Source organism: Cyrtonyx montezumae, unplaced genomic scaffold (assembly GCF_038088225.1).
Source record: "Cyrtonyx montezumae isolate F1298 unplaced genomic scaffold, pur_monq_1.0 scaffold_30, whole genome shotgun sequence".
Classification (NCBI taxonomy): domain Eukaryota; kingdom Metazoa; phylum Chordata; class Aves; order Galliformes; family Odontophoridae; genus Cyrtonyx; species Cyrtonyx montezumae.
Window position 1 is genome coordinate 13,829,900 of NW_027072035.1, and position 72,089 is coordinate 13,901,988.

Here is a 72,089-nt window from a genome sequence, read left to right on the forward strand (position 1 = left end):
CCTGCACCTGTGCTCTTGCGGCTGACTCAGTGCTCGGCTCAATGATCAATCAGTGGATCAGGCCATGATTCAACAGTTCCCATACAGAACCTGTCAGCTTTGATACGCCAGTCTGCTTTGATACGAAGAGAATCTCTTAGTGAAACTATAATATCCCATCAGAAAATTTGCTTTAAAACTTACACTAAGTCAGAAAATTACCCAAACACAGTAGCTTTCTGAATCAGAAAAAGCTGAAATATTCCTGAAAATTCTTTTTTTTGTTTGTTTGTTTTTCACTTCTGATATTACTGAATGGTATTGTTGTACTAGGGATTTATTGTGTCTGTGACTAATGCTATGATGTAATTGCCCAGAATGGTGCACTGTTTTACCAACTTCAACCAGTCTGGTGACAAACTATATTCTATCCTTTGAGATCTTTGTGATATTCTGTTCTTTTCATACAGAATTAGCCCTTACAATGCATCTGACGAAGCCAGAGGTGGAAAGATTTGTGCTATCATATTTGTGTATCTCTATGCTCTTCCTGTTCTGGACAGAACTTCTATTCTTGTTTTGAAGTTGTCTTGAACAGTAATAAAAATGTATAGTCCCTACATAAAGAAAATCAAACAACCATGAATGTTTCTTCATTAAAATCCCACCCATTACTCTTGACATTCAGTTCTCTCGACTCCTGCTTTATGTTTCTTACTTCTTGAAAACAAAGGTCAAATACAAGCATTAACAGACTTCGTGTTTTTCTGGATTGCTTTATGGTTAAAGAAAGATGTCCTTAGTGAGTCGAGTAAGAAGACTTTTTCTTATACTTAGCTTGATAGAAACATAAAATTGATATATCCTTTTATATGTGTTAATTGCTTTGCCTTGGTGTTTATAACTCCAGAACAAGGCTTAACTCTAGAAAGAAATACAACTTTTTAATATACTGAATAGCGTGCTTACTGTAAAATCAATGACATGGGAAGCTTTGTCTTTTAGATAGCTTTGAATCTGGGCTTCATAGTCATTTAAGGTCTTGCCAATATGTACTATACTTGCACATATTCAGTCAGGCGTGTTCCATGTCAGGGCTCTCCCACTTAATCTGCTGTAACTAAACCCTATGCACATTTTTTTCTTTTGCCTCATCTTATACTCTGTCATTCATGATGTTACCTAAGTTTATTATGAATAACAAAAATATTAATACAATGCAAATAAGTTCCAATATCTTCTGGGAAAAAAAAAAAAAAGGACAGCATGCTTTTCTTTTCTTCTAAACTTGTTTCAGTAACAAGTGCCAAGAACTACATATATGCTCAGGAGTCTCCATGACTTTAATACACTTGCACACTAAACCATTTCTATGTAGTGGTACATGAAAACAAAATACTTTCTGAAGCCAACAAGCTTTTTTTCTGAAGCTTCTGGGTCAAACACCAGCTACCCATCCATCTGGAAAATCCATGGTTAGGGACACACTCCCTTATGGGCTAGTCAAATTCAAGAAAAATATTGTAGAAAGGAAAGCAGTATAGCAAGTGCAATTGGCCTGTTACTTGTGAAGTGCTAACATTCCCTACCTGTCTGTACTTTAAAGACAGTGATTTTAAAAAGAGTATTTCCTCTTGTTTTGAATGTTTTCTTTTTTTCTTGGAAGGGGTTTTATTTATTTATTTATTTAGGAAGGACAGTATCAAGTATTTGTGGCAAATGACTAAAGTGTTCCTAAGGGGAAAAAAAAAACCCCACAAAAAAAAGTACTGTACAGACCCTTCGTAAAAGTCATCAGCTGCCTTTTGCATTATAATACCTTTCTCTAAAACTATAGGCTTGGGATCATCTTAAGGAAGTTAAATTTATTGCTGTTCTCTTTCCACACGTTTTGGAAGGCATGCTGCTCAGATTATTAGGATCTTGCTTCTGCTTCCTCTGCATCATAACATAGTGAGAGAGAAGAGCATTCAGATTTCCACACTGCCTTATTTTAAGGGACTAGAGAAGTCACACATTTGAGTTCCTCTGTATATCAGCTCTGTATTCTTGAGGGTTTTATTTGTCTGAATGCACTTTCCCTGAGCACCTTCAGCCAGAAGTGTTGGGATAACATAGGTAAGTTAGAGAGATAAGGTGCTTGCAGGGGTCCTGAACCAGTTGCACCCTTGAAATCTCACACTGGAAACATCTACAATCTGCAGTCTGTTCAGAAGGGACAGGTGAGGAAGGAGAGGAGGGGGCATTGCCCTCTACATCAAGGAAGGAATAGAATGTGAAGAGATGTCTCAGAAGGGTGGCCACAGGCAAGTCGGAAGCTTGTGTGTGAGAGTTAGAGACTGAGGCAACAAAGGGAGCCTTGTGGTTGTAGTCTACTACAGCTCTTCTATTAAAGGGAGCCTGTTGATGAAGCCTTCTTCCTCCAGCCAGTGGAGGAATCATGATCACAGGCTCTCATCTTGCTGCTGGACTTCTGCCACCCTGACATCTGCTGGAAAAGTAGCACAGTGAGCTGCTGGCAATCCAGGAGTCTCCTGGAAGGTATTCAGAATAACTTCCTGAGTGAAGAATCCTTCCAGGTGGGGATGCAGTTTTTGACCTGTTGTTCACCAGCACCAGTGGACTGATCAGTGACATCAGGATCGGAGATTGCCTGGTCAGTAATGACCATGCGATGGTGGAGTTCACGTGCCTGGGTTATACTGGGCAGGTGAAGAGTAGTATCAGGAAGCTTAATTTTAGGAAAGCCAACTTCCAGCTCTTCAAGGAGCTGGTCAACAAAATATCCTGGAATTCTGTCCTCATAGACAAGAGAGCAGAGTGCAGCTGGCAGATCTTCAAGGAAGGTTTCCTTAGGTCACACAAACTTTCTATCCCCAAGCATAGGATGTCAGGAAAGGAAGACAAGATATGGATATGCCTGAATTAGAACCTGCTGGTCAAAGAGGAGAGCAAGAAGAAAATGCACAGGCAGTGGAAGCAGGGACAGGTATCTTGTGAAGATTATGAGGATGGTGTTAGTCTGTTTAGAGATGGGGTGAGGATGACCAAGGCACAGCTGGAACGAGTCTTGGCAAAGGCTGAAAAGAAGAACAAGAAAGGCTTCTATCTGTGACCTTGTACAGGAGTGTTGAGTTGTTTCCCTCCTCAATGCAGATCACTTGCCTAGCACTCCTCACTAATGTTTCTCTCAATGAAGTCAAATCACACTGATTATATGATCACTGAATTTACTGACATACGAAGTGGTCCACACCCTCCAATTTGAAGTATCCTCACAGCTCAGAGGTGCTGAAGGCCAGGTGCTGAGCACCATGCCCAACATTTGCAGAAGGAGCTGTCCACAACCGGGCAGAAAATATATTCTCCAAAGTAATATGAATTTGCAAAAAGGGACCTTGATCTTAAACACGCGTAGAACAGAACAACGGAAGTTAAATACTGCCATCTCGTGACTTAGCGTGGAACCACCCGAGTGAGGGCGCAGGTTCTCCTAGGGGGCAAACAGCTTCCCTCGCCATAGCGGATCTCTGTTTCCAGAGCTGAGGACTTTCAAAACAGATGTCATGCGGCCTTTGCCTTTGCATTACAGTTAGCTGCATAGGCCCCTCCCTGTGTGCTTCCAGTTGCAAAGTCAGTCTCAGAGTCTCAGCAGTTTGTTTAGCAGGACTTGGGACGTTGATCTAAACAGAGCAGTAAGATGAGATGGAAGAAGTTGGTGCTTTCCTTATGCCCTTTACTAGTCTGAGACAAAGTGCTGGTGAGCTTTTATATACTCCTATAGCAGCGATCATCCTCCCCACCTTGAAGAAGGTGGAATCTCTTGCATAAAGTGTTAGTGACCAGCCTGCTGGACTCCACAAAGGCTGCCATGCAAGAAGATTGATCAGGGAGGTCTGTACCCTGCAAGATTTAAGAGTAAGGGTAGGAAGATGTAAACCATGATGAAAATCAGCTTCCTGGTTATTAAATGAAATCAGCTTTCATTTAACTGACCTTAATTTGGTTTCTGCCAACTATAGATTATATGGTCAGAAAAATCCTGTATTTGGAAAACATGTGATTGAACCATATTTACAGCCTTGGTTTTGAATACAGTCATTATTATGTGTATGTCACACATCTTTTCACACATATAATTCAATTAACTCACAATACATACAGGTCATTGTAAGGAGGCTTTAGAATTGAGGGCCAATCTTCAGTTTGGTGCAAAGTATTTCGTTGAGATCCAGTTTGTATTTGTTTGGTGGTATTTGTACATCAATCCCGCAATGACAATGGCAGATCATCTGCACATTATATACTACCAAGTGCAGGAATGGAATGTCGTTTCTTCGTTAGAACGGAGATAAGTATTTTATTCCATGGTCTCTGCTGCCGTCTAGCGTCTTCTGTCAGTACTAATAGTCCCTCCTGGGAGTCTTTGTAATTCATCGGGGGTCTCCAGTAGTTTCATCACTTGCCCTTTAGATGAACGTCCCACATCGGCGCGTGCTCACTAGATAGGGGAAGTAATTGTAATTATTGTCACGGAAATTAGGTAGATGGAGTAATTTATAGCTATGAAGACTGCAGCTCTTGTCTGTCCATCCATCTGGAATAAGTCAGATGCCCATTCTCAAACAGTGATAAAGCCTTTACACATCAAAAATCCTTGTCAAGGAGGACTACTGATTTTTGGTACTGGAAAGACAAGACCTCTGTGATAGAAAACCTACGAAGAAGTTAACTAATTAACAATGCACATGCTTAGCTAGCAACAATTTATGTTTAGCCAGCATCCATATGTTTACTTAAGCATTGGGAAGATGGTGAACCTAAAGTACTCATCCAGTGGGGAACCAGGGGAGGAAAACATAAGCTTTGGGTAATAAGGCATTGTCATGTTTCTATGATTTTTGTTATCGGTATCCACATTGTGACGTCATGTAAGGCACTGGGAGTTAAAATTTGAGCTCCGTGGACTGCTGAATTTCCAAGTACCTGTCTCTCAGAAGAGTAGAACTACAGTCTCCAGAGTACTTTGTGTTCCCCTTTTCCACTCAGACAGAAAGATAAAACTGCACACAAGACCCAAGACTTCCACTTTATGCTGCTCGTCAGAGTGGGAGCTCTCTAGTCATCTCACCTTCAGCTTTAGAGTAAGGTCTTCGGTCTTTGGCCTTTTGGACACTCTCTCATTTTATTTTATTTATTATTCAATTCCAATCATATTGTATTATTTTGCATTCCAATATCCTATTTAGTGAATTAGTTTTCCTCCTCAGATAGTTGCTGCTGTTTTGTTTTTAGGCCCCTCTCCCTTTTCCCCATTCCCTTTTCCCAGGCTGTGGGTCTCTGGGTCCCCTCGCCCCATAAGTTACGGAACCAGGCCGAGCCAGCTCATAAACTGCTGACAGGTATAAAAGATGTAACATTGCTTCTGCACATACTCCTGTTTGCAGGATGCTTGCCATTACAATTGCAGATTAAAAAAATTTCTTCACCAGAGATCCTGCCTCCTCAAATTATTTCAGAATTTTTTCTGACAAAAGTACTTTGATATTCCCCACGACACAGGAAATCCAACAAAATGGTCCCATGTGTTTCCCTTTGTATAACTTGCAGACCTATTTTAAACAAGGGAAACTATTATTAATAAAAAATCCATGGCTTCTGTAACCGGAAGAGTGAAGAATGGTTATTGCACTGGTTTGCAGTTCTACATATTTCTCTTCGCAATCTCTTCTTCTAAATCTGTCATTGCTATTAGGTAGTTGGAGATTTCAGAGATAGTATTTGAACTCACAGAACATCAGCACAACTGGATGTGTGAAAGGATTTGTTCTTAGTGATCTTTATGGGTTCCTTCCAACTTGGGATGTTCTATGATTCCACAACTCTGTACTAGGAAATTAAAAATATAATCAAACTGAGAAAAATAATGTATCTGAAATGATAGAGAATTTGCAAAAATGGCTCACAATTTGCAAGGGAATGAAGAATGGGAAGAGATGGGTGTCCAACCTTTCAGCTTGCCTGAGCCACACTGAGTCAAGAGGGATTGTCTTGGGCCACATGTTTGTAGGCTGCACTGAAAGTAATGCTTCCTGTTTATTTCCATGGAACCTACAACCAAAAGCAAAGAGCACAATAACACTGTTGAATAGAGCAAATTCTCAGCTACAAAGCTCTGTCTTTCAACAACCACCACCCTGCCCAACCCAAGACATTCTATGATTCTATGAACATAGTCAGCACGAGTAGCTGTGCACTTTTGCCATCAATGAATAGGATCCTGCATGCTGCAGTCATACAAATCTGCACCAGGGGATGTGACTCACTGTTGCCAGTGGCAGTGCTGAAATGCACCACCCACTGCCTCACTGTGCTCTCATCCACTGCTTGGTCTCCAATAACATTCACCAAGCTCTGAGGGCCATTTTTTTCCACATGGAGGAATTCAGTTACACACTTTTGCTTTATATGCACTTCTTTGTCTGACATCATTTTGTCAGACTGCCCCACTGCTGCCATCTATCTCATGACAACAACACGCAACTGAATATTCATGGAAAGGTTTGTCTTCCACAGCCATAAGTATCTGGCTCTGGCATCCTGAGTCAACATCATAAAAAAGGGAGGCATTACTTTCGAAGTGGTCCTCAAAAAAAATATACATATATAAATATATAAAATATATTATATTGTTAATGAATATAATTAACAAAACTCGTTTTAATCGCTAATGTTTTTATTCAAAAAATAAGAGGGAAAAAAAAAAAACATCAGACAAGTAGGATATTTGAACTTAAGTTTGTGAAACCACTGCATTGGACTGGTTTGATGAAAATGGTTGCAATTCTTAGTGAGTTCTCATGGTGTTCATCTGAGATTTTTGATTTAATATTACTCTTCCTATATGTCATCCTTGAAAACAGCTGTTCACAAGTGTGTGCACTGCCAAATAAGCAATGACATGAATAAGGCGTGACCAAAGTGAGAAATATTTTCTCTGTTAAGAGAGGTCTTAACAAAGTCTGGTAAAGACATACAAACAGATTTACTTTAACATCCATCCAGAATCAAGAAGAGAAGTTTAAATTCTCAGAGAAGGTACAGTCAATCCACCAAGATTCACCCATCTTAGACTTCGTGAGAAAAGGGAATTTCCTCTAAGAGATATTAGCTTGAGCTGTAGAATTAATAAAAGCAAAGTGCAAAGACATGAAATGTATCCATCTGAAAAACATCCATTCTGGGATCGTTAACACTTTGCTCAAGAGCTGTTTTTGATAGATGGCAAGAAATTTCTGACAACATGTGCACAATTTGTGTTATCATTTGAAGAGCTAGGGCAATGTTCTGACCTTTGGGATTTTCAAATGAATCAGATGAGTATTTAACAACCAGGTCAATGGAAGGCATAAATTGTTTTAAGACAATCTAGGGAATTAATTAAAAGAACTAGTGCCTTCTAAGAAGTTTGGAGAATGTTTAGCTTATGTATTTCTCTGTTACATGTAGGGGAAAAGTCAAAAACAAAAAAACAAAACAAAACAAAACAAAAAAAACAACAATACTGAACTCATCAAGGTTATTAAGAACCCTTACTATGTGCTAACAGTGGAGTCTCATGGTGTCTTACAGAATTAATGCTGTAGCAGTCTTCCAATACTTATGTTCTGCATAAAAGTCAGCTGGTAGCTTGGGACACTGTATCTCTATTTCTAGATGTTCTGCTTCTCATGCATTCAGAACAGATGCAGAGCTTCCACTAACTCTCATCATTGCTCTTTATTGTATCTCTCAGGTTAGTTTCTTATAGCACTTCCAACCACAGCATTGCTTTTGAAGCACAGAAAACTGACAAACCTGACACGCCAATGAGTTATGTCAAGCAAGTATTCCCTTTAGTATAGTGCTGGGTGCATGGGGAATTACTCAGCAGGGTGACTTTTGTGATTTTTAAACAGTCTCCTGGTTTCCCCTTTGAATCCTTTATGCATCTTTTGAATGCTCACCTAATGATCATGGTGTCAATCTCCCTGAATGTACTCCTCCTCATCATTTTACTCTGTATGTATGAAATTTTGAGAAACCGTTCCCCAAAGCCAGACAATACTGACTTGTAGAGAATTTGGGGAGACCTGGGAGAGACTTTAGAGAAAGGGGCATTACTAGTGTCATGGAACTTTTCTCCTCAACACCCACAAGATCCTAGGAACCTAAGGAAACATTTGGGACACGGATATTGAGGCTCAGACAGATCTGAGGAGGCCCATATTATTTGGGATCTGGCTTATGCTTATCCAGTCTTATTCAGTACTACCCCAGAGAAGCATAGAGTCTTTGAAATAGAGCAAGAGAGTCTCAGAGCCAAAAGGGAGATGCAGAAAAGCTCTTCTAGCTGAGAAACAGAATCTCCAGAACAAGTGAGATGCCCTCCAGTCCAATTTAGACAGTATCCGAGATCCAGAGGGAGGGCTGAGAGCCTGTTTGGGAACTGCTGAATCATGGCCTAAGCCACTGATTGGTCACCTGAGGTGAGCACCAAGTCAGCCATGGGGCCACAGGTGAAGGTGATATACCTGTGTGATTGGAAGGGGTGGAGCCTGGCTCCACCTCTCCCAAACCCCATTTAAGGGCTGACCACCACCAGTGAAGGGTCTCTTCTTGGAGATCCCTCCCATGTGGAGTTTCTTGCAAGCCTTGTCATCCTGAAGGTGAGCCATCCTCTCTTTTGTATTATTTGTATACTGTCTATATAGACCTACTCAAAGTATACTATCATCTATACTATTTCTTTATGAAGTACCATCCGTGGGAGTTATTTACCCCACAGATCCCCAGTAAGATCATGGTCACCAACATCTAAGTGGGTAACAACAAGTCCTGAAAGAGTAGGAGGTGAGAAAGACATTGTCACCATTATTACTCGATGTCTGAAAATGAATGAAATTTGAGGTTTGAGAAAAGACTTTTGATCACCTGCCTGCCAATGGGTAGGAGTGAAGGAATTCCTTGTTTTGCTCTGTTTGCACTCACAGCTTTTGCTTAACTTATTGGCTGTCTTTGTTTCAGCGTACCAGTTTTCTCACTTGGGCCCTTCCAAATCACTCCCTGCTTGCACAGCAGGGAGGAGGAAGGGAGGAAGCAGGTGCGTGGGGCTCAGGTGCATGCCAGGGGTAGCCCACAACACAGCCCCCAGCATCGGGCAATGGAAAGCAACCAGGCTCCAGATGAGTTCTCAAACTACCCAGCAAGGGAATGTAGTTTGACCTCCCCTTGGCAAGATCCACAGCATATTGGCTAGAAGGAGGGGAAGAGAAAACACGAATCACTTAGTTGGCCAGAAGCTGGAGCACATGGAGCCTGCTGAAGAGGGATGGAGACCCCCGTCATGGTTTTATGATTTTTGTTATCAGTATTCCACAGCATAGCATAAGTGGAGTTAAAGAGTAATGCTCCAGTTTGGTGGACTGCCAAACTTCCAGGTACCTGGTTCTCAGAAGAGAACAACTGCATGCCCCAGAGGACTTTGCATTCCCGTTCTCCACCCAGAAGGAAAGATAAAACTACATGCAAGTCACAAGACTGCGCCTGCTTTTGCTGCTCATTTGCAGTGGGATCTTCCTAGCTGTCTCACCTTCAGCTTTAGAGTAAGGCTTTTGGTTTTGGACACTCTGTCCAAGTGTGTCCTTACCCTCTCCCTTTTTCCCCCTTCCCCTGCCTGGGGCATGTGTGTGGGTCCCCAGCACCGTTAGTCACAGAACTGGGCCAGATCGGCTTGTAAACTATTGACACCCCTACTCTCCAGCAGCATGTTATCCAGAGCACACTCTCCTGGCCAAGGCTCAAGAAGACACATTAGGACAGCTTCAAGCATAAAGAAGCCCAGCAGCCATGGCGAGACAGCAGAAACTATCAAAAGTTCCTCTCCAGAGGCGACAACCAGAGAAATCAAGAGAAGGAAAGAAGCCAGGCTGTGCTGCTGGCTCACCAACTGCTTTGCCATCCTGGACAAGCAATACAAGCCTGTTGGAAAGGAGGACCTCTGTCACTTAGCGGCTTGGGATGCCAAGCAGCTGCACCTTTGGCTCAAGTCTTGCAGTAGTTTTCAAGAGACAGTAGCATTAATATTCTAAAGGTGTTCCAACAAAGAGGTCAAAGCTGGGCCCATAAAAGCAGCAGAGGACTGAGCAGGAAGGCAGGAGGAGCTAGAGCATGCCAGCAGTCCCCCTTGACCCAGCAGAGGATGACTGACCCAAAGCTTCCTGCTGGGAAGCAGCTGGGAAAAAAACAAAAGAAAAACCCAGAAAGACCAAAAAAATCCTGCAGCAGAATGACCACTGCCTTAGTCTTGCATGTAGTAGAGCAAAGCAGAGCACAGCAAGCTCCGAGAAAAGCTTCTTGGACAAAGCCCACAAGGCTAGCTTGTGTCCCCAAAGACAGGCCAGCCTTCCCCATCCCAGTGCCATCACTCCCACTCTCCTAGCAGCAAGAGGCATGAGGGCAGAGAGGCAGAAAGCAGACCCACTCCAGGGCTTCTGACCTTCTCCGCCACAGGCAAGGGAGGTCTGTGGGCCTGGTCTCACTGCAGGGCTCCTCTTTGCCAGCCAAGGTTGCACTCCTGAGGCCCCGCTCTCCACACTTGCACAGCTCCGAGGACACTTACTACTTCTTGGTGATGCCCACGTATTCATAGGCAGTGATAGGATTGGTGACACCTTTCATGTTTCTCTTCAGCAACTCTTTGAAGCAGTAGCTGGACAGGCGAGAGGCTGTGTAGGTCTCTGCGTTACAGGACACCTGCCCTGGGTAGCACATCATCATGTGGGCAGCCAAATTCACCTTAAAGCCAAGGTCTGCCACAGAGAGAGAACATGCATCGATGCAGTTAGGAAACCTTCAAGGCCAAAGACAACCTCCCCCCCTGCACAAGCCAACCCAAACACAGAGTAAGTGGACCCAAAGGGAACCATGAGTCTCTGAGCCCATTCTTCCACCCCATGCCCTCCAAATCAGGCTGCAGCTGTTCCCAAGGACTCTGAGAGGCCTCAGGCACATGGAGCCAGGTCTCAGTCCCCGATGGCAGCTGGCTGAGCAACACAAGGACAGCCAGGGCACGCATGTAGGCTGCTTGTGCCGGCTGTGGCTGGGATGGAGTTCCTTCTCTTTGCGGTGGCTTGTACAGTGGTGTGTTTTGCACCTCCAATGAACACGTTATCCTTACTGGGGACTAGGCTCGCACCAGTGTGCGCAGCTGGTAAGTGCACAGTCGGGATCCATGCTGAGGTCTCTGATACAGTTCTGCACAGAATCAGGTGCTTGGCGATCCTTCACAAAGCCAGCGCACTCCCAGGTGGAAGCATGGCTGTTTAGGCGCAGCTGTGGACAGAGCTGTTTCTTTTTGCATTTACTTTTTAATTGTTCTCTCTGTTTCAGGATTGCAATGACAGCAATAGATATCATAAAACTTGATTGAGAACTGGGAGAGTCCCAGGCAGAGGAATCAGAAAGGTGGGGTACAAGCCCCATGAGAGGGAAGGGATACCATACAGAGGAACCTGATCAGGCTTGAGAGATGGACCCATGCCAACCTTATGAAATTCAACAAGGCCATGTGCAAAGTCTTGAATCTGAATCAGGGCAATCCCAAGTACACATACAGGCTGGGTAGAGAATGGCTTGAGAGCAGCCTTGAGGAGAAGGGTTTGGATGTGTTGGTTGATGAAAGACTCAACACGAGCCTGCAACGTGCACTTGTAGCCCAGAAGGCCATTGGTATCCTGGGCTGCATCAAGAGAAGTGTGAACAACTGGTTGAGAGAGGTGATTCTTCTCCTCTACTCCGCTCTCATGAGACCCCACCTGAAGGTACTGCATCCAGTTCTGAAGCCCCCAAGACCTAAAGGGAATGGGGCTGCTGGAACAGCTCCAGAGGAAGGCCACGAAGATGATCAGAGGTCTGGAGCACCTCCCCTGTGAGGACAGGTTGAGAGAGTTGTGGCTTTTCAGCCTGGAGAAGCAAAGGCACTGAGGGGAACTTAGAGTGGCCTGCCAGTACCTGAAGGGGGCCTACATGAAAGCTGGGGAGGGTCTTTCTGTAACAACATGTAGTGGCAGCACAAGGGGAAATGGCTTTTAACTGGAAGAGTGTAAGGGATTTTTGAGAAGACACGTGAGCAATCCTTACCATAAAGGTTGCCATTGAATGAAAAGTAGAACAAGACAAGAACAGAAACTGTATATCAGCAGAAAGGCATGTACCAGATAGAAGGAGAAGATGCGAGCTTCAGCTAGAGTAACAATTAGATGAAACAATGGTAACACACAGCAGCTTGGCTTAAAGTAACAACTAGATGAGACAATTGTAGCACACATAGCAGGTGCACCATTGTATACCATGAACCAATCAGGTGCTGTGATTATGCGTGGGCTATTTTCAGTGAATGCTGTAATCTAGAACAGTATAAATGTAAGCTGCTATTAGAAATAAACTGAGGACCACCATTAACTGCACCAGTACGTGTGATTACTTGGCCGCAGTCTGCCACAAGTGGCACACAAACAGGGACAGGACACAGGAGATTTCGAGTCTGGCAGATGCAGGACGTTGGGACTTCGACTCCGTAGACTTTGAGTCTGGAAGGTCCAAAACCTCTGTGAGGAAGTGGGACCCGGCAGATCAGCAAGGATGGAGCTGGGCTTGATTGTTCAGTCCAGAAAGATTTGCTCGGGGCAGTCTGAAAATCAAGTGGCGGACGGCTCAAGCCTCCGTAGGTAAGTAGCTGTGATGGAAGTGGATGCTGCTATCAGCCTCCTATGAACTATCCTCTCTAAGAGAGGGTGGGAGGTGTCTGCAAAATCTTTACAAGCCCTAGTAGTATGGACATAGGAGCATGAAAATTGCATTCAAACGCCATTATTATTTAACCTTGAAGAATGGCATGAAGTAGGAAATCTTTGGGAATCAACAATTGTGGGTGGCTGGGAAGGAAAAAAAAGACAGACGTTGGCAGAAGTCTGGAGAGAGGTGATTAATGCATTGAAGGTTATAAGAACAGAACAGAAAGTTGCTGTGGCTGCTCTTGAGGCTTTGCAACCTTCAGGCATTGAGATTTCTGCAGGGTGAGAGTGGTCCCATGAGGGGTTATCATCACTGTTTGGACTTGGGCAGAGCCCACCAATGAGAGGTCAGCAAGCCCAGCCAGCACGCAATATGCGAGAATTGCAAGAACAAATAAGGGGATGAGTAAAGAAGATGGAGCAAGTGGGTTTGATAACTGTGAAAGTCAAATGCAAGTAAGAGACTGTAAGGAGCAGGTGGAACAAGTGATAGAGGAGGAAGAAGAAGAAAAAGACACATCTAAGGGTTTGGGAGATGCGTCCCCTGAAGGGGGTGATTCTTTGAATTCTGCAGCTTTCTCAAAGCTGTTTAAGTATGTGATGGACAGACTAGAGGATTTAAAGTTACAGGGTGAATGTAAAAAAGGGAAAACAGAGGTCTTGACAGCAGAATTGGTTTCTCCGCCCCCCCCCCCTTAGAGGAACTGATCAGGTACAGACCTAAATGTTTCTAAGTGTTATTTTGTTTTGGTTTTTTTTCTGTTGGTTTTTGTTTGTTTGTTCTTTGTTTTTGTATGGGCTGAAGTAAAGAATTCACTGACTATTTGTGTCCCACATTGTGCCCCCATCTTTCTGCATATTTCTGTCTGGCACTAAAATACTAAGGCCTGAACAGCTGGCTTCAAAACAAAGTTGACCTGCAGATGAATCTCAGAACTCAGTGTTATACGTCATCAGAGTCCAATCATTAGTGAAATATGTGTCTTGGACAAAAAATCTCATTACCAAGAGATTTAACTTGGATAAAGCATTACAAGAATGCATTAACGTTTCAATGATGTCATGGTTTTGTGATTTTTGGTATGGCTATTTGTTGTAGTAGGCGCATGTATGTTGCTATATTCCACGTCATAATATCATGTAGTGCATTTAAAGAGTTAATGCTCCACTGCCATGGATCATCGATAGTTATGGGTATATCTGTCTCAGAAGAGAAGAACTACATTCCCCAGAGGACTTTGTGTTGCTTTGTATTTTTACATTCTTCTGCTTGGAGGGAAAGATAAAAACTGTGTCAAGAGATGCTGTCTTTCCTTTGGGATGGACTGAGCAGTGGGTGCTCGCTGCCGTCCACCTTCAGCATTAGCGTAAGGCCTTCAGTTTATCAGACACTCTTCTTGCTCATTTTATTTGATTTATTAGCTTCAATTCCAATTATATCTATTATATTGTGTTATTTTGCTTTCTGATATCTTATTTAGTAAATCATCTTTCCTCCCCAGATCATTGTTGCTGTTTTGTTTTCAGGTCCATCTCCCTTTTCCCTTTCCTACTTTCCTGGGGTGTGGGTCCATGGGTCCCCCTCACCAGTCATCATGGAACTGGGCCAAACCAGCCTGTAATCCGTTGACACTTGTTTAGAAGCATAGTGTCAAGGCCTATTAGTAAACAAACATCCTCAATTCATCCTTAAGTCCTGGCCAAGCTTGGCATGGATCCCAAAGAGGGAGAATGAAAACAGATTTTTCTGCCTACTCATCACACAAACTTGTTTATTCAGCAATATAAAAGCTGGACCCTCTTGCAGCAAATCTGGAGACCTCATCTTCATGAGTGGATGCACTGTGTAAGAATATCCTAGTTGCCAGGAAAGGCTCTAGAAATCCTCGCTGCAACCAGGGCTCCTCAATGACTGCAGATCTGGATGATGGTAAAGCACTGGGGCAATGGGTGATGTAATCTTTTTTTAATCCCTACATTTAATTTTATGTAGTCATGCTTTGGTGCTGTATGGGAACTGTTGGATCACGGCCTGAATCACTGATTGATCACCTGAGGTGAGCACTGAGTCAGCCGCAGAGGCACAGGTGAAGGTGATGTACCTGTGTGACCAGAAGGGGTGGAGTCTGGCTCCACTTCTCCCAGACTCCATTTAAGGGCTGACCACCACTGGGGAAGGATCTCTTGTTGGAGATCCCTCTCCAGTGGAGTCACTGGTGACCCTCAACCATCCAAAAGGTGAGCCACTCTTTACTTACCAGTTTTCTGTGTACTATCTATATAAGCCTGCCAAAAATATACCATCTTCTGTGCCATTTTTCCTGAGTACCATTCTTTGGGGGTAATTTGCCCTACAGGTGCCTTGCTTTGTTCTGTTTCATCCTTGCTGTATTATTTCACTTATCTCATTGTTTTAAATACAGGTAAAGATAAACTCACTTCGTTAACATGGTGTCTGTGTCCTTTGTGTAGAGCCCATCCACTTGCAAAACAGGCACTGACAGAAATGGATGGGATGTTATATCTTACATTAGAAAGATTAAAGAGAAGCAAATCATTTCCATCATCATCTAACTCTCCTGTTAGCATTGACTAGTTTTTACAAACTGACTAGTAGTTTGGCTTGTAATCATATTAACATCACTTTTGTAAGGTATGTTATTTTGCATGCCTTTTGAATGCTTTTCCAGATACAAAAGCACTATGAAGACTGTTATATTGTATGGTGCAGTTTTTGTTACACATCCTGTAAATCTTTAGGTAAAGCTAAGTAAGGGGTCCTCTGAACAGGTGACCAAAAGAACCCACTGGGATCATCCAACTATCTGACTGACTGCATCTGTTTTTTTTTTGTTTTTTTTTTAATTACCATTTTAATCTCTGTGAAAGTCACAGAGCATACACATACCATCCTATTACTATGCTTGTTCTTTTTCCTCACATTTCATGGATTTAAATCTCTGGCAGATCAATCCTATCCTAGGGAGTGGGGGGGGGAAACAAACTGTCAACATGATGCCAATTTGCTTTGAAGAGTTTAATAACAAACTGTCTAAACTCTTTGCAGGAAATAAACATTCAGCATGAAGAAAATGGCACAATGTAATCGGTTATGACAGTTATGCATTTTACAACTTCACACTGGTAAGACTAGGAGCTCAGGTACTTAGGCAAAGTGGACATTAAATGACAGCGTGACTGTTCTAAAGTCTTCTTTAAAATAATTCAGTTTAATGTTTATTACTGTGTTAGCATTTATCAACAACTCCTGAACTCCCGACCCCCAAATCACCTCCACCTTGTCATAATCAATGGGACTGCTGCAATGATTTGTTGTTTGCCCATTCGTTAACAACTTATGCACTAATTAACTTTATTCTGCTCTTTAAAAACACCTTTCCTGAACAGAGAGAGGCATCTTACAGTTGTTTGAACAAGAAAGCACTTGTGACTTTAATTTTGAGAGCATTAAGAAGGAAAAAAGGAAGCTTTTCTTTTTTTTTACTGACACTGTGGTTTATCTTGGCTATAAATTTCAGCAGCTTGATATGAAAAAGTCTCCAATGAGGCACGAGGTACTATTCCAAGAGAAATCAATTTTCCAAAGGAAGCGCCTGCCAGGCCAACTGTACGCTTGCGCCAGCCCCGTAGCCCCAATCCGCCCCCTTTCAGCAGCTGGCCGCCACAGCACACTCGGGAGCCGACGCGGACACAGAACGTAACGGCCGCGGAGCAACGTCATGCGCACCGCGCCGCCCGGCAGCGAGAGAGTGCGCATGCGCGAGGTGGTGCCGCCGTTGCCAGACGGAAGTGCAGTGGGGAAGCGCGTTGGTTGGCGCGGGAGAGTGCCGGCGGTGGGCGGCTGCCGGGCGCTCCCGCTCTGGGCTCGAGTTGTGGTCGCGCCCGCCGAGCGGAGCGGAGCGGAGCGGAGCGATGGTGTCCAGGGCTGCCGACAGGCTGCTGATCGTTGTCTCCGTTCTGGAAGGTAAGCGTGGGAGGGGGGATGCGTGCATCCTACCAGTCATCTTTCCCCAGCTGTGGAAAGCAAAACCTTCAGCCCTCCCGCAGCTGCGGCTGCTGACTTCTCCCTGCCTGTCTCTGGAGCCTTCTTCCTTCAGCTTTGACCCGAGACGTTGGAGGGTGGAAGGTGATGAGCAGAGAATTTTCTTGTAGGGCCCTTCCCATTTATGTTTTTTTTTTTGTTATTGTTGTTGCAGTCTGATGTTTTACAGCCCCAGTTAGTCCACTCTAACACTGTGTGCCTAGTATCAGCCTCATCTTATATTTGTGCAGAACAGGCTTGCTGAGGTGTAATTAGTGTGTGCAGGTTGTTTGTTTCTTTCATTGTGGCGCGTGTTTGAATGCTTTTTGTTTATGAAGTACTGTGTTATTTCTCTGGCCACTTACGTTGTTTGCTGATGACTTAAAATGAGTTCCTGTCCTCTGAAATGCATGGAGCCTCTCCCTCTGTTGTGGTGCCTGTAAACTTTAAGCATCCATGTTGTTACAAAAATCATTAATTAAAACATAGAAGAATGCTGAATCCAAGACAATCCTATGCAATTCTGTACATGCTTTTAATTTAGCAGTGATTTTTAAAAATCGTAGCATGTACTTGGATACATCTTTCAGTAATTCATGAGATCGTGTTTGCTATTTTGATGTAAGAGGGTATTAAAACTTGCAGTGAAGGGAGGATGCTTAGTCTTTGCTGTTTGCCACCTACTGCCTTGACCTTTTCCCTTTGTCAGCATTTAATCATACCAATTACTTGGCTTATTTATTGGTTGCTAACTGTTACCTAGTCTCTTGCTGTTTCTGGGTGCTTTTCAAATGGTTTGTTCCTTACCATGATTTTTATTGCTTCATAATAGCGAGAAGACATTTCAAAATAAGAAAACTACAATTGCAGAATAAATTTGAAGAAGATGCAGTGAATACATCTCTCTGTAATTCGTTTGCAATGAAAAATCTGAGCTCACTTGTTTTATTGGTGCTGTTTGGTAATTGCATGCTGTTTCAGGACGCTGTTTTCCAAAACGACCCAAGTACATGCTTATAGTTGAAGCAAAGTTTGATGGCGAACAGCTGGCTACTGATCCTGTGGAACATAGTGATCAGCCAGAATTTGCCACTGAATTGGCCTGGGAACTTGATCGAAAGGCACTTCATCAGCACAGGTAACAGTAGAAAGTTAAGCCTGAAATAATTATGTTTTGGAGATTGAAGATTAATTTTCTTGTCCTTACAGCTGCTGCAATTCAGTGTTTAAACTTTCTGTAGATGTTTTTTAGAAGCTTTCTTTTAGCTGTGAAATGATCTACCATTTTGTTTCTACAGCAGACAAAAGCAGTATGTGGCAAGATAGACGGTTAGAAGTTTCTAAAGTTTCTGTTGACACTTCTTAAAAGAAAAAAAAAGAAGGATTAGAAAAGCTGTAGTTAAAGCATTTGATTCTAGCTTTCTTATGTACACCCTGACAAAACAGTTAACTTCTAGCCTGAGAAACCTGCTTTAAATAGATATATTTTTTTTAAGTTTCAGATAGAAGAACAGAAATTGGTTTTGGTTTTCAGAACAGTTGTTAGTTTTAACTGTGTCAACGGTTTACGGGCAGGTTCGGCCCGGTTCCGTGACGATTGGTGCGGGGGACCCACGGACCCACGCCCCAGGAAAGGGGAAGGGGGAAAGGGAAAAGGGAAAAGGGAGATGGGCCTAGAAACAAAACAGCGGCAACGATCTGAGGAGGAAAGCTAATTTACTAAGTAGATATCGGAAAGCAAAATAACACAATATAATACAATATAATTGGAATTAAAGCTAATAAATCAGATAAAATGAGCAAGAGAGAATGTCTGATAAACCGAAGGCCTTACGCTAACGCTGAAGGCGGACGGCAGCGAGCACCCACTGCTGAGTCGATCCCAAAGGAAAGAGAGTGTCCCGTGACCGCAGACAGTTTTTATCTTTCCCTCTGAGCGTAAACACGTAAGAACGCAAAGCATCGCAAAGTCCTCTGGGGAATGGAGTTCTTCTTCTCTTCTGAGACAGGTATACCTGGAACTATCGATGATCCACGGAGCTGGAGCATTAACTCCTTAACTCCAAATGCACTACATGATGCTATGACGTGGAATACCAGTACCAAAAATCATAAAACCATGACAAACTGAAAATATAGAGGTACTGTTATAATCTGCCACAGAAGTGAAAAGGCTATATTAACTTCAAAGAGGGAGAGATGTCTAAATGTTCCTCATGCTTAATACTACATCAGTACCTCTAAGAACATTCAGGTGCTTTGCAGCAATCTTTTGCTCACACGTGGAGTTCCAATTTGGTTGCATTACTTATTTTATGCACTTGGAAAAGACGGAATTTTTGTTACTGCTTTATTTTTTAATAGCATTTGAGGCACTTTCAGACTCCAGAAAACTTCTCTTATCAGAATGATGTATTTATTCCTCATCTGGCACTTAATCCTGAATTTTTAGAATTGAGTGCAAACTCAGTCTCTAACTTTCTACAGCATGTACATAAATGTCAACAAATGTCTGAGGGGCCCGTCGCCCTTCGTCGTGGCCAGCGTTGAGGTGAGGATGACTGTTTTGGAAGCAGCCTGCAGGACGGGTTCCACTTTGGAGTGCAACAGGCTGCTGGGAGGACTGGGAGTCATACATAAATGTCAACAAATTGATGTGCTTGAAACATGTTAATCAGTTTTTATGACCTAATTGCAGAGGTAATTTTTACATTTTGTATTTCAACTCTGTTGTTCTTGCAGGCTACAGCGTACGCCTATCAAACTACAGTGTTTTGCATTGGATCCTTTATCTTCGGTTAAAGAGAATATAGGCTATGTTGTACTTGATTTAAGGGCTGTGCAGGAAAAGAAACAGGTATGTTCCTACATATAAAGTTTTCAATTTTGATGTTTTTAAAACAGTCCTTTGACAGTAAAAAAAAGAAGAATTGAGGCAAAGGTATAAATTTTGAGTTGTTTTGGAAGAGTGAGTCCTACTTAGTCACATACTGGTCTTTTTCATGTACTTTCATGTTAATCTTACTAGAATGGAAAATATTTGCACAGCCTACTGCAACATGAAAAAGCTAAGAATGTAGATTAGAAAAAATTCTTACGCTTCAGAATTTGAGAATTGAAATGTTTCTAATCGACATTTAGTCACTGTTAAGACTTATCAGCTGGGGATGAAAAGAAACAACAACAAAGTAGTTCATTGAGCCACTAAATGTGGTTAAGTCAACTCTTTGGAGAGTGAAGTTGTGATTTGTGTTTTTTTCTAATGGACATCTGTGGAAGATGTCTGAGGTGTTCTGAAGTTCTAGCTCCTTAACAAGGCAGGAAAAAATGAAATTGTTTATACAGAATTTTGATGAGATTTTATGTTGTGCTTGATCAGAACATAACTCTCATATGGGTCATGATATGATCCTAGTTTAGCTTTAAGACATCATGCTTAGAATTTATGATCCCTGTAATACAATCTGCACTGTTTCAGTTGAAAGATTAAATGTTCTCACATCTCATTAGAAGACTCATGATATATTTTGCTTTCCCACTATTTACTGTGCAAGGTAATGCAAGAGTGAATGTTGAGGCCTTCTTCCAGGAATGATGATGTAGAGTCATTTAGTGTAGCAGCGTATCCAAAATAGAGCATGTTTTGGCAAATAAACGCCAAGGTATTTTTAGGTAAATAATAAGGTAGAATTGCTAGAGCAAGTCTCTTGTCTGTCACTGTAATTTATTATTTTTGCTGTTTTGAAAATGTTTTTTCCTTTTTTTATTATGTAGACACCAAAGTGGTACCCTTTGCTAAGTAACAAGTATGCTAAGTTTAAATCTGAAATAAAAGTAGGCGTTGTGTTGGAAACTGATTCTAAAGCACTGGTTGAAGATTTTAAAGCAAAGGAGGCACCTCCTAGAGAAGGAAGGAGTAAGTAATATGTCAATGGCTTTAATTAAAGATGTTTCTGTTTTGGATGTGTATTGCTTGATTAACATGCTGTTAGCACTCAGAGTTACAGTATTTTAGCATTAACTAACTATAAAACATTGGTGTTACATGTAACTGTAAGATGTATGTATAGGAAATGTACTATGTTGTAATAGCAGAGGTGCTTTACTTCAGTTGGGCAGAGTTGCAGGCTAACTAAATCAGCATCAGAGACTCATGCTTACCCCTACTGGCATTTCAGTCAGGTTTGATTTCAAGGCTTTGGAAAGTTCTGGTAACTAAAGAAATAAAAAAAGGAGCTTCTTTACAGGATGCAATTTTAAATCTAAACTAGTGTGCAGTAATTCATTTGTTGAGTAGTCCGCCTTTCTTCTCACTTTTTTGGTTTTTGTCAAGTTTTAGTAGTAACATCTGTAAGTTAACTATTGGCAGTAATTCTGGATCTGGATTCTCTTCTACGTTCCTCTCAAATGTAATCAGTTAAGTACATCAACACCTAATAGAACTTGAATAATATTGAAAAGTAGAAGGTGTCTTCATCTCTTCAGTGCTTTTCAGTCACTTTTTGTATCTGTGTCTTTTTGAGAAAGTTTTTTCTTTTTAATTTTAAATTTCCTTAGAAACTTGATCTGCTTTTGTTTTTAAAACAAACAAAAAACAGGTATACCTCCCTGCATCCAAAAGCAAGCCTTCTTCCATTTGTTAAAGTGGAGCCTCCATTAGACTGGTGGATTTTTATTTACATAACTTGCAATATATTCTGTTCTTACTCTAAGGGTAATTTCAACATGATTATAAATTAATCATCTGCTTGTTGTGATCTGTGACTGTGGTTTGATATAATAGAGTTTCAGTAGCAGCCTTCCACAAGATTTCTGGCCCTGATTTTGTCTTGTGAGCCGTATTATAGTAGTGTCTGTGGCATTATTGGAGTTCCAAGTATATTTAGCTTACTTAGAATCATAAAATGGGTAGGATTGGAGGGGACCCAAGGATCATCAAGTTCCATTCCCCCTCCACCTGTCCTTTCAAGTTCATAGCAAAGCACAGGCAATTTTGCATAAACTGAAGTTTGTAATGGAGGCAATGAAGCATTGTAAATGTCTTCCTGATTTTCCTCCTTTTCTCTTCATATGTGATCTTCCAGCGTGAGTCACAGAACCACAGAATTGTAGGGGTTGGAAAGGACCTTTAGAGGTCATTTAAACTGTCATCCTTCATGATGCTGGCTAATATGGCAAATTCCTCCTGCTGTCACTTTCCTCAACTTTCTGTTTTCTGTTGAGGAATTAGGGCAAACAAATTTGCCAGTCTCCCTTTCTTTCTCCATCTCAAGACTGATCAGTGTCATGGATGTGCAGTGGAGAAAAAAAGTAAGTAGACTTCTGCAAGTTTGAAGTTAGTGTTCTAAGCAGTGTGTATTAAAACACTACATTACTCAGTACTACTTTTGTCTGACATGTAGTGATGTTTTTTTGAATTCATTCACAGTTTTAGTTTTACCTCACTGATGTGAGTGGTCTAAATTTTACCAGTGTTTGAAATAGAGCCTTTTGGTTCACTGCTGTGGGATTATTACTTTTTGCTGTAGTCTGAGGCGCTTTGAAATCTGTTACTGGTGCCATGTAGTGTTAACTGGGAAATGATTTAAAGGGCTCATTCTACCTTATTTTTAAAGATGTAGATTGAGAGAACTGGAGGCGCATATTTCAAGAGTGAATTATTTACAATTAAAAGATTTGCATTAACTTGATTATGATTCTGCTTAACATAAGTTGTGTAACATGCTTTGTAACTGTTATTTTGTTTAATTCCTTTCCATATGTCTCACTTTACTGTTCTAAACTGTACTTAAGTATGCATAAATTATTTTCTTAGTATTTATGTACTGTTTTAGTGTAGCTTTAGAAATAATAGTTTTTGGTTACTTTGCCTCCTTGCTTCTGACAATTCTTCTGTCCATGTTTAGCTCTGATGATGAGTTTCAAAATTCACAGGGTGGGAAGTGGATTCATTAATGTAGATGTTACAAAGTTTCAGTGATTATCTGCTTGCATCAGGAATTGAGCCTGCTGTTTCTTTAAGTCCATTGTCTTCTCAGTGTCATCTGTATAATGTCCCGTCTGCGATTCAGAAGTCTGAACAAGAGTTCAGATTTCGTTTTGGAGTTAGTCTTAGATCTTCAGAGCATTCGGGCTATAAAGATCTTGCAACTTTAGGTGAAAAGCACGGGGCCATTGGCAGTGAAAGCTGGTCTGCATACTGCATATTTCATAACATTGTAGAATATTGTAAGTTAAAGGGATACATAAGGGTATTTTGTCAGTTACTGTATTTGCCTTGTGTTAAAAAACTGTAGGTGAGCAAATGAATGTTTTTTCTTACTGTGAGTTGGCTGCTTGGCCTATAGCCCATTGTATATTCAGTGGCATCATTTTAACTTAAACAGAAATCAAATAACTACAGCCCTCTTTATATGAAGTACATTAGCATTGCTGGAGGCTGACAGATTAGAAGCAGTGACCATGGAGGAGCTACCTGACATGCTGTAATCACACTTCTCTCTGTGCAAGACCTAGGAAATACACAGGAAAGTAGTGGTTTGTGTACAGAATTATGAAGCCTATAATGCAAGCTTCTGTTGGTTTATGCAGTGAAGAGTCCAGATGAAAACTCTTTAAATGAGACATTCCAGAGGTCTGCAAAGTGAAACATCATTCTCCCATTGACAGCTGGATAGTGTGATATGTCCAGTTCCTGTTTTTCATTTCTCTCAAGTGAAAGAAAACGTAACAGACTGCTACCTAATGATATAAAGTTCACATCTGTTTAACATTAAAAATGCTCTATCATTCTTTCCAGTGGTGAGCAAAATAATACATGTCACCCCTGAATAGAAAATGATTATTAAAAAAATCACGGCACCTTTGGAATTAACGGGACATGTGCTTAGAGATTTGTTTTATACTCAAATACTTTGGAACCAGCTATCAAGTTCTTTATCATCTATGTGGAAAGATTATGATTATAAAGAAGATTCCTGCTGCAGTTGATAACATTGTAACTTACTTCTTGTCTCTTTTCTCTTAGTGTCTGACCTTCTTTCTAGACTAGATCCTAAAAATATTGTACCAATACTGAATGAAGAAGAGGGCTATCATCAGATTGGACCAGCAGCGTATTGTAGAGACTACTTTGTTTTGTCTGTAACCATTGCGTTTGCCTCACAGTTGGAACAGGTTTGTGTCCAGTTTAGTTTTGAAGAAATGCTGTGCTACACTTGTATTTTTGCCTTCCCACGGCTCATTTCTAGTTAGAATTTTTTGTTCTCTCGTCTCATAACAAATAGCCTCGTCCCTGTACTGAATTAATATAAGTTAAATGGAAGTTTTAAAACTATGTAGTACTTAGGTGTTAAATTGCAGATGAAAGATCAAAGTTCTGTTCGGGCACTGAAACTGCAACGATGCATTACTCTTTTTCACTTATCTTTTAGTTAGTTCCTAGTACTGTGAAGCTTCCTGAGCGTCAGCCTGAGTTTTTTTTCTACTACTCGTTACTGGGAAATGATGTAACAAATGAACCTTTCACTGATTTGATTAATCCTAACTTTGAACCAGAAAGAGCTTCTGTTCGAATACGTAGTTCAGCTGATGTCCTTCAAGTTTATCTTTGTGCGCAGTCGAAGTTGCAGGTAAGCGGTGTCTTCTCGAATGTGAATGAAAATAGCTGAAATAAAGAAAATAAAAGAAATAGAATTTAGCTTGCATTGAAACTAGATTTTTTTTTTCAAAACTTCCTTGTATTACAGTGTTTTGGCTCAAATGTAACTTCCTTTTAATGCTAATGGGGGAAACACTAGCAAGTTTTTCTGCTCAGAGAGAATGCAATCTCTTTGTTGTGGTGGCTTATAGCATAATTTGGTGTTTGTGTGTCATGGTGGAAGTTGCTGCTGCAAAACAATAATGTTAGTAATGTGGCATCCTTGTGGGCTCTCAGCTCTGGGACCTCCTGAAAGCTGACCATCTGCCACCCATGCTCCTGTACCTCTTGAATAAGTTCTAAAATCACAGTGTGAGTGTGACTAATAAGAGGGGTCTGGGTTTTCCTCCCATCTCTTAGCCAAATGCTGTTTTAAAAATGCTGCAGCCATATTCAGTGTGTTGTAAGATATACTCATCTTCAGCTGTGCCTTTAAAGATTGGGAAGTATTGAAAGAATTTGTAGGGAACTGCTCTTGGATCACACTTAAGTGACTACAAGTACGTCAGTGCTTCTGAGGGTAGAACACGGTTTTGAAACGTAGCTGTTAAATACAACAATGTTATAAATAAAAGGTCCGTATCCTGACTTGCTCTCTAAAGATCCTCTTCTGCCTGTTCTTTAATGGATTATAGCATTTAAACTTGTACGGATAACTCTAGTTTTGTGACCAGGTTAGTTTAAAAATGTTACTGTAACTTCGTTTCAGATTTTTTTTTCTCTGAGCTTGAGATATTCTTCTAATTTTTGAAGAAACATAGGGATGTATTTGGGATTTCATCTTAGTTGATGATCTTGAAACAAAATATTAAGTATGTCACACATATATATATATACACACACGTGGGCACAGTTGTGCTGAATTTCTATCAAGTTAAAAGACTGTTCTTTCAGCAATACTTATGAGGTCCATTTCTTGATGTACTGCTTTTTTGACTTTTTCTGAGTCAGCTTCTCAAAATTTGGGATACAGTAGTAGAAGGATTTTTTCTGATCCTTAATTTGAATATAATTTTTTCCCATAAAAAGAAGTCTAATGCTAAACTGCAAATTTGGGTGTATGAACATATATGTATTAATCTGTTAGATGTATTAAATGTCAACAGTGTTCTGGTTTGCTTAAAAAAACTAACGCACAGAAGTGGCTTTTATTTGGGGAATGTGAAACTGATGTGTAAGTTTCAAAAAGTAAATTTCGCTGAGGAAAACAAATTGCACTTTTTTATATCCTTCTATTGATATGAACAAATATTACACTGGAAAGTAGGAGAAGTTGAGTTAAAGTTTGAAAAAGGAACATAGACTTAGCAAGAATTAAGAGTATGATTACTTATTTCTGTTAAGCCATTTTAGCTTAATTATTTAAGTGGAGTCTAAATATGAACTTTCAAATAAATTGCTTTATTTGTTTCTGAGTGATGCATTTTGTATGCTTATACCTTAAGACCATGAATCTGTAATTAACAGGCACACGCTAATAACTTTGTCATCCAGAAGGGGGGACGTGATTGTCCTCAGAAGTCAGTGTGCACTTGCTGATCCATTGCTATGATAACACTAGGCAAATCCTGCCAGCTCAACACTGAAATTTCATAGCTGTTCTTAGACTGCTCAGAATACTAGTTCTCAGTATATAGGGAGTAGCCTAGGGATGAAGGTTTTTATGAGCAATACATATGGAAATACATACGTCATTTCCTTCCTGGTACTTCTGTACATATACAGATTCATCTTTGCTGTGGTGACCAGTCCCTTGGAAGCACTGGAATTCCCCTGTCTGGATTACTGAAGAAAGGAAATGTGGAGCTTGATCAACACCCTGTGGCAATAGAAGGAGCATTTATCCTTGTTCCACCAAATAGAGCTAAACAAAAACTGACACAGTTGCCTCTGGATACGGCTCCTACTGTTGGAGTATCTGTAGTTCTACAAAAAGAGCACTTAAATGTCCAGGTATAACTTAGTCATTTTCATAGAATCACAGAATTGTAGGAGTTGCAAGGGACTTCTAGAGATCATCAAGTCTAACCCCCCTGCCAAAGCAGCTCCCTAGCCCAGGTTGCACAGGTAGGTGTCCAGGTGAGTCTTGAATCTTTCTAGAGAAGGAGACTTCACCACCTCTCTGTGCAGCTGTGCCACTGCTCCATCACTGCACTGTGAAGAAATTGTGACACACATTTGTGCAAAACTTCCTGTGCATCAGTTTATGGCCATTTCCCCTGGTCCTATTGCTACGCACTGCAGAGAAGAGTCCAGCCTCATCCATTTGCGTTCTGTTCCTTAGGTATTTATAGACGTGGATCAGATCTCCACTGAGTCTCCTTTTTTCAAGGCTGATCAGCCACAGGTCTCTCAGCCTTTCCTCACAGGGGAGGTGTTCCACACCCTTCATCATCTTTGTAGCCCTCTGTTGGGCTCCTTCCATGAGATCCCTGTCTTTGTACAAGGGAGCCCAGAACTGGACACAGTACTCAAGATGAAGGCTCACCGGGGTAGAGTAGATGGGGAGGATCACCTCCCTTGACCTGCTGGCCACTTTCTTTTTAATGGATCCCACTGGCCTTCTTGGCTACCAGGGCACACTGCTGGCTCATGTTCAGCCTGTCACCCACCAAGGTACCCAGGTCCTTCTCAGAGCTCCTCTCCAGCAGATCATCCCCTAACTTGTACCTGTGCATGTGCTTATTACTCCCTAGGTGCAAGACTCTACACTTGCTTTTGTTAAACATCATCTGGTTCCTTTCTGCCCAACCTTCCAGCCTGTTCAAGTCCAACTGAAGGGCAGCACAGCCTTCAGGCATGTCAGCTGTTCCTCCCTGTTTTTCAGTGTTATTTAAGATGAAGTTAAGATGATTTTGTGTTAGTTAAGATGTTGTTGCACAGCTTCATGCTTAAAAACTTTGTATTTGATAGTTAAATATGTAACAGAAAAACAGAACAAGACTTAAGTTGCTTTACATGAAGAGTACTTTCATTGCTTAATTTTTTCTGTGTGAGAAAGGTAATCTCAGACTTACTGTAGTCAGAATTTTTTCCATGTATGCTGTGATTAATAAGAAAACCCTCTCACTTAATTCAGCATTTGATTCCTACCAATGTTCCAAGTGAACCTAAACTACCGAAGAAAGTTCTTTCACCTAATGGTGGAGAAACAAAGGGCCTTCAGCAGAGATCCCAGGGTGTCCCATCTCAGATTGACCACTCTCCTCCAGTAGAAGATGAAGCAACAGAAAGTGAAGCAGAAAGTTTGAAGTTTGAAAAAGGGACAGAACTAAAGGAAACTGGTATGTGATGCGTGTGTGGTTTTTGTTTGTTTTTGTTGGTCCTAGTTGCTGAGCAGTCTTGGGTTATGTACTACTTATTTATCGCCATAAATCTTTGGCAAGTAAAATTTACTTAAGCAGGATGAGTGACAGTGAGATTAAGTGCTAGTTCTTGAAAACATTTGAAAGAATCAGGTTGAGGATTTGTTGGTGTTTGGATTGCAAGTGCTACAGATGCATCCGGCATTCCTTTTCAAGACGTAGACCATTTGAAATTACTTGAATTTGAGAATGGTGAGGTTTGATACAAACTCAGGAGGAAAATGTTTTCTTCAGTCATAGTGGTCTAAAGAATGTATTAAACAGAAAGATAAGGAAAATGGAGAATTTTTAAAAGAGGGTTTCTGTTTGTTTGTTTAAATGTACTTTGTGGCATAATAAATGATAAAAACTAAAACCTATGCTACACAAAGCGTACAGGTTGGGGAAGAAACACAAGCAGTTGAGGTTTGGTTGTTTTTGGGGTTTTGTTTTTGAGATGAAAGGGAATAAAATATAAAGATAGAATAATTCTCAAAAGAAAATGCTTGTTTGCTTAAAAACTACTTAGCATGCAACATCTCATACAACAAAAGAGATGTTAATCCTAAAGAAATCCTGTTCTGTAAAGGAAAATTTTCTCTCAATATTTGTCTGCTATTTCTGGAAAATTTCTTTTAATCCTAACAGGTCTTGCCAAAGCAAAGGTTAAATCCTTTTACATTCAATGTATCAAAACTTTTATGAGCTATAAAACCATTTTGAATGGTTAAGAAAATGCAGTTAATACTCTCATAGTGCTCCAGCAAGGTGAAAAGTGTGTCACTTCACCATTATCTTTCAGGACTAGTGGGTGAATCTTGCAAAGATGTTAACAAACAGTACACTGAAGAGCTCCCAGTTTTCCAATCACAGAGCAGAGCAAAATCACCACTGTTATCAGGTCTGCAAAATTCCGGTAATGCAAAATAGTTTATCAATGTTATTACAGTGAAGATAATGTAAATATAGTAGCAATTCAAATGATTTTTTAACTTTAGACTCTATGCATTTTTGTTCTCTTCTCTGTAAAAGCCTCAAAGTTCTTCCTGTCCATTTAATTACACAAAGCAATTTAGTGCCTGTTACCTAAGTGACTCAAAAGATTTAATTTCATTACCGCATTATGTTGACTAGCTGATGTTGAAGTTCTGAAGTTTTTCCTTTGTATTATTAATGTAAAGAAATGCTCCACAAACCAGCAGAAAGAAAATTGATGCTAGCAATGATGTATTGTTTTTTTAATTGCAATAACAGAAACATCTTGGAAGATTATGAAGAGGGAAGATAAGAACAATTAGTAGATCAGCTGGCAGATCTTGCCCTTTTTGTCTGCTTTAGTCTTTAGTTTTTGGAGGATGCCTTTTTGGAGACTCTTATCTGTAAAAAATTTGTTGTTTCACCTGTTACTTCTTGAAGGAGGTGGTGAGGAGGCTAAGGTCCCAGTTCAGGGACTTGATAAATCTGAAATACTTGTGACTAACTTTTATAATTGAACAGGCCCCTTACTGTCAGTATAGTTTCTGTTTACCACAGTATAGTTTCTGTTCACCAAATAGTGGTACGGACAATCCTATCCTATCAGTGTGTGCCTGAATGAACATATACATGTTATGGTCTTAGCTGCACCACTTCAGTTCTTAATTCAATCATGAACCATCAGCATGGGAGCAAAAGTTTATGCTTCTTTATATGAGCATTGTAATAGTTCTGGTTCTCTGTCCTTTACAGTCTAAAACTAAAGAAGTCACAAATAATCTTACTTTGTGTGTATGTATATACACATGTATATAAAATACAGATTTTATTATCATTATTGTAATAACACCTGTGTGCACTCAGGTTTGCTAGCAACTGTTACAGAAACTGTAAGAACTAAATTCTCCCTTGATTCTGTGTAGTGGTGCAGTATCTTAGATGTTAGTTCAGACTTTCCAGTAATATGCGCTTACATAGCTTAAGGAAAGAGAGAAATATCTTCCAATGTATTCTCCTTAGTTTTATTTTTCTTTATTTTAGAAGCAGTAACTTAGAGTGGCTATATTTTATAGTAGTAGTTTATATTACAAGGAATTTAAATCATTTAGGTAGTCATTTATTTGCCCTTACATAATAAATGAGACATATATTTAGTGCTTTTGTTGTTTTGGGCAGAACAAATTATTAAAAATGTGCGTGTTCTCTTGTGATTTCAGCTGATGATGCTCCAGTGATTGCACCTCAGCCCAATTCTGTGTGTGCATCTGGTTGTTCTGAGTCTGCATCAGCACAGAAGATTCTTATTCCAGCGGCCTCTCACCATTTTTGCTTTTCAGTAGACTTACGAAGTGTTCGTAGTCTGGAAGTTGGTTTTCCAGTAAACTGCGTTTTAAGGTATGATTTGTTTTGGTTTATCTTGTTCCTAGTAGCAGAGTGATTTTCTTTCTTTTTATTTTTTATTTTTGAAGTCTGAATAATTGCTATCAGTGTGCCGCCTGATGAAATATACTTTCATTTAGCTGAATGCTTTGGGATGTTCAACTAGTCTATCTTCAGACTTCTTAGGGAGTTAAAGACAGTATGTAGCACTTTACCTGCACTGGAATTCTTATTAAATTGCTCATCTGAATATCAATAACTCGCTTTCTCTCTTTCTGACTTTCCAACTGATAGAAGGCGGAACTTCTGTAGCATTTCATGTCCGTACCAGAAAGAGGTTGTGTTTTACTAATGGATTGTGTGATACTGAATCTAAAATACACACTCCTTTCTTAAAGTGAAGAACTTGTGCAGTAAATGTTTTATCATTTTGATTAGCATTAGGGGTTTGATGGCCTTTTTATACAGTGAGCAAACTTTAATAGGAAGAAATAGCTATTTTTGTTACATTGGTTCCTCAAATTGAAAGAAAAGGCAAGCTCTTGGATTCTTGAATGCTGTGCCTCAAGCAAAAACAAAGCCTCAGTAAGTTTGGAGCACTTGCATAAAGATCAATTTGTTGCTGTTGTAAAACATGATGGATAAATATGGGAGTGCTTCTGGAGTGTAATCTTCAGGGAGCACAAGTTGGCATGGAAAAGTTGAACGAGTTAGAGAACTAAGAACTAAAGATGAAGTGCCAATTAAAAGTAAGGGTACTAAAGCCCTCACATCAGCATTCAGTTTGTTTTTGTTTAACTTCATCTTTTTATTTTTCACTCTTCCAGTGATTTTTTTTACCAACTTCTTTTCTCTTAGTATTTCCTTAAAATTATGGCTCAAAAGTTAATAGATAGTGGAATGTAAAACTTTTCTGTTAATTTACAGCTTTTTAATGTCAAGTAAATAGGCATTTTCAGTTCAAGCAAATCAAAATTCAGTAAGTTCCTGGCCTCTTGGTCATCACACCCTGAATTTGCCAACATAGTACTTTCAGTACACATTCAGTCGTACCTGTAAAAGGTCTTTCCTTTTAGTAAGTTGAACTGTGGGTATTATAAACAAATAAAATGTGAAACAAATTTTCAAGTGGTTCTGACACTGAGTGTATTTAAACTTTGTTATTGCAGTTGAACCAATTTTAGTTATAAACAGTTAGAAATGTTTTCAAGTAACAAGGCATATCTGTGTATAGTACTTAATTCTTCTTCGGTTATTTTATAAACTGTGCAGAGAAATCGAATTTTACTATTACTAAAGATTAATTCATGTTTCTGAACACCCATATGGATTTTGAAAGCTTTTTGTCAAAATAACATCAAATATAAAGGAAGCTGCACTAGTACTGAAGTAAATGAGAGCTCAGTATTTCAGAGATAAGTTCTACTATTGCATATATTTGTGCAGTTTCCACTAGTTAGTTTTTCTTTCTGAAGAAATTAAGTTTAATAGATGTGATTATTTTTTTAACTTATTGCTGTTGCTGTTGTTTTTATTAGGTACTCCTACCCCTTTTTTGGCAGTGCAGCACCTATTATGACAAGCCCTCCTATAGAAATCAGAAAGAACATGGAAGTTTTTCTTCCCCAGTCCTACTGTGTATTTCACTTTGCAACTACACCTCATCAGCTTCAAGACATATTCTTGAGGTGATAACTTTTGTTCTTCTTGTCCTAATTATAGTAAATGTGTTCTCTATTCTTCATTATAACTAACAAGTTTCTAATGCTTGACTGAAGATCTTCAGTTTGAGTACTTTACTAAATAATCAAAATGCTACTGTCACTGAACATTTAATACATTGCTCTTTCAATTTCTTTCATTACTTACATTTAAAGACAGAGACTCTCAAATTCTTGTTTTTTTTCTTGATGTTATGGTTTTATGATTTTTGTTATTGGTATTCCACATCATAACATCATGTAGTGCGTTGAGATAGAGTTAATGCTCCAGCTCTATGGATCATGGATAGTTATGGGTATACTTGTCTCAGAAGAGAAGAAGAACTACATTCCCCAGAGGACTGTGCGATGCTTTGCATTTTTAGTTCTTCCACTCAGAGGGAAAGATAAAAACTGTCTGTGGTCACGGGACACTCTCTTTCCTTTGGGATGGACTCAGCAGTGGGTGCTCGCTGCCGTCTGCCTTCAGCGTTAGCGTAAGGTCTTCGGTTTATCAGATACTCTCTCTTGCTCATTTTATTTATTAGCTTCAATTCCAATTATATTGTATTATATTGTGTTATTTTGCTTTCTGATATCTATTTAGTAAATTAACTTTCCTCCTCAGATCGTTGCTGCTGTTTTGTTCCTAGGCCCATCTCCCTTTTCCCTTTCCCCCTTCCCCTTTCCTCTGGCGTGGGTCGCCCGCACCAATCGTCACAGAACCGGGCCGAACCTGCCTGTAAACCATTGACACTTCAGTACTTCCATAGGCCAGAATCATTGCATGCTGCTGCATTAGACCTTTAAGTTAAAGGTTTTTAACATTTCTAATTAAGTAGTTTTATTTCAGTTGATAATTTTTTTTTCATTTATCTCATTTTAATATATAATGACCTCTGATGTCTTTGTAAATGCTGAAACCCAAGAAATTGAGTACACCTTCACTGTGGGTTATGGCATGGTTTTTCCAGAAGCAGTACCATCCCTTTTGACAGGGATTAAGATGTGCAGTGAATGAATCATTAAAATAGTAGTATTTTGAAAGAGAAGGCACAGATTTATTCTGTGAGTGAGCTGAAATATTTATAGGTAATTATAAATGAAGTTTGTCTAGGTCTAATATTTTTAAAGTTAATATTAGTCTTTTTCATTGCAGTATAGCTTTTCAGAAATATTGGAGTATTGATGAGAAAGTGGTGGAAAATACACAGACTCCATTAATGACATTCCTCTGAGTGAAAGGCAGTAAGCCTCTATTATTGTTTTACTCTTGTGACCAGTAGTGATCTGGTAGGTTCATGAAGTCTTCCTCTTGTGTGTTGATCACTGACATGAAGATCATTTGCTTTTTCAGACTACCTCTATTGGTTGAATTGTGGCACAAGGATAAAACAACCAAAGACTTGCTTCTAGGGATTGCAAGACTTCAGCTTTCAAATGTTTTGACCTCAGAAAAAACACGGTTCTTGGTTGGTAATGGTGAACAGTGCTGGCGCCAGACTTACAATGAAACTGTCAGTGTCACAGCAGCACAAGGGTAATAACTAAACATTACTTTCTTGTAGTGAACTTTGAAGAAGTATTTAATATTTCTTTCAACAACAGTCAGCTTTTCCTCTTTGCCTTTTTTTTTTTAGGTTTAAAACCTTTCTTTAATTGGAGGAAATTGAGACTTGCATGTGAAGGCTGTTTTCTTCACAGAATTCTGCTGGTGGTCTTCTAGCAGAGAACATGCTTAAAACATGAAAATTTTTTGAATTGCAGCAATTACTTGCAGCACTCTTAGTAATTTTTTTTTATTATGATAAACGCACAAAATAAGAAATGTTGATGGATTGAATCTTACAAATCAGAAGCTTAACTGGGATTTCTCCAGGTCTTCTATAGATGCCTTACCCAGCTTTGGAAATTCCTACATAGTATTTTTACCAGTGCATTAATACTTAAACTGTTGATATATCAACTTGGTCATTTTCATTCTAGGAACTCTAGTAAATAAAAAAATTAAATAGAGAAACATGAAATTAAAACAAAATCATGAGTAATAACAGAATTAGCAGAGATCTCAAAGAGGGTTGCTAATGTTCAAAGAAAATACTGCTTAAAATTAAGTGTACAGTGTTTTTGGTAGTCTGCAAGTATTTTGAAAATCAAACTCACAAACATCTCTTTATTTGTTTTAACCTAAGCTTTCTGTGTTGTTTTCCTTACTTGAAAATTCAGTATAAGGTTTCAGAGTACACAGAACTTCCATATCGTTCTTACACTGTTGTTTTCTCCCATCTTTATGTGAAAGTATGGTTCCCAGTAGCTCACTTCTGTGAGTCTGTACTTTAATTCAGATGCCTTTAACAATCTTTATAGAAAATAATTCTACTGAAGGATACTAACTGAAGTGGTGAATGGGCTTCTTGTAGAGCAGCAGGATGGAGGAAGCCATTTAAGACATAAAATTTTAATTTCCAGATGCATATTGTGCGGCCCTACACCACTACCAGAATCATTTTCTGTAATTCACATCATTTAATAGTGGTCTTGGATAAACTTCATAAATAGATTTAAATAAATAAAAGACCATGAAAATGTTACTGAGGGACTTTACTCATGAAAGTTAAGAATTGTGAAAACCTTGTGTTTGTCCATACTGTTTTCAGTGCAGCTGACTTCAATGGAATCTAAGAAGGCAATCCATAAAGAGATTGTGCTCTGATAATAGCAGTATTTTCTGCTTGAGCACATCAGAAGGAGCACTGGTTTTAGTTCATGTTTTTGAAGATGTGTGTTTGTTTACATGAGGGATTGACGTTTTGTTTCATATAGATGAAGTTAATTTGTAGTGACTTCTGTCTTAAGCGCTTGCTGCAACTGTATACTGTTCTAGTAGTTGATGTCTAGAGCCTTGTCATTTTAGTGTGATAATGAAACCTGAAAAAAAAGTTTAAAAGCCTTTTAAAAAATAACTAAAAATTCTGTTAAGTCTGGAGTCATTGTTAAGTCTCTAATTGTACAGATTCTACATTCCACATGCAGGAAAATTGCATATCTGAGGACTGATATGGAGACCAGTATCTTCTGTCCTCTCAGACTTACAGAAAACTGATCTCTGCTTCTGTTTAATTTTTTTTTGTGTGCGTGACCTGATTCTGTGGAAAGTTTCTCAGTGGACACTGATGCTTTCACAAATAATTAAAGTGTAAGATAAAACCTGCTTTTGCACAAAACCTAACCAGTAGATGGCGTTCTCAAAGTGTCATCAGCTCTGCATTTTGCTGTTCAGATACTTTTCTAGCTTTTCTCCCATTGGTGTTGTGTTCAATTTAGACTTGCATGTTAAACTAATGTAATAATATTACTGACGTCCATTACCTTGAATGTTGTTTTTTAATTTGTTACTAACAGAAAGTTGTAACAACTCCATGCTGTATAGCCCCATTTTTCTCCTACAGGTAGTAGTGTACAGGATTGCACTTTTTTTTTCTTTTTATAGCTGGGAGAGGGAATTTCTGAGGAAACTTCAGTAGTTAATTCCTGCAAATCACAGCATCCAGGCTTTAAGTGGTTGTTCCACTGCTTTCACATCATTATATAGTTTATAACTGAAATGGTAATGTTGTTTCTGACCATTTTTAGGTTGTATTTCACATTAAACTAATTATAACATTCAGTTAAATGTTTTATCTGTGTGTTCTTACTCTTAGCATCTTTCTGTACAGAATACTTTTGCTTACTGCATTAGATCTGAGTTTAGAGGTTGGACAGCCAGGGACAACCTGTTCAGTTTGGACAGAAACTGTAACTTATTTTAAATTATTTTCTTGAAATATGTGATTTCTGGACATTTTCTCACTGCAGTAGAGGAGACAGATATTTCCCATAAGAAGGCCTGTCTCTGAGTGGATGTAAAGGTATCAGTTGTCTGTGCTGAAGCTCCTAGAAGCATGTTTTTTGGGATTCCAAGGATACCGTGCCACAGATGATGTTAGGTGACTTGTTATATCATGGTTAATTAGAAAGTTATTGTTGGTTTGCTTTTTTTTTTAATGGTTAACAGAACTTTTTTGAGTATCTTAACATGATGAATTCAGTGGCAAAATGCTTTCAACAGGTATCCTGCTTAAATTTAAAACTGCAGATAAAATTTCTGGATCACTGTCTTGTTACAGGTTAAATAAGTTCCCAAATACAAGCTTAGCTGCTTAGGTCTAAAAGCTTACTTTAGTTATATAGATCAGACCTTAGGTGAACAAACTGTGTAGAGAACATGGTTGAAATATCACAGAGAAAACTATTTTAGTAATCACAGAAAACCTAGTAGATCTTCAACACGTAAAACTGCAAATTTGTCTTACAGTTTACTTCCTGTATTTTAAGCCTGTCATAAAGCCCTGTAATAACATTCTAATGTAATTTTCAGGTCAGACACCAGAATTGCAGAGCTTTCATATGCTGTCACACTGGAGGACTATGGGCTTCTGAAAATCCATGAACTTCTGGTGTCAGATTCTTCTCAAGTAAATTTTGCATTTATATTAATCTTTTTCCTTGAACAGTTCATTGCTAAGTTGTTTTTTCAATTAAATATCTATTGTTACATCAGTGTGTAGGTGCTGGTCAGCAGCGGCATGCCACTCACACTCAGAATCATTGTGCTCCAGAAAAAGAGCTAGAACCTCGAGAAACTCTTGAATACAAAGCGGCACTGGAATTGGAATTATGGAAGGAAATGCAAGAAGGCATTTTTGAAAATCAGGTTTTTACTCTTCTACTTCTAAACAATATAACCACCTTCAGAAGCTTTGACAAAATTGGTAGGAGGAATAGTAACTGTATTTTTTTGTTAAACTTTCTCATTGTTTCTAGAGCTGCATCTTGCTTATATGCTTTAAAGCTTTGGAGTTGTACAAGAATATCTTTTCCATACTGTTAAAGGCAGAATATTAATTATTATGAAGTGATAAAGTGGTTGCTATGTAATTAAAAATGAAAATATCAGTTTCCCTTCATGGTTTATGAAGTGCAGTAGGTATTCAAGATGTAAATTAAGTATTAACTTTACGATTATTTATTCAGTCAGATTCTACTGCTGTCTTTTTACGCTTGAAAGCATTCTGCTCATTCTATAAATGTTTCCTCTAACAGTAAAGATAGGCATCGTTGAAGTCCCATGCAGATTAAGAGAGTGAGAATCTAGTTTGTCTTGGGTTTTTTTTTCTCAAAATTAGGCTGACTTCACAGATCATTTGTAAGGGTAAGAAGTATCTTTCACTATCAAAATATAACTGTATCTCTAAAATATAACTGTAACAGTTATATATAAGTGAGTTACAGTAAATCAGTGTGATAAAGGCTTAATTCTGTTAGTTGTGTCTAGATTACGCTATCAACAGTTTTGATATGAGTTTCTATTTGGGGACTTTTTTTACTTTTTTGCTTTTAAAAGCTGAAAAAAAAGGAAATGGCCCGTATGCAAGCACTTGCAGAAGAATGGAAGAAGAGAGATGAAGAGAGAGAAGCACTAGTGAAGAAAAAGGTATGGAAACCCATTCATATACTTGCTGAAGCATCTCATTCATAATGTGATAAAATACTTAGTAGCTACAACATACACCAAAGAGACCACAGTAACTTCACACAATACTGAGTATGTATTTAAGCCACAGCAGTGCAAAAAGTAATGTCACAGAAATAATTTGCTTTACTTCAAAATCTGTCTAGTGATGTGTTTGTTTAATATAGATGGGAAACTGCTAGGTTTTCTATGTGTTGTAATATTACCTAGACAGAATACTTCCTACAGATCCCTTCAGTTTGCAGACTTTCTAAGGACGGGAGGGGATTTAACCTCAATTGCCTCTTACTTTCATAGTTAAAAAAAAAAAAAAGACAGCGATACAGTTGGAATATGTTAACCTGTGCTTCTCTCAGATTCATTCTAATAAAATAGACATTCTCTATCATAATATCAGTGAGAGCTAGAAATTTGTTTTATGTGTAAATTTCTAGACTAGATACTATCAATACTTTAAGTTTTAAAGTTTGAAATCTTCACCTGTGTAATAACTTAATGTAATGGTAACAAGATAATAACCTAATGTAATGGTTATTACAAGATAAAAGTTTTATTGTTTGTGTGTGTGTGTATCCTCCCCCTCTTCTCTGCCCTGGTGAGGCTTCACCAGGAGTACTGTGTCCAGTTCTGGGCTCCCTTGTACAAAAAAAGACAGGGGTCTCCTGGAAAGAGTCCAGCAGAGGGCTACAAAGATGATAAAGGGCATGGAACACCTCTCTAATGAGGAAAGGCTGAGAGACCTGGGTCTGATCAGCCTTGAAAAAAGGAGACTCAGTGGGGATCTGATCCATGTCTATAAATATCTAAGGAACAGAAGGCAAATGGATGAGGCTGGACTCTTCTCTGCAGTGTATAGCAATAGGACCAGGGGAAATGACAAACTGATGCATAGGAAGTTTTGCACAAATGTGTGTCACTTCCCAGTGCAGTGATGGAGCAGTGGCACAGCTGCACAGAGAGGTGGTGGAGTCTCCTTCTCTGCAGACATTCCAGACCCACCTGGACGCCTACCTGTGCAACCTGGGCTAGGGAGCTGCTTTGGCAGGGGGGTGGACTAGATGATCTCTAAAGGTCCCTTGCAACCCCTACAATTCTGTGATTCTGTACATGTGCGTATATATATTGTTATTTTTTTTAATACAGGTACTAGAATATACAGTTCTGGAAGAACATCTTCAGAAAACCCTGAGAGATCTAGATAAACGAGAACGGCAGCTTTTGAGTGCTGAATCAGAGGTTAAAAGTCTTTTGTCACTTTATCCTGTTTTAATTGCACGAGATGCTTCAAGTTTCTCTTTGATTGTTTTTTTTTTTTTTTTTTTGAAGTTTTCTTATGGAAGAAGTTGTCGTCTGTTAAATGATACGTTTACTGAAATAAAGTTACCACTCTACTTGTTCAGCAAACTCTTTATAGAACTGTAAACGTTGTTTTCTTGAGTAGAGATGTTTATATAATATCATAATATCTCATCTAGGTTTAGTATTCTTTTTTACTAAGCATTGAACATTTGTACAATCATGCTTCTTTTCAAGCAATAATTGCTAGGTGAGCAGTGACAAGGTGGGTGACAAGGAATGCTGGAAAAAACTGCCATTGTCTGCATTTTGTCATCCAGGAATTTAATTGAATTTCTATCTTGTATTTTTTGATAGCAACAGAACCAAAGATGTGGAAGAAACTGGTAGCTATGACTGTTTCTGGATCACACTAAACATCTCACATCTAGGAACTAAGATGAGTTCTCAGCTAGTCATGTAAAAAGGGGGTGAACTTTTTTTCTTACTTTAGAACAGTCTCATAGGTAGAATTAGTGGTGAATTAGCAACCCAACAGTCTCTTTTTTCCTGTAGTTCAGGTTAGCCTTTTTATAAGGTGCAGGCAGAACTAAACTTGGCAAGAGATGTGAAAAATAATAAGAAAGGCGAAAAGAACAGTGTACCCCCTGTGATTAAACAAGAAGGGAAAACTGCCTCCAACAGTCATGGAGAATGCTGAGGTCCTTGGTGAGTTCTTTGCATCAATCTTTGTGGCTTGTTAGGCTTCCCACATCTTTCATGTTCCCTAACTTCTAGGCAGAGGATGGGGAGGCAAAATCTCTCCTGATGTAAAAGCTGAGCAAGTTCAGGACAGACTCATAGGGCTGAATGCATGTCAATGCATGTCAAGTCTGTAGGGCCAGACAACACGAATCTCAGGCTTCTGAAAGACTGGCTGATGTCATTGCCAAGCTATTCTCCATTTTTGAAGAATCATGTCTGTCAGGTGAAGTCCTCACTGACTGGAAGAAGAGAAACATCACTCTTATTTTTAAGTAAGGGAAAAAGGGAGATTGGAGGAACTACAGACTGATGTCTTCTCATCTATGTCTGGGAAAACCGTGGAACAGATCTTTTAACAGCTATGTTAAGCTATGTTATGAAATGAGGAGGTGATCCGAGACAGCTTGCATGGTTTCACAAAGGGCAGACAGTGCCTGACAATCAGATGGCCTTCTATGATGGAGGAATGGCATCCCTGGATAGAGTAACTGATGTAATTTATGTGAACTTGTGCAAGGCCTTTTCCTCTGTACATGGCATTGGTGAGGCCACATCTCAAGTACTGTGTTCAGTTTTGTGACCTTTGCTACAAAAAAAGATGCTGAGACCCCAAAAAATTCCTGAATAAGGGTAACAAATCTGGTGAGTGGTCTGTAATACAAGCCTTATGAGGAGTAGCTGACGGAACTAGGATTGTTTAGTCAGGAGGAGGGCCACAGGGGAGACACTGTCACTTTCTACAGTGGAGTAAAAAGAGGTTGTAGTGCAGCCTGAGTTGGCTTCTTCTCCCAGGTAACAGCAATGGGATGAGAGTTGATGGCCTCAGATTGTGCCGGGGAAGAATCAGGTTGGTTATAAGGAAAGATTTCTTCTCAGAAAGTGTAGTGAGGTATTGATACAGGCTGCCCAGGGAAGTAGTGTAGTCACCATCCCTAGGGATTTTTTAAGGAAAAAGTAGATGTTGCACTGACTGACATGATTTAGTGGTACTGTGATGATTTTAGTGGTCTTCCCAACTTGAATGATTTTATGACTCTGTGGTCCTGAACCACATCTTTAATTGGAGAAATATGTATTTGAAGGCTGGACTGTTTGGTGGGTAAAGGGTTGATTGGTTGGTCACAGCCAGAGGGTTGTGGTCAACAGTTCTATGTTCAGGTGGAGGCTGGTGACAAGAGGTGTCCACCAGGAGTCTATCTAGGTACCAGTGCTCTTCAATATCTTTATCAAGGATGTAGATGGTGGCATAGAGTGTACCCTCAGCAAGTTTGCTGATGACACCAAGGTCAGTGTTGCAGTCAGTACAACAAAATGAAAGGATACCATCCGGAGAGACCAGGGCAGGCTTGAAAAGTGGGCCTATGTGAAACTAGTGACATACAAAAAGGCCAAGTGCAGAGTATTGTGCTTGGGTTAAGACAGTCCAAGGTATGTCTGCATTCACTGATAGTGACAGGTCAAGAGAGAATGGCTTTAAACTAAAGGAGGAGAGACTTAGGCTAAACATTAGGTGGCAAATATATACTCAGAGGGTGGTAAGGCACAGGTACTGCTGCCCAGAGAAGCTTAGAGGCATTCAAGGCCAAGTTAAGTGGGCGCTGGGCAACCTGATCTGGTGGGTTGCGGCGGTGCCCAAGGCATAGGGGTGGATCTCAATGACCTTTAAGGTCCCTTCTAACCTAAGCCTTTCTGTGATGGTTATCCGTCCTTTGCTTGTGAACAAAGCTCAAGTCTCCAGCAGAGGGACTGACTGCTTGAGCCTGTATCCTGTTCTGTGCTCAGGACCTCTTTATACTACCCAGAGTGCAGTTTGCACTGTAAATTGTCTGACTTTACCTTCTGTGTACAAAATCTGGTGATTGCTTAGTTTAAGGTATTTCAAACTGAATAAAAATAATTACTTTTTTTCTCAGACACATTAGTCTCAAAACTTGCTCTAAATTTAGTGAGATTCTGATTGGAGTGTTTAGGGATGATCTGTGGATTCTAAAGGAATCTCTACAAAATCATGTAGACTTCATTTAGTAATTACAGTTTGAGAAATGAGCAATTTGGAGAGATCTGTATTTAGCTAGCAGTCATGCAGGCCAGGAACATCTTTCTAGGCAATTCAGTCATTTCAGAGATTGTTCTCTTACTGAGCTTAATTAGAAATTCTTTCTGTGTTTGCATTTGAACGGTGACATCTTAGTGAACTAAAGGTATTGAGTTGGCTGCATCTATAACTTCTCTATTTCTGCATCAGAAGAAAACTTTCAATTTTTAAATTGCTAGTGGAAAATGAAGTTCACTGTTTGCAACTTAATTTAGAAAGTAACTAGAGACAGATAGCTCTGCTTTTTTCATTTGTAGGCCAGGTGTAGTAATTCAAAGATGAGTGGTTATGCTGAAAGAAGTAAGAGGATATACAAGTTCTGCTCTGAAAGTAATGCCTCTGGTTTTATGATATTGACATCAGAGGCAGGTGGTGATGGTATGGCAGTAGAAGTTGACCCTTCCCACCAGTATTACATTACATGTTGTTGCTATGGGACAGATAGCAGCAGAGTGATTGACTGATAGAATGGAGTCTGACGTGGAAGTGCAGGTGAAGCAAAAGTGTGGGGGAACACTGACACTCATCTACACTTGCTGAATGCTTATGGAGACCAAACTGTGAGCATAGTGAGGCAGTGGGTGGTGCATTTCACCAATGTGAGTCACTTCCCCTGGTACAGATTTGTACAAGTGTGGGATGCAGGCTTGTGTTCATAGGTGGTGAAAACACGTAGCTAATGGTGACTGCGTTGAAAAATGCTGTTTTGTAGCTGAGAATTTGCTCTGTCAAACAGTGTTATTGTGGTCCTTTTATCTGTTGTAGTTTTTGTGGAAATAAATAGGAGGTATTACTTTTGGAGCAACCTACCTACTGTATCTATCAATAACAATACAATTTCTGCTTAATTTTAATTTTTTGTTATGAATAAATAGTAGCATTTTAAGAGACTAATAAAGGAATGATCTTGTACCCATGAATTAATGCAGCTGTCTCATTTTTAAGATTCAAAGCATAAAGAAGGAGTTGCAAGCGGAGCATGAGCAAAATAAGCAGGAGATACAGGATTCTGTGCGCCGAACCAGGGAAGAATGTGCCCACCAGGTTGAACTAGAAAGATCAAAAATCAAGCAGCTGGGAGAAGACAAGCTTCGTATGCAACAGCAGGTATGTCTATTTATATCTTCTGTTGCCATCATTTACTTTAAGATAATAGCAATAAAACTTTAAAATTAAATGTGTTAGGTGGAGGAATGATACTGAGACAAGCATATTCTGGCAGCTTGTTAATACATACTTTATTTCCAGTTGTTCAGTGAATCACATGCAGAGATCCATCTCTGTCAGCCTTGCTTAATGTTAGGGCCACTTTGCAACGCAGTGGTTCTAATTTTACTTTTTTTTAATGCTGAAGATCAGATTATGATTACAAGCATATGTTATGTGTAGCTGTGATCTGAACTTTAGTTAGAGTTCAGTAACTTGTAATGAATTCTTAGCAATGAACATCAGTCAAAATATCTAGGTAGCTTGACTTTGCAATTCATTTAATGGTTTCATTGCAAAAGATTATTTTTATCACCCTTTGGTGGGGGTGGGTAGGCAGTAATCCTGATGTTATGATCTTCTGTTTTGAAAATAGTACTTCAAACCAGAAGAATCTATGCCACACTTTTGTCCTGTATGCTGTTTGAACTAATGATGAGCCTAGACCAACTACAGTTTGTTGACTGTTGAGAAACTCCACACAGCTGTAAAATTACTGCTATTTTGGAGCATATTTAGAAACTTACATAGATAACTCTTAGTAAGAGTTAAACTAGATTAATTATTTGCTGCTTTAAAAAATAGACATATTGCATCAGACTGAAGGTACAGTTAACCCAGCATTCTATTGCAGCAATGCCTGGATTTTGAGGCAAAGAAAATAAATGGGACAATTGTAGAAAATACAGTTTTGCAACAGCCTGGATTGCCATCAGGAGTTATGTATATCCTTGAGTGAAAGGCTGCATTTTGTATTTACCTGCAGTCAGTGAAAGTATTTAGCTTGAACTCATCTGTTCCCTTTTGAAAGGAAAAAAATAATAAGCAATGCAACATCCTGTTCGGTTCACTCTGTAGTAGTTTGTGTCATGTTTTAATTTTTTTTTTTAATTTTAAGCTACAAGCTTGATATAAAGGAGTTATTCTTTCATGCCTGTGCTAAATCCCATTCCTGATTTTATAAGTGTGTCTCATACTTTTTTCCAGACATGAACCCTACTGCATTTTGTATTCCACTGTATGAGGGCTATGCCTTCTGCTGATCATCCTGGCTGCCTTTTTCTGTCTGGCTTCTACTGTTTTGAGTCTCTCTCATGCTTCAGTATGAGGCAATAGGTAGTACTTACTCTCCATAACATAAAGATAAGCTTTTTTTTAAATTATGCTGAAGAAAAAATACTGGGAAGGTGGTTTTCTTTTTTTTTTTTTTTTGATTGTTTTGTTTTCATGGGCTGTTGGTTTTTTTGCTTGTTTTTGTAACTTTGGAGCCTCACGGTGGGATAACTGTTATGTGTCCAAGCACAAAGTCCCTAATGCTACCAGTTCTCATGGGCTTTTTTCCTTATGATTTACAGTATGCTTTTCTGGTTTTTATGGTATTTCTTTTTAATAAAGAGTATTTTGGATTAAATTGGAAGTACTCTGAAGTGTATAGTTGGATTAATCTCTTACCTCAATGGAGATGTGTAAACACATGCTTCTTGCATGCAAAGAACTGTAGAGACCTCTGCATGTCTAACTTGCTTGGAGGTGAGTCGTAGACTATACAAGAGATTATTTGTGAAACTTCCACTTCAAAGAGTCACTTTGATTCCCGAAAAGGTATTTTGCTTTATTTGTAAGATTTGTGCAGATCTCTAGTAGCCTGAGGTCTCATGAGAAACTCCTTCTTTTAAAAAGCATTTTCAGAACTAAATAAGTGTTAAACATTATTGCTGGAGTTCTAAATAGATTGGCTATTGTCTTTATTGTAGCTTTACATTTTAAAAATTATTAAAAAGCATTGATAAGGTACAGTATATCATTGTCAAAGTTAGTTATCGTGGTTTTAAGTGGAAAAATAACTATAGTTAGTGACATACTTGTATGTTTTCTTACAAGGTGTCTTTGCATAAATTCTACATAGAGTTTATCATTTTTAATAGAATTTATAATAATGATCGGGGTAAAAATTTGTTTAGGAAAAAAACTGAAGCGATTCAATTAGGAGATTATTGTTAGGAATTACTATATTGATATATTAATAAAATAATGTTGGCTTTGGAAGAGAAATTGGTTTTCTAAAGCATTTTCTAGCTAAGAAATATTTATTCTTCTGTTATGTTTTCATATCAACAGAACTTTTTTATTAGATGTTTTATTAATAACATTAATATAACAGAAAAAAAGTAGCTGTTAAGCATTTGACTTGTAAGTTTCTGTAGCAAAGTAATGTAATCGTGTATTGGCCTAATCTTTCAAAGTACTCGTTTTAAGATGAAAATCAAAGCTCTTTTTATGTTATCTTCATGAAGCTGTGGAAGTACACAGTGAGGGCAGAGGTACATAGTACTAAGTCATTTGTCATGGAACTGTTTGTTTCAGCCTTTTAAATCATTATTTGGCTGTATGAGATATAAGTAGTTTCCTCATCCAGACGTGCCTAAACAAGTTACGCTTGTGAAATTTAGCCAGAAATATAACTTCTTGTAGCAGATAACATTGTTGGCTTTCTTTAAGAGTTGTGTGGACATCTAAATAGTTTTGTCTTCTGTGGTTCTTTTACAAGTCTCTTTTAGAAATGTGAACAGTAGTGTTTATAAATCTTCCTCTTTTGTATGAGGAGAGACTTTTTTTTTTATTTCTAGAACTGAGCAAAGATCCTCTTCGAAATTATTCTTATTAAAACATTAGTTTGTGCCATCACCAATATATAATTATAAATGTATAACTCTGTGCCTGCTTTGTTTCTGTTCTAATGCAGCTTTATGAAGCAGAAAATAAGTACAAAATTTTGGAGAAGGAGTTCCAGCAATACAAGGAACAGCAAAGTAGTAAGCCGGAAATCCAGCTGCAGTCGGAAATAAATCTTCTCACTTTAGAGAAGGTATCTTGTTTTTTCAGTCTCTAAAAGCTATTACAATGGTCCATTCATTGATGAGGGAGACGTAGAATAATCTCATGTGAACCTGGTAGATTGTCCATTTTATTTTTACTTTTTCCAACTGTTTCTTCAAGCTAAATCTTCATAGATAAACAAGGGACACAGTGGCATTACTTTGTGTTGTGTTAGAGGCCAAGTCAAGAAAAGCTACACTATTAAATGAATTGCTGTTGTCATAATTTCTGTTCGGGACTCTAAGCATTCTGTTCCTAAAACTTAAATGACAAGGAAATAACTCTTGTGAGGGTTAATTTACTTAATGTTATTCCATTGTCTGTTGTTCTTTTTTGTTTTATTGTAAATATTTCTGGACAGAGATTGTGTTCCTCACTACTGCAAGTTGATTTATTTATATACCATGCATGTAGATATTCAACGCAAAAGATACTCTGTGTGCAGATATGGGCTGGAATTTTTGAGTTTTGAATCAAATTGTTGAAAGAATTTTCTAAAAAATTATACGAAAGACTCCGGGTTATACAGCTGGTCTGCATGTTGTTGTATGATTGAATAGTGCTAATAATAGTTCTAATAATGCTAGCAGGTGATTCAAAATGTTTCCTTGTACAGACATAAAATTTCTAACTAAAATATTTTGCTATATTTCTTATTTTTGCTTTTTTAAAAATGTTCATAAATTTAGTGCTTAATAGCTTTTTTTCCAGTTAGAAGAAAACATCACTGTCTCAGATTTTTGATAGAAATGCTTCATTTTTTTTTCAGGAAAGCATGGTCTGAAATTCATGCTGTTTTCATTTCATGCCTATTAATACTGGAATATTTTTGCAAAGTGCAACAAATCATTTTCTTAGTGTTTAAGAAGTTTTTAAGATTTATGATTTTAGGCAATAGGATCAGAGATGCCGACTATATACAAATTTTATTTCTTTTATTTTTAAAATGAAGGTCAGAACAGAGGTTTGTTTCAGAGAAAAGAATGTAACACATTCCATCAGCTCTAGGAAAGAAAAAATTTTACACCTTTTAAAGGCAAGATTTGTCCATCAGCGTTCTTGTTAAATTAAAGTTCATAATCTTAAACAAAAAAAAAAGAGTGGGGGTGGAAAGGGGAGGTTACTAATTTGAGAATCTTGAATTTAAAAGGTTAGATCAGTAGATTTAGTGCTAAAAACTAATCTTTTCCTTTTTGTATAGATAGCTATCCAATAAAAATAAGGCTATGTTTTAAACAAGAAAATGTTCATGTGCCATAATATTTATGTTACGTTATATAACAGCTTTAGATGATGTTGTATGCTACACTACATAAACACTTTTCTTAAACCATACCCTTTGTATATATACAGCTTTCAATGATTGTTACGGCTGTTATTGCTTCAGCTGATATGATTTTAATTGCTTTTAGGTTGAACTTGAAAGAAAGTTGGAGTCAGCTACCAAGTCAAAGCTCCACTACAAACAGCAGTGGGCCAGGGCTTTGAAGGAACTTGCAAAGTTAAAACAGGTATGCAGGTTGCTTTCTTTAAGTATACAAGACAATGAAGTTAATGCCGTGTTGGAAGCTATTTATCATTACTGTTAATTACTGGTAGCCTTCCTCATTTTAGTGTTTTGTTAATCTTTGTTCAATTCAAGCTCTGAGGTACATTTCTATTTGGAAAAATAAGAATAGCAAGAATCATATGACTCTGATGTTACATTCAGGAAAGAGCATAACTTGGGTCAGCAGGTTGGTGTAGCTGAAAGCAGGCATGGTTCAAAAAAAGAAATGTTCTAACCCATTCCCAGTGACTTCAGCCAGCATTTGCAGAGAAAATGCTTTGACCATCCTGACTATCTTGGTCAGTAACAGTCCGAAGTATTCTAGGTTTTAACTAAAATAAAGAGTAAAGATTAAAACCGAAAGTAGAAGCAACGGTTTAGGACTTGCTGAATGCTGTAGCACGGTGTAAAATTACAGAAAAAAAAAAAAACTCCTGAAGGTAAAACCTTTTGAAACAATCTCTGAAACCATGGTGGCATGATTTTTTTTTTACTGTTGTTTTGACAGTGCTTTTGTACACATATATACAGTCCTACATATGCAGTTTAATACTACTCTGTTCAAATTTGCAGCAGCAACAGTTTCATCCTCACTGAACGTAAATGCTTCTTTTTGTCATTGCCTCTTTCATGAATTACTGGAAACATACTCTAATCTGTGATATGTAAGAGTGACAAGCATGTTCATTGGCTGTGAAAAATTAATAAACCACTAATCTCTGCTGCTGACCAAACAGAGATGCAGATCTAAGCCTTTAGAATTCAAGTTTAGTAGAAGACTTTTACTACCTCTCTTCCTATTTTTTCTTCAAATTAGAATTATGCTTCTTCTGAAGGATTATAGTCCCAGCTTCATTCCTTTTCTCAGAACTTTTGTTTTGTGGGGAACAAGAAAATAAGCCTTCCCTCTTCTAATTTATAGCTACATTTGTAATCCACATTTTACTTTGAAGACAGTAAACATGCTGTGTGATTGCTATTAAAAATTAATCTTTAGTTATTGTCTTCAAATTGATACTTTTTTGTCTACTGATAAAAGGAGTCATGAATTTTCCTTTTCAGTTGCTGAAATAGCTGTTCTTGGCAAGATGATAGAAGAATAAATCTCATCTTTCTGATTAAGATTTCTAGAATAGCCATGAAATGTTTAGGCTGTTTTTTCTTAATGCCATGTTTAAAAATCTCTACAGAATAAAGGAAAATACTCTTGCATGTGAGTTTAACACTGACTGTATATCATCATCATTATTTTATTTATAAGATTTTATTATAAATTTCATCACAGTGGACACGATCTGAATTTAGTAACATGTGGATGGTTTCAGATGAACCCTTGCTAAAAATCTAAACCAAACAATAATTTGGCATATACCATGAGTTATTCTTCTTAAAACTTCTATACTAAAGAACAAACCCCTTAAAAGTGGTTTCTTGTGTTTTTATATTCCCATGCTTCAACTTATACTTAGTCTATTGATAAAGGATTTAAGTGTATTTAAAGAGCCAAATAAAAGTTAAAGCAGAGCTGATCAAAAACCGCTTACTGTGTTTTAAATATAAATTTGGAAAGTGTTGCTTCAGGAATTCTAGATCTGCTTTAGTTCAGATGATTTGTGCAATTGCACATAGTTTGACCAATTTCTTGTTTAAATTGGATTAGTACCATGTTAATTTTGCATTGCCTCTGGTGAATAGCCACAGGGCTGTAATCTGTGCCAGTAATTTGTCACACCAAAGCTCTCTAGAGAACTATACAAAACATTTGTGTAGTGAGGATTAGACACTGAAAGCCATATCTTAGATTGTTAATAAATGTTAATGACAAAACCCAGCTGGTAAGTCTTGGAAATGAGATCTAATGCTTTGTGCCTATTGCCAAAAAAATGTTTAAATAGAGATTTCCATTACTCAAAGGTGACCTAGTACAGTCAATTTGTGAATTAAAGACGCATAATTCTACAGGCTAAGCATTTAGTAAAATGCTGTTCTGATTTGCAACCATAAAAGTCAATGTTTTCTTAATTAAAAGGTTTCCTTTTACTTTGGGACTAGTTATCACCACACTTCTCTGATGTCTTTATATTTTGCAGAATGAGATATGCCACTAAATAAGTTTAAAAGAAAAAGTGTGTAACTGTCAACAGAGTATGCTCTGAACTTCTCTGTGTATTTTTTTCAATGTTAAAAACATTGTAACAACAAATAAAATACCTCAAGCATATGTACACATGTGTACATACATAACCTATGCTTAACAGAATATCAAATTAATTAAATTAAATCTGAGTTAATTGAATTTAAGCACAGTGAGTGAGTGAAAATAGATTTTACCTGAATGTAACCCAGCTTCTTTATTCCCTTTGTTGCTTCTATGTTAATAGTTATCACACTCCTTTTTAGCTTAGGAGGACAGAAAACCATGTTAGGTACACATCTGTGTTTATGCAGGTAACTTTCATCACTTCCTGCAGATTCCAAACCTGAATTCTAATGTTTTTGGAACCAAACAAACAAGATGTGACTGGTTTTATGTGTGCATGCACTATTCGTGAAATTAATTAACGCATTTGCACAAAATTGCTGTGGTCTTAGATACTAAACTCAGTACTGGAGGGAAGAAAAGGAAGCAGTGCTTTAAAACAAATACTAAAGCTAGCAGAAATGTAATTTCCAGCAGATGATAGTCTTTGTGTTAATCTCAAAGTACATGCATATATATTCCATGTTCTGGAAGAAATGTTTTTTCAATTAAGTCTTTTATTGTTTTTGCGACCTACAGATCTGTTCAAACCAATACTGGTGTGTGCATTTATTTAAAACAAGTAGAACTTATTGGCTGGCTGATATTCACTCTATGTTGTCTAGTCTCCTTGCTTATCCACTCAGTAATTAATTTGATTAATTTATGACTTACATAGCGAAGGATGGGATATAAATCTCTTGCTTTTTTTTTATAAAAAAAAAAAAAGGAAAAAACAGTTGGAGGTCTGATTCCTGGTTAAAAACTATGTCTTGAAACCATCCAGGCCCTCCTACTGACTTGTCAGCTCTGGGTTATTTTCAGAAAACTTTATTTGAGTTCTTTAGCTTCAATTGTAAGTTTTCCCACAGACTTGCATGGTATGTGTGAGTGGGAGATTGAATAGTGGCCACTATTTAGCCATTGTTTAGTCTAGTGTATGTATGTTTACATCTCCCTTTTGGATTTATAGGCAGCCATGGCAAAATAAAGATTGCACTTCCTTGATTGAAGACCCTCTTAACCAAAGCACCTGGTGGCTCAGGGGGGTTCTTTTAAAGTTTGATTGTAATTGAAATTTTTGTTTTCTTAATGCTGGCTAATTTTTATTTAATGTTGACTATTTCTCCAAAACAGGATTTAAGTTCCCACCATGCCAGGCCTGAAACACAGTATCCTTGTTCTCAAGGACAGTACTAGAGATGCAAACCAATGAAGGAAAGCAGTAAAACACTGAAGTTAATGATCTGATAAGTAGTATGTGGCCTTAAGGTGTTGTTTGGCTTGACTTTGTTTTTGGGAACTCAGGAAAGGATGGCAGAATGTCAAAATTATACTTAAAGAGAATTGTAATTTTTTTTGTAAATTTTTCTTTCCTCTCTGTGAAAATAGGAAAGGTAAAAAGTGGAAGGGATAACACTATAACCAAGAGGGTAATGAAGGAAGAGAGTGCCAGTTAAGTGTATTGCAACAGTAATTATCTCTGGAAGTAACATAAATTACTGCAGAAAGATTTTGCTGTGAGAGTTCTAAATATGTTTATATATAAGGTTATGTGCACTGAGGAACATGTTTTGATGTATTCAATTATATTCTTGCTTTTAAATTAAATGAACACAGAACAGAAGGAGGATGTTGCACATAAGGCTGAAAATGGTGGAGTTCATTTTATTAGTACTGTGTATTAGTACTATTTCATGAATATAATATCTTTAGAAGACTGCACAGTAAATTCTGCTAAATTCTAGATACTAATGTGAAGAAGAGTTACTTCTTTGGTTTAAAAAAACAAAAAAAAAAAAAAGAAAGAAAAGTGCATGTTTGGCCAATGAATTCTTAAACCGTGATGGCAAAAGTGGATGCAGTACCTGAATACCTCTCATAAAGCAGCACTGGCGTCACCACTGTGAATAAGTTCTTCCTTCTCAGACTGAGGCAAATCTGCTTAGCTGTCTGTAAGCAAGTGTGCTGTTAGTCACGCTGCAACTTATGGCAGACTTTTAAAGGAACCAAAAACAAATTTGGGGAAATATATATATTATGTAGTATGAAGAATATAACTTAAATAAAGGGACCCATCAGAAATGGAGCGCTAGAAATCTTGTCACTTCATGTACTAGTTCCTGAGTTCTAACTTAAGTTAAATACTAGAGAAATCTTTCCTCAGAAAATACTGCTTTTTTTTTTTGTTTGTTTGTTTGTTTGTTTTTTTAATTGAATATTTTCTAGTTTAAGATCATATTATTCAGGGTCACTGTATGACACTTCTTAACATGCTACAGAAATTACTGTTTTTCAGTATGACAGGACTAAAGTTAAACTCATTTCTCTCATTATTCCCAAACAAGAAAGTGAAAAATACTTTTTCATGTTTACATCACATTTGTATTAGTCACATTAGATTTCTAATCACTATCTTTTAAAAAGAAGCCCTCTTCAGTGTTAGCTTTGGAAACAAAACGTACGGGGAAATTTTTTCTCATTTATGGAGAAAAGGAGAATATAATACTCTATATATTCACCCGTGCTCCCCTACAAATATAGTGATACTGTCCTGAGCAAAGAATGTATTCTTAAAACTTAGCATAGGAGTTTGTTCTGAATGTTCAGAATATGCTGCAGTGGAAAGCTCTGAATCATTGAACTTTCTTGCTGCAGAGAGTAAGATAGCAAGTTCCTAATTCTGCTGCCAGGCTAACATGGTTATGTCTATTCTCTGAAGATGCGACTTTTAAGAATGTTTTCAAAGTCTTATTATATGTGAGGAACACCCTATAAACCAAAAGAATGGATTACAGTACTTCCATTCAGTGTAGTCACAGCTGTTTAATTTGTATGTATTATGTGCTTCATTTTAATGTACTGTAGTAATAGGCAAGGGTGCCACTTTCTCCTGGGCACTTGAAGTCTTGCTGTGCTAATAATGAGTGCTCCTCTGTCTGCATTGGTTTTCCAGTGTGTGGCTTTCAGGTTATGCCTGGCACGCATTCAAAAAAATTGTCTCCTACAATTACTGAGACTTAAACAAAAAAAGAAAATGGACAAACTCACATCCATATCCAGCTTCCCTTGACAGTAGCAATAGTTTAAAATTGGATACAATTAGAGCATGAATTAACTGAGCTGAAGAGCAAGTTTTTTTTTTTTTCCAAAAAATTTCATCCTTTTCTCACAATCTGTAACAATTCACCAGACTGAAACTAATCATATCTACAAACCAGCATGGGTAGAAAAGGAGAAAATGACAATAGAATGCCTTTCTATGGAAGATCTGGATTTCTGACTTCATTTAAGATGTTTCATCCTCTGCAGTAGCATGGATTTCTTCCTTCATGTAAGGCCTTTGGCATGTGAATCATGTTCTTACATAATCTTTTGCATGGCCCTCAAGATTCTCACCAAACTCAGATAAAAGTCAACAAGAAAACTCAAGTTACAAGACTAATATGTATGGATATGTGGGCTCTAGTGTATAGTAGTGTGTATTTTTTGGTATAACAAGTTTCTTCAGACTGAATATCTGATCAGGAAAAGCAGCAGCTCATCAGCAGGCTGAATTATTAGATATTTTACCTGTAGAGACAGCCAAGTAGAAATCTGTGGTCTTGAACACTGCAACAGTTCTTCTGAGGTTAGATAGAATTTACAATTTTAAAAAGAATAATGGTTTAATGTACTCTCAATTTTCTTTTTTGTGCTTTGCTTTAGATATTAATCTCAATTTTTTTTTCTGAAATTTGGCAGTATTTTAAGTTGCTTCATTTTGAAAAAGATTGCAGTTTGATTTGGCACATGTAGTGAAAGTAACACAAACAGTGATGCTTTCAAATAAGTAATTACTGATCTGCCTCCATATTTCTGTGCTTCAGACAGTCAGGGTAATTAAATATGCTGTCTTCATTCTCTGATTTAGTTGTGTTATAATTTCTATTGTATTGTTTTCATAACAACTCAGTTCAGTGTATGTCATGAGTGACATTTGATATTAGTACTGGTAAGATCACTACATTATTCCTACTACATTGTATACTTGAAACTTGGTGTTACTGTCTGGAAGCTATTGCCTATCCAGATATTTGGAAGCCAGAGAAGAGCACAGTGATTAACAGCGATGAGCATATTGAAGAGCAGTCTCGTGGATTCCAGTGTTAGCTTCTTGCTGTTGTAGGAAGTGATCGATTCTTATCCTTTTCTGATCATAACCTCTGAGTTGGAGAAGTGCAAGAGGACTTTCTCTGATAGCGTGATTTTGTGTTATGGTTATAGGATTTTGTGTTTTAAGACAAGTTTGGAGTGTGACATACTCTGCAAAAGCTGTTTTCACATATTCTTGTTGTACTAGTGCATCCTGCTAATTTTGTTTTAGTTTCAGTTTTCAGCTGATTTGTCCACTGTAGAAATTAGCTCTGGTGATAGGTCCTGGTTGTTTCTTAAACTTGTATGCATGTTTGTGTGTGCTTGTCTTTTTCCCACTCAATTTAATAAATAAGGAGGAGGTGAGGTGGAGGGTGATTGTTACTCTTTGGCTGCCCTCATCAATGGATTACATGACCAGTTTGTCTTACAACTTCGTATTCAGATTTTTCTAGAACTCTTGGATAGATATCAGTTGGTAAAAATGATTTCTTATTGTTTTCTATGTGGATTTGTTGGTTTTGGTAATGAAACCTGTTCTACTTCAATCTGAGGCTATACCTCTTCTATGTGTCATGATGGGAAAGAAAGGACTTTGGTCTTATCTTTCCCAAGTGCTTTTTTTATACTTCTATCAACTGTAGAGACTCCTTGGAGAGGTTCCTTCTTGTGGGTTTTATTACTAGCATCCATTTAGCAAATTGCTTCATAGTCATTTTGGCCTGTCTCGCTAAAGTAAGAGAATTAAATGTGCCTGAGCATTGGACTTTGTATTAAAAGAAAATACTTTGGTTTCTTACATCCTGTGATTTCATGTGACCTTGTATGTGTGTTTTCCATATTGCAGTCTGCTTTCAGTAACAATTAGAGCTTTTGTTTATATCGGTTCTTTGTAAAATGTGGATTGTCTTATTTAATGGTTATCAACAAGGAGTTCTGAAGATGCCTGCGACTGAGATTCAAAAGCAAACTTAGAATCACAGAATTGTAGGGGTTGGAAGGGACCTTTAGAGATCATCTAGTCCACCCCCCTGCCAAAGCAGCTCCCTAGCCCAGGTTGCACAGGTAGGCGTCCAGGTGGGTCTGGAACGTCTCCAGAGAAGGAGACTCCACCACCTCTCTGTGCAGCTGTGCCACTGCTCCGTCACTGCACTGGGAAGGAGTTCCCACACACATTTGTGCAAAACTTCCTATGCTTCAGTTTGTGGCCATTTCCCCTTGTCCTGTCACCACACACTGCAAAGAGTTCAGCCTCGTCCCTTTGCCTTCAGCTCCTTATGTATTTGTAGACGTGGATCGGATCCCTTCTGAGTCTTCTTTTTTCACGGCTGAACAGCCCCAGGACTCTCAGCCTTTCCTCATTAGAGAGGTGTACCATGCCCTTTATCACTTTGTAGCTCTTTGCTGGACTCTTTCAAGGAGACCCCTGTCTTTTTTGTACGAGGGAGCCCAGAACTGGACACAGTACTCCAGAACCAAGCAGACTTTTAGAGTAGGTAGGTTAGTTGGATTAAATACACCAAATAAGTTATCTAAGGTTTTGCACAGATCTGGAAGACTGTAAACGGAAGCTTTGCCAGTTTTATGTTTTCAAGGCTTACTTTTCAACATAAATTTGCAACTTCAGCCCGTCATCCTTGAAATTTTGATGCTAGATACTGTGGGGCCAATAATGGAAATTTTCTGCATTTTTGTCTTACATAGTTTAATATATATTTTTTATTACTTAATAATGTATACTTTTGTATAATCTCAAATTTAAAATAGTACATAGCAAAAAGATAATCTGAGAATCATCACTTCAGCAGTTTCACATATTTTCTATTTACAAGCTTAAGCTAGTGTTTGTAGAGGAGGCTTGTCCCACTTTTTCTGTTTCATTAATGGAAAGATTTCTGTGACTGGACTTCAGCTGATTCTCTCTGGATAGGTTTACTGCAGTTGTGATAGCTTTACAACATTGTAGATAACAACAGCTAAGACAACTTGTTTAACTCTTGCATTTCTACTAATACTGGAAACTTAACTATTATTTCATTCCTGAATTTTTGCTTGTGTTGAAGCAAATAAGCACTTCCATGTATAATCATGCAGTTAACTGAGTTATGTTTTTATCCTTTCACACATCAGCGTGAACAAGAAAATGCAATGGCTCGCCTTAAGAAGCAGCAGCAAGAGCTGGAGCACATGAGGTTGTGTTATTTGGCAGCAGAAGAAAAAGAGCTGGGGAAAACAGACAGGCAAGAGCTGGAAGATATCAGAAATGAACTTAACAGGTATTAGAACACTTGTAAGACACCTCTTTTTCTTCTCTTCTTGAATTCTGCTTCAAATAAGAAAAGGTTCATTTCAGTTATAATTGGCTGTCAGTCTAGTAGAAGAATACATTTTGGTGTTACCTAGAATACATCTAGGTAAAGATTGCACATCTATAAAATGCAGCAGTGCTGTACTATAGAAAGTCTATGTTTAGGGCCACTGTACTTCAGTTTTAACAATGTTGTAGTTGTAGAACACTAAGCTTTTTTGTTTGCTTGTTCTGAAGGTTCAGACTAGATACTAGAGAGCTGCATAATGAGGGAAGGGGTAGGGAAAGACAAATACTTATTTGGGATGCATTAAAATTTTAAATCTGTCTTGCTTTGTCTTTCTGTGGTTATCAGCATTAATACTGTATATCAAAACATTGTAACTTGTGTGGTATTTGCAGTATCAAAATAGGTTTGGTAACAGTTATTAGTTATATACTCATACTAAAGGAAAGTACTCTAGCTATCATAGTAATACCTCATAGTTTTTTTTTTCCCTTAATTTTAGTATAGACAAAGTAATTTTCCTGTTTTTATAAATTTATTTATTTTACTAATTAATTATTTCAGCAGGTACGTGGTTTTCATATGAAAAGCAAAGCAGTTTTTAATACACTCATCCTTTGTCTTCCATTTTATCAGCATCAAGGTAAAGCAACAAGAAGAAGAGAGAAAGCAATTTCAAGATGTTAGTGATAATTCTGCATGTAAAGTGGATAGTCTTCATACAAGAAAATTTAATGAGAACATAGATGATTATCTCTCACGTCTGATGGAGGAGAGGGATACCTTGTTAAGAACAGGAGTCTATAGTCATGAAGACCACATTGTATGTGAACTTGATCGCCAAATCAGAGAGGCTATTGCAAAAAGGAATGCCACTAAATGAAAGCATACAAAAGAATATTAAAAAAAGCCTGGGTTTGAATAGGGTTACTGATATTTTTAAACCTTTCTCTTCAAAAATGTATAGTGATGCACAATTTTGCACATTTAGTTGTTTTTGAAGTTACTGTCAATATCTGCAGTGAGTGATGTTAAGCGAAGTTGTAAGTTTCAAAGGGGGTGGCTGTTTTTAGTGTTTTTATACTCCTATACAAATATAAATATATTTATCTTCAGAAGTGTTTTCTAACATTCTTTCTACCGTCATGTCTGGGTTTATTTTAATATATTTAATAATTATTCTTAGCTTTTTGGTCAGTGTTTCGATTTTTCTTTTAGAGTTCTTCAAGTGTACTAGAAAGAAGTGTCATCAGCTCTTTTCCATGATGAAATTCTTAATTTTGACCCAAAGTGCAGCTCTTGAACAATGTCACATTTTTTTAAATGACAAACTAATCAATTTTTATTTCTGCAACTGCAGTAAAAATAGCTGTGTTCTATAGCTAATCCTTTTTTTTTTTTAGAGACAAGCATTTAATTGGAGGGGAGAGAGCTCTCAAACCTTACGAAACTGAAACTGATCAAAATGTTAAGTAACTGGTATGATCATACAGGATGGAAATCCCTTTGTCATAGCAGTTTTGTGCATAAGACTGTAAGGGTGAACCTAGCCTTTGTTTAGAAGTATACGTACATTCTTATATCTGTTCTGTGTGAGGTATGATGTTTGAGTCATTTAATTCAGAGATTTTTTAAACACTTCAAATGCTGGGCAGATGCATAAGATAAAAGCTTTGTGAAGTAAAGACATTTTGCTTAATCAATACCTACTCAGTTTGCAGTTCTTTAACATGTATTTCAATCCATGTTTTTTCATTGCTACTTGTATGTTTTATTTGATTGTTGAAGTGTGAAAAGGACAGCTTTGAGGTGTTGAAAGCCAGAAGAGAGATTCATGAGAAATGTTAATCTGTGTATATTAGTTGAAAAGTTTTTGTTTTGTAGCTTTCATTCTGTCAGAGTAGTTTTAAAATCATTCATGTGGATCTAGCTAATTACATAAATAAACAGCGTTGTCTTTTTAGTGGGGATTTTTTTCTGTCACGTTGGCTTGAATCTTGAGTATTGAAAAAGTGTTAAATACTCAGATAAAGCATAACAGGTCCTGTGCAAAAGTCTTTTCCTGTGAACTTGCATGGATACAACCGTGTGTGTATTGCCTTCCTATTTTTTCAGGGTGCAAATAGAATGTAGACTTTCTGCATCTGAATTTGCCTAGCATGGGTCTATTTCCTGCGAAAAAAGCTTGGGTTTTAGGCTCTTAAAATTCTAATGTAGCTATTTATGCTCTTATCTTCTGTGAGGATTTACTGTTTATCTGAGTCAGACTAGATCAGAAGTTATTTTGTAATGCCTTGCATGCCTATTTTTTTTTTCAAATGAATGTGCTGTTGAAAATCGTATTCCACTAGAAAAGGAAGGTGACACCTTGATAAATCCTGCACAAATCCGTGACATGTCATTTTAAGTTTTTATGTTATTACTTATATTATCATTGATGCATGATCATGCACTGTTGCATAATCGTGCATTACTGAAAATGAAACAGGGAGGATTATTCTGTCTTATCAAGAAGACTTCTCAAGAGAGTGCTCTTGAAATTGCTTGTTTTACAAGACATGCAGTTTCCTATTCAAACACTAGGGGGTCCAGTAGACTTAAAGATTGCAGTTTGTTTTATAAGCATTTTCATGACTGGTGATTTTTTTTAACCTAACTCTGTGACTTTTCAGGTCTTACATTGTTTAATAAACAAATTTTTTTAGTATTAAGGACTCTGTGTTTCTTTTTCTATTTATTTGAAGAAAACTTTTTTTATTACTATAGATTGTATGACAGTCTTGGGTGCTTGAAACCATGAAATTGGTAAGCTGACTTCTGAAGTTAATTTCATTTTTTCTGTTTCTAATAGTCTCTTCTGTGGTTTGTACAGGAACCAGCAATCATGTTGTGATAAGATTTAAAAGAAGCCATGCAGATTAGTTTTATTCTAGTAAATCAAAGTATTTAGTAAATTGTACTGTAGATCAAATAGCTCACCCCCCAGATCAAATAGCTCACCTTCCTATTTTAAGCTATTTGGGTCCACTTTGTCTTCTGAAAATCTGGTACTTAAGGATGACTGGTGCGAGTGTTACAACATTTTCCTAATTGCTTAGCAATTTTTTGGTAATGCAGGTGTTAACTCTTGTTCATTATTTGTATTAGTATCGAGTTGTGAACAATACCATGGGCTTAATATTTCAGCTTAAACTGTGCAGGAAAAAGTTGAGGTGCTTCATTCTGAAGCAATCTAGAAATAAATATATATTTGTATTTGTAGTAGATACATATTGCATACAGCAGGTATTGCCTTTTTTTATATTTTTTGCATTAGATTCCAAGGGCTCTTTATTGCCATGAAGCTATTTTAAATATTATAGTCATTCAGTGGAAAGATCAAATACCGCTTTTATTAAAAGTAAAAATTCTTATTTTTTATCTTAATCTCTCTTTGTGGCAAAAATAAATACAATTTAAGCTTGTTTTAACTTAACTTTTCTAATACATATTAACTTTTCTTTTCTGGGCAATTTCAGTCCTGGTTCCATCTGCATTAAAAAAAGAGGAGGAACAGCAGCTATGCATTCTGGTAAACTCATGCTATTAATTTTGGTGTCACCAGATTTCACTGAGGAAATGTGAAATTATTTCTAAGCAAGTGATTTTACGGCTATTTTTGTGTAAACTCAAATAGCCATATACAATAATGAATGGGGATGGCGGGGGGGGGGGAGGGGAAGGAGAGTTGTTATTGTCATATGACTTCACTGTCACACCTTCATCATCTGTACCATTTGGGCACAGAACTTGCAGTTTCCTCCAAATAAGGAGACTTCAGTACTGAATTATATCCTGTATTTCTCCAGATCTGATCTTCTAAACGTAAAGTATTAGTCCAACTTAAAATCAGGACATCTAGAAACACAGTTTGCTTGCAGCCTAATCCTCAGCCAGAGGGACCCCTGCCTGCTTCCTCAGGTGCTAGTTGTTATCGCAGTGAGGACTTTCTGGTATTACTGATCTTCACCACCAGATAGTTGACTCCAATTATTTAGTACAGAGTTGAAAGCAAAGCAGCGATACTATAATATGCATGTAATATCTATTTGCAATATATGCATATAATCTATCTGCAATATATCTATATAGCACCTTTATATGGAGCATTAACTGAGATTCTGAGAACTGTTGCAAAGAAATTGATTTTTTCACTTCTTACTAGACTTTATCAGAAAAATTGTCCCTATATTCTTAATTATTCAGCAGTGAAATCCATTGTGAACAAATCTTACAAATAAAGAAAATCATTTCTTATTTCTATAAAAACTGGTTTATTAAAATATGTAGCTACAAGGATTACAGCATATTGTATTTGGAGGTGAAGTTGTAACTACTGTTTCCATATTTCAGTAATTACCCAACATTATCAGCCCCAACCTTTTAAAAACTACTTTTGCAAAGAAGCAGTGTTACGTCTGGCACTGAGTTTTCAGTATTCATTCACTAACTCTCCTTCACTGTGATATAAATGCTCTTCTCTTTCATCCATCAAGATAAACCTTAACGCACGGCTAAAGATGGAAGTCCTTTGTCATATCTCTTAAGTGCTACTGAGGTGTTTATATCAGTTATTACATATTTACACAATTATTTATTTTGCTACTACTGTGCCTAAATGATCGTGACCTGTGTCAAGTCTTGGATAGGAAGCACCAGCTCTGCTATTGTTACAGGCAGAACTGTAGAAAGGCAGCTGCATACTTAGATCTCATTTAATTTGTTTCCTCAAGGGGTTGTATTAGTAGTATTTTCATTAGAAGTGTTTTTACAGATGTCAGCTATCCAGATATGAAGTCTCTGTGGTGGAAAAGCAGTCAGGAGTTTGGCATTCAGAACAGAAAGAAAAAAGTCAACTTTGAGAGACTAATCTATAGAAAAATAATTTACTGACTTTCTGATGTAGAAACACAGCTCTAAAGTGAGTAATTGAAGTCTTGCAAGCAGTTATTTTCTGTTCTTAACTTTTGAGAAATGCTACAGCCTGTTGTTCCTCATCACCAAAGATTAAAATAGTTCTCATTAACAATTCTAGAGAAGTGGCATCCAGTACTCTTTTATTTTCTTTTCCCCCAACTGAAATACTTGAAGTAGTTTGACATCATTTTAAACAATTTATGTTTTGCTACAGAAAGTTTTGTTCTAACAATATACATGGCAAGTAGATAATTGTGCAAGTCTGGTGTTACAGAACGTTTGACTGAAAGGGGTTTGATGAGGCATAACTGCATTGACAAAATAACAAGGCATTAACATTTAAATGGGTCTACCGGTAGCAAGGAGGGTAGAATACAGCCTAATGCAGTTTAAACAGCTACTGTGCCTTGCTTATAGTTTCAGCTGTTCTGTGAGAAAATGGTGAAACAATTGTTTTCAGAGAAGACCATGGCTTGTTGTCAGTAGGAAATCTGCAGTACAGATGGGGAGAGATTATTTATCAGGGTAAAGGTAAAAGAAATACTAAAGGTAAAAAATACTTACGTGTGCACTTGAAATTCTTCACTCAGAGGGTACTGTGGCCCTGATGCAGGCTTCCCAGAGGAGTGGGTGCCACATCCCAGAACAGAGATGGGGATTTGGACAGCCTGATGGAGTGGGAGATGTCCCAGAGGAGTTGGAACAGGATGGTTAAGTGCTCTTGGTCTCACATTAAGAGACAGTTGTCATACAAGACCCCAGACCATTGGTGCTCTCAGCTGAGAAGGCTGTTTGGGGCAATGAGATTACAATACAGTAGGTGATGCCAACAAGGGTTGTAGGGCACTGTAAGGTATTATTTGCTTTATTATCAGTTATGCTTGAAGGTTAGGAAGACTAGGCAGTTAAGGAAGGCTAGGTTACAGTCAGGTTAGGAAACTCCAGGCATTAAACTGCCATGCAGCTTCTCAAAGTCAGAAAACTTTATGGTTTGTTCTTAAAGCTAGCACTTTAAGCCAGTAATACTTGAATATTAGTGACTGTTTTTTGTAAACCGCTGAGCACACCTGCTTCACTAGGAATCATTAAAGCAACATTGAAGATCTTTAGACTATGTAACATTTTAGATGCTTGTACAGCAATATGACACTTCCGATGTGTATGTGTTAGATGTTTTGTATGCTCTAGTTTATTGGTGCATTCCGATTTTTCTGATGATAATCCAATGATTTCACTCCAGAAATATAGCTAATAACCCAACATAAACTAAGCAGAATGTCAAGATCAAGACCGCACTGCTGCCAGAAGGAATTGGTAAGTCTCTCTGCCTCCATGAGAGGGCACTGCTCTTCATGGAAAGCCTTAGATACCTTGACAGCATATCGTAACCTAAACAGAAATAGTTAAGCTCATCTTAAAATGTATTATCTCTGCATCACAGCATAAGGGCAAAGCAATGCTTGTGTTGCATTGCTTCGTGCAACATGGCAACTTTCCTGAAGTAGTTGTGGGAAGGGGCACCTACAAGCAAGCTGAAGGTCAGCTGTTTAGCAGGGCTCTCCATTTCTCAGCAGCAAAGTAAGAACAATGAGGGTGATTTTTTTCTGTGTAAGGGGTTCACAAGCTACTTCAACCTCAGACTGTATGTTGAGCTAGATGCTGTCTTCTTAATGCCCTAAACACAGTAGTTACTAGCTTCTAACAGGACATTTTTTCAGCAAATAATTAGTAAAATGTAACTTCTCTTAGTAGGTAGATCAGTATCTTATTTCATTTTTTTTCTGAATAGTTACAAATTCATCCAAAGGTTTTCAGGAGAAAAATGTGAAGTTTTAATCCTTAGCTCCTTATTTCTATATGAAGGGAATTAAATGAGTCAGGCTGCATGCAACCTTTCAAGAAAAGCTGTTCAAGACAACAACTATGAAGTTGTGCTGCCCCTAGTCAAGGCTGTGTGGGATGTGACGCAGTACTGTCTGCTCCTGCCTCCTCCTCTGTTGATAAGAGGAAGAGGGTTCCTCGTTGTACTGATGTTTTGATGAACAGCTAGCTAGTTATAATGCCTGGTTGTTACAGATGTTGGGAAAAGAAAAGGTCAAGCATTGTTTGCCATACCCTGTGTGTTGAGTAAATACATAATTGCAAAGGTTTTGGGTGAAAGCTTTTGTAAGAAAACCTTTTCCTGACTTGTTAATATTGAGATATTAATAAAAGCAAATTCCTCTTATCCTAACCATCAGGACTGCTGGAAATAAGCCTTGAAGGCACTCACCATCATGGGGAAGAGCTGTGAGCTCTGCTGTTCACAGAACCTCTGCCTTTACACGTGTAACAATTTCTCACTGTAATCATGGGGGCATCCAGTGAGGAGAAAAGCAGATTTCACCTGCAAACAGAGATTTGTTTATGATGAAAGACAAAATGCATATTCAGTAGGTAACATGCATGCATTCATTTTTATATACTTTATGTTGAAAGCGATCTTGAGGAAGAAGTTCATTTTTAAAAAGTCAGCACCTACAGAAAATAATAATAAGTTAATAAGAAAGTATGAGTTTTTTTCTGTCCTTTTAAAAGCTGTTATTCGTGTGCCCAGGTAGTCTTCCACAAAGGCCTTTGAGGCTGCAGGGGCTGCCTTGTTGCCCTTCCTTCCAATTACTTAGGTCGCTCACAACATCCTCCCAGTTGTTCCTGGGAATGTCTCACCACTACTGCAGGGAAGTGCCCTAGCCTTAATAAATGCCTGTAGAATAAATAAATTAAATAAATGGTTACTTATGTCCTTACTTTGCTTGCTGCTCATTTCACCACTCAACTTCCAGATAAAAACGGCTTTCATGCAAATTGTGGTTTTACACTAAGTTTTGAGAACTGCTACTGAATCAAATGAACTACAAAGCAATTTTTAGTGGGTTTGGTTCAAAACTTACTTTATTTAGACTTGGAAAAAAAAAATCTTACACTGGATGCTGTTTTGTTGTAGTATATGATCCCTACTGTGAATGAAGTAGATGACCCATATGCAGTTTGAACATATATATATATTTAAATGTGTGTGAATTGGGAATGTGGTCACCGGAATCCACCCGGTTGCTCTGTGGGCAGACAGGCTTGCTCTGTCCTGCAGCACTCTCTTTTCCTCCTGTTGCATAGAGCGGGATTTCAGCAGCTCAGTCTCCAGCTAACCTAATGTCGTTTTAAGGTGGAACAATGTTGCCCTTGGGGAGATGAGAGGCCAGTATAACCTGCTCCACCATTCATTTCACTTATGAAAAAAAAGCTAACCACACAGAATCCCGCTGCCACTTGCAGCTTTCCTTGTTGAGATGTCTGAAGCCTTGCATTTATTCATCTCAGTCTCATAAATATGTTTTTAAAATGCTGCAACTTCAACTCCCTCCTCCAGCTCCAATTTTTTTTATCACCGTATCTATTTTAATGGCTATTAAGCTGCAGTGTCCGTGCCTTATCTTTGTCAGTTAATGTATCTAATTCCACCATCCCAGAGGGAATAAACCTGAAGCTAAAGCCTGCAATATATTAAAGAATCAAGAACGCTTATGCAGAACAAACAGAGGATTTAGCTTGGATAAACAGCAGAGAGCTCAGTGTCTTTTATGTCCAGAGCTCAGGACTGGAAGAAGAAAATGACTATAAATCATGCCTGTGAAACAACATAACATAAATGTTGTATGTTTATTTAAAACTTTATACAATCATTTATCTGGGCTATAGCTCAGTTTCAAAAAGTGCTCTGCTGTAATGAGGTACTGAGACTAGCAGTGATCAAGAGTGAAATGATATATAGTCTTCAGCTAGAATTTGCTTATGGGAAGAATGGAAAGCACTTAGGCAGACACCGCGTATCTATAGCTAGCAGATCAAGCAGGAGGATAATTCAACAATAACAAATTCTTTGATAAATTTTTTCCTGTTTCTCTTCAAAATATCACATTTCTTGTAACGTGACATTGTTTTGAGAGCTAAGCAACCAGCAATTTATGCCTTAATTTTCACACTTGAATAAAGGCTGATTTGTTTTCCACATTCGAGATGTGACATGTTGCTCCACCAGACTCTGATTTAAAAAAGGCTAAATCTTCTGGGCTCGCATTCCAGGGAGTAGCACTCTTAAAACATGCTGCTGCTGCTGCTTGCTTATATCCTGGGTTCCTGCAGGCTCACAGCAGGTCGCAGCTAACTCTTTACTTACAGGAAAACTGAGAGCCATCAACTGCGTATGTTCTGCCTATGGAGACAGGCAGGACATAATGCAGCACTTACTGCAGTAGGAGAGCTTTTCCCACGTGCTCTGTGGTCTTCCAGGGGGGTGTCAAACCCATAACTTGTGTGTAACTGGTGCTCACCCCATGCTCCCAGGCCAGAGGGCCACCAGGGCAGAGCTCAGGCCTGGCTTCACCTCTGCCACATCTCTGCCATCCGTCAAGCTGACTTCCATTTGTGTGGGCACACTCTTGCACACAGCACTTCCTATCACTGTATTTCCCATTTGCATTTCCATGCTGTTGGGACAAATCTTTCTGGGGAACAATGCATCGTGACCTGAGGGAGCTCACCAGTGTCACTGGCTTGGAGGGCTTTGGCTGATGCTGCAGGTAGTGCTCCCTCCCAGGCAGCCACGTGCCTGGCAGCTCTCCCATTGCTTTGACAGTGCTCTGAGGTTCCAAGGCCCCTAGTTTCTTACAGCTTCTAGGGCTGGCACCTCAAAGCCTGTGCTGTTCTGCATTACCAAAACGCATTATTTCAGTCTGCAGGATTGAAATTTATTAGTGGCCCAAGAATTAACTGCTAAAAGAAGAAGAAACAGGATACATACTCTGCACCGTGAGATTTTTTATTCCTTTTAATTTCAGGTCGTTGCCCATGAAGATGTGGGCCTGTAGAGATGAGGTAACTGAGGCACTGAGTCTGCCAGCACGAGTGCCAGAGGTGAGACCTTATCCCTCTGCATTTCCCCTCCGCTGACAGTGCCCTGTAAAACAGTGCTGTACAGGGCACGGGCTCATAAATATTTCTGTGGCTATGCAGCTGCAGATGTTTTCAAGCAAATATATTTATTATGTCAATAACAATAAAAAAAAAAGATGACTTATTCAATAATTCATAATGGTTGCAGAGCTGCTGGAGGCAAGCACGGCTCACTTTACTTTAGATAACTTATAAATGTAGATAATTTCCATGACAGACTGAAATTACTTTCTGGTGAGTATTTATCTGAGATTTAATTTTCTTATTAACCCAACCTATTCTAGAAAAGTAGACAGCAGTGCTGCTTTCTTCTTCTGCTCTCCCAGATGCAGACAGTCACATCTAGAAGCAGTTGGTGGAGGCAATGCAGCAGGAGAGGAGGGAGTGCCTTGTTCTGAGGGTACACAGGTTCCCCCTCCATCATCACCGAGATTGAGGCATTCAGATATGAACCCACTGATATCCCAGCAGCATTTTGGGTGAGTTCTGTCCTGTTGGTGTTTGGATGCCAACAGCAGTTGCTGTACAAACAGAAAAGTGTACATGGAACAAGCTTAGGACGGCATTTCTGGCTTGTTGTTTAAAGCTGATCTTTACAAGCTGATAGGTTTAAAGTTCATTAACAAGTTTGTAGTGAATGCGAAGTACAGATTCTGTAATTTCAGAATATGAGATTGCTTTATTGGTTTAATTTTGCACAGGCAAAAAAAAACCATACAGCTGTGGGAATCTGTAACTACAGGCCTGGTTAAAAACAAACCTTGCTCTAACACCAATAAAAGTTAGCAACAAATGTTGGAAAACTTGAGCTATATACAAAAATGCCAGATGGCTGTGCGACTCCACTGGGTGTGGGCTGCTGGGCAGAGGTGGTAGTGCTGGGGTCGAGTCCGACTGACCACTGCCCCAATCCCCAGCTGTTGTTGTCCTGTTGTCCTTCTGTCCCACTGTCCCACTACATTGCCCCACTGCCCCGCTCCACACCGTGCAGACACAGAGCACCCTTCTGCTTTCATTGCCAGAGAATTTACTGATGATACACAACTAAATATTTAGTTGTGCAGAGGACAGCTTGTCACAGACAGCTTTGTGGCTAATGTATACAAATGCTGGTATGGTGCTGGCTTCCTCCCCGTGTTCACAGAGATACACATGCACCAGCCGCAGCCTAAATAAGCTGATTTATTTGTTTCAGTTATTTGATAAGTGCATCATACCTCAAACACTAGGAAACCACTTTAGGAGGATTATAAGTTTTATGATGTGAAAAGATTACCTTGAGTGCACTGAGCTAAGTTTACATTCAGAGCCTGTGCGGGAGATGAGTCAGTCACAGAGGCTGGGGAAAGGCTCACAAGCTGGATAAGGGATTTTCACTGCTGCTGCACCTCTGATCAGATTTTTACTCCCCCTTGTTCCACTAAAAGTGTTGCCCTTGAATGCCTCTGTGTTGCAGCTTTTCTCTGCCTTTCTCTGCCTTTCCATCAGCAGTGAGAATTTTGGGACCAGTCTTTTTTTACAAAAAGGGGCAAGTTACTTAAGAGAAGGGCAAAGGGGCTGGGGGCCACCATGAGGATCCTACACCACCCCAAGCACGGCAGGCTGCCCACTCCAGCCCCAGGTCTGGCACCACCATACCCCACAGCAAAAGCCTGGGGTCCTGGGGCTGGAGGAGGTCATGAACTAGGCTGGGGCTGGCACAGTTGGCCCAGCACACATGGACATCACATAGCAGTGCTGTGGTGCCATAGTGCTTACAGTGTTCACAGTCACAGTGCTTGCAGTGCCATAGTGCTCACAGCACTCACAATGCTACAGTACTCATAATGCTGCAGTGTTCATAGTGCTCACAGTCCTTATTATGCTGCAGTGCTGCATGGACGCAGTGTCACAGCACTCAGTGCTCACAGTGCCACAGCGGTGCAGTGCTCACATTCCTGTAGTGCTCACAGTGCTCTCAGAGCAGTGTGGCCACACCAGAAGCAGCACTGCAGAGCCACAGCAGCCACCAATCATGCTCATAGTGTTCTGCTTTCATTCATTCCCCTGAGCACCACAAAGCCAACTCCTGCTCTGCCTGCTACCACTGCTGCTGCATGAGCAGCATTCATGTTGTGTTGCATTCTGTCTCCTGCTCCTTTCATGAGGGAGTGCTCATGTGTCACCAGGAAATACTGGGTAGCACACTTTATTAGCCTCACAATCCCAGGGCCCATCAATACTTGTCGGGGCCCAATGAGATCATGCCACCATTGTTAATCAGAGCAGAGGAGGGGGTGGGAAGTGGGATATACCTCCAGGAAGAAATCTGTTTCCTGAAGTGCACTGTGGGTTCACATGCAAAGTGTTTTTTCAGTACTAAAGAGCAGGTAGAAGACCAGCCTGCCATTGAAGTTTAAGCTAACTCCCATTTAGTATCAGACAGCTCATATTTTTACAAGAAGAGAAATGTGGCATAGCAGAGTACTGCTGCGATAGGCAAGTGGATCCTTCTATCAGATTCCATAAGGCCTGTTACTTAGGAAAGCACTTAAGTGCACCACTGGCTCCAAGCACAGGGAGTGTCAGTTAATGGAAAGCTGTTAGGCTGAGGTCCGTGGGAGAAGTCTGAGATACACTGCTGACATCCCTGGTGAAAACGTTGTCACTTACAGAGCCTCCTTTGCACACCTAGCTCAGTGCATCACATCACTCGTGCAGTACACAGCACAAGGTCCCCTCTATCGCCTTGGGTCCAAGTGGAATCATGATGGGAAATGAATGGGTGCTCGACAGGCCTAGCAGAAGAAATGCAGAGGAGTGGAACAAGCTGTATGCAATAATTCCTCCTGATGCCATAACAGTCACACTTGAAGGGACCCAGCTGAAAGATCTCAGGGAGTCCCCAGAGCTATTTTAAGAATTATCACAGAAAACCCTTGATCTGATCCGTGTCAGCACTCCTGAGAGTCTCCCTGGAGTCTTCTGGCACAAGGTGACTCATCCACAGCTAATACGGTCCCTGTTCTCACAGCATGGTGGATGCCCTCTTGTGAATGTTAAACACAGCACTGCACTGTGTCTTTTGTTAGGAGGAAGGAGTAAGTTTTTAAGAGAGCATTTCTCCTTCTCTAAACTAAATGCATGGGCTCAGAGGATATAAACAGTGGAACCCACTCTTAAAAAAATTCTTATCAGAATAAAAAGCAAAAAACAGCAATCACAACTCACCAGATGCTGTTACAAACCAAACACAATTAGCCTCACTGAAAAGCCCTTGCCTCTGTTTCCAAGTAAGTGAACAGAAGTAAACGTGTCTAAATGAGATGCAAATATGTTTCCCTGTGACCTCTCAGAGCTGCTGACCCTGTTGGGTATCTGCATTTCAGTTCTACTCTGAGAGGAAAACACATTTAGTGATAGCAGCCCACTTCCAGGGCTCTCCTGAAACACAGGCAGAGCCAAAACCTCTTCTGTGCAAGTCTTGACGTAAGCGATGACTGCACTGGGTTCAGGGACAACAAGGCCATTTGAAACCATGAATTTACTGCCCATTGATTAGTGTAATTCCTGCAGGTTCCATAGAATTCTTTTAAATGGATATCAGATACAAGAACAAAGCTGAGAAATCAGATGCAGATTTGCTCTGCTCACAGCAAAATCTTGTGTTCATATTTCTATTCCATATCAAACTGCTCCAATTAACAGCACAGCTGACTAACAGAACTAAAAAGCACTTAATTTGCCAGTTTTTGAGGAGTATCTGAAGCACAGAAGAGGCCATGAGGCAGCCTCATTTCGTGCATCCAAGGGCTTTATGTTTCCTCCAGCAGTACCTGGAGGGAGATCCATAGCCTCTCCAACATTGTCTTGGTGAAGGCATGTCTTCCAGGAAGAGATACAAGCTCCACGTGAGGACTCTGGTTTGGGCAGTGAGCATTCTGCCTGCACTCACATCAGGATGATGGAAGGAGAGCTCCTGACAGTACTGGATCCTGAAGCAGCCAGCAAGAGGCAGAAAACTTTTCTAACCCCATTTGCTAATGATTTTTATAAAACTCTTCTGTAAAACTTCTGGGCTCTATAAATCAACACCAGCTCTGAGCTCCAGCCTTTTTCTGGTGATGTATCTTGGCCTGATCTCATGCTTCCAAAACTGGGAGCCAAGTTTTGAAGATTAAGCTCTTGGGCTGAGAATGGGTTAGACATGCCCTTGATCCAAGTACAGCAGTTCTCTAAGTTGTTTGTGCTGACTTACAGTGAAAACAGTCTTTCAGTGCTCTAGGTAGTTTTTCCTCTTTTTCCACAAGAAAAAGAAATAAAATCAATCACTTTAAACTGCTTTGCTTTCTAATGTCTTCTGGAGTCCTTATGGACTGGTTCTGATTTAAAACTTACCATTTCCTTGTGATGAGCATACAACTTAGTTTTACCATCTCTGTGATATCTCCCTACGCCACCTACTTGTGACAGAAGGTGGCTTGCTTTTCATTTTGTTCTGTTCTCAGACAGGTGTCCGTCGGTTTGCTCACAGTGCTCAGGCTGCTTTGTGTACCTGCACCAAGGTCAGCAAATAGGACTTCCAGTGTCCTTAGGATACAATGCAGGCAAGAAGCACATGATGAAACATTTGCCACCTACGTCTTGGAGTAACTTAAGTCAGATAAAAGATAAAAGATACATGTGCATAAAAATATGTATATACGCATTTCTGGTTTGTTTGGATTTATTTTTTTTCTTCCCTTTTCTTACTGGCTTGTGTTACTCCATTTCTGTTTGTCTAATAATACAACAGCATATTAGTTTAAAGCTAACTTGGGAAACAACAGAGTCTCATAACTTCTTATACTTCTGGGAACGTGCTGGGGCACTCAGTGTTCCCACAGTAAGGTGTGCAAAGTGACTGCTGGTGAGACATGACGTGGCAACTTTGGGATGCCTTTCATTCATCATCTGGGTTATCTGTTTTTTTCCTAACAATTCATTAGACCTCTTGGGAAAGCTGCTGTACCTTAGTGAACCTCTGTGGGGGTGAGTGGAGATGATATTCAGAGCACTTTTCCCACCTGAGGCATCACAGAAGGTCACTTGCACGGCTCTCTGCAGTCAGTTATCCTCGTCAATCAGAGAAGCACTGCTCTGCTTTGCAGTCATTTAAACCAGGATGTGTTTGCATTTCTCATTAATTTGTCAGCTTCCATTTGGGAAGCATTCCTGTACAATCAATGGAAGTCAGCAGGTAAGCCTAAATACTTGCACAGGCTGTGCCTAATGAGATCACTTCGACAGCATTTGATGCGAGATGTCACTGGGATGGGAATCTATCCTTGGAAAAGGGATGCCAGGACAGGTACAAATGGGCACACCTCTGTGTATGCGCACTTACTCTGCAGAAATCCAGTGCTGACCTCACACACATGGGCACCGTGGGCATGCAGCACCAACTGAGGCTGAGACTGCAGTTTGAGCCTGTTTTCTTGAGGAATAGCAGTGGGAGAAATACACTTATCTGAAGAATGAGACTGTTGTAGGTTTCTGTAAATCAAATCTAAGCCAAGGAGAAGTTCCTTCATATCCATTTTCCACCTCACTACTTCGACCACGACACTCATGTGGGCTGAGTCTTGCTCAGTTCATGTAATCAGCTGGCCTTTCACTAGTGTACCCAGTGCCCTGCTTGTGCCTTAGGAAATCCAATGCCATGCTTGCTTCTGAGTTATACTAGATAGAAAGGCTTTTTTCTCACTCTCTTTCTTTTTTTTTTTTCTAAATCATTTTAACGCCATCATTTGTTGGACCTTAGGGTAAAATTACATTTCACAGCTCCCTTGTTCCCATGCTATGGTAAAAAAGAGATTGATGTCTGAAATTTCAACTGTATTTGTCTTACAAATTTGTCTGACTCCCCAGAGAATAATTGTCTCATATCATTTGAAGGCTGGTAATTCCTTTGGAATGACCTCTGTGTTATAATTACAGAGAGAGCACTAGCATGTAGCTGGGCAAAGTGAAAGTTAATGTTCTCGGTTTCTAGCTTTGTTATTTTTGTTAAACTGTTCCCCTTCAAAAGAAATACCTGGTGATATGGAGCCCTACTCGAGGGGGCTTTTTGCAGATAACACAGAACGATTTTTTTTCTGCAGAACACTTAGACGCATTAACAATTATCAGAAGGTTGCAATATAT

General features: G+C 38.8%; 1 protein-coding gene across 1 annotated transcript; it reads left to right on the forward strand.

The window, feature by feature from the left end:
- The first annotated feature begins 16,733 nt into the window (after positions 1-16,733).
- Positions 16,734-56,961, forward strand: CEP120 (centrosomal protein 120). The gene is made up of 21 exons (XM_065744319.1): positions 16,734-16,797; positions 17,836-17,992; positions 19,597-19,711; positions 20,629-20,770; positions 23,882-24,030; positions 24,288-24,485; positions 26,279-26,506; positions 27,633-27,837; positions 28,700-28,813; positions 30,090-30,267; positions 31,791-31,940; positions 33,310-33,492; positions 36,370-36,466; positions 36,553-36,705; positions 37,396-37,485; positions 38,668-38,760; positions 42,605-42,766; positions 45,609-45,731; positions 47,155-47,253; positions 55,795-55,940; positions 56,616-56,961. Exons 1-21 carry the CDS (start codon positions 16,746-16,748, stop codon positions 56,860-56,862), a joined length of 3,081 nt encoding a protein of 1,026 aa, XP_065600391.1. The 5' UTR covers positions 16,734-16,745; the 3' UTR covers positions 56,863-56,961.
- The last annotated feature ends 15,128 nt before the right edge of the window (positions 56,962-72,089 follow it).

Coding starts and splice junctions, on each gene's coding strand:
- CEP120 (XM_065744319.1), top strand. CDS start 16,746: ATGGTGTCCAGGGCTGCCGACAGGCTGCTGATCGTTGTCTCCGTTCTG. Junction 27,838..28,699: donor GACAGAACTAAAGGAAACTG/GTATGTGATGCG, acceptor ATTATCTTTCAG/GACTAGTGGGTGAATCTTGC. Junction 31,941..33,309: donor CTTCAAGACATATTCTTGAG/GTGATAACTTTT, acceptor TTGCTTTTTCAG/ACTACCTCTATTGGTTGAAT.